This window comes from Microplitis mediator, chromosome 4 (assembly GCF_029852145.1).
Source record: "Microplitis mediator isolate UGA2020A chromosome 4, iyMicMedi2.1, whole genome shotgun sequence".
Classification (NCBI taxonomy): domain Eukaryota; kingdom Metazoa; phylum Arthropoda; class Insecta; order Hymenoptera; family Braconidae; genus Microplitis; species Microplitis mediator.
Window position 1 is genome coordinate 5028848 of NC_079972.1, and position 72089 is coordinate 5100936.

General features: G+C 31.4%; 3 protein-coding genes across 4 annotated transcripts; 1 reads left to right on the forward strand and 2 right to left on the reverse strand.

Annotated features, from left to right (window-relative positions):
• Positions 1-11212: 11212 nt before the first annotated feature.
• Positions 11213-17897, reverse strand: LOC130667184 (uncharacterized). Its single transcript, XM_057468675.1, has 6 exons — positions 17881-17897; positions 17031-17764; positions 12741-13357; positions 11869-12595; positions 11480-11781; positions 11213-11383 (listed from the first exon to the last, which is right to left on the reverse strand). Exons 1-6 carry the CDS (start codon positions 17895-17897, stop codon positions 11213-11215), a joined length of 2568 nt encoding a protein of 855 aa, XP_057324658.1.
• A 3165-nt stretch (positions 17898-21062) lies between these two features.
• On the forward strand, positions 21063-47985 carry LOC130666735 (uncharacterized). 2 transcript variants are annotated; one of them, XM_057467973.1, is made up of 7 exons: positions 21063-21223; positions 21447-21694; positions 46061-46383; positions 46659-46902; positions 47012-47292; positions 47420-47667; positions 47751-47985. In XM_057467973.1, exons 1-6 carry the CDS (start codon positions 21154-21156, stop codon positions 47652-47654), a joined length of 1401 nt encoding a protein of 466 aa, XP_057323956.1. In that variant the 5' UTR covers positions 21063-21153; the 3' UTR covers positions 47655-47667; positions 47751-47985. The 2 variants fall into 2 exon arrangements, with proteins under 2 accessions (XP_057323956.1, XP_057323955.1); XM_057467972.1 differs by having other exon boundaries at positions 47420-47985.
• A 20258-nt stretch (positions 47986-68243) lies between these two features.
• LOC130667185 (uncharacterized) lies at positions 68244-69242 on the reverse strand. Its single transcript, XM_057468676.1, has one exon. It carries the CDS (start codon positions 69240-69242, stop codon positions 68244-68246), a length of 999 nt encoding a protein of 332 aa, XP_057324659.1.
• Positions 69243-72089: the final 2847 nt, after the last annotated feature.

Below are 72089 nucleotides of genomic sequence, written 5' to 3' on the forward strand. Positions count from 1 at the left end.
CCCCTCCTCCTCCTCCTCCTCAATACAATACATGTTTAAGTTAATTTTCTTACAGTACTACTTAATGGATTATACTCAATTATACGATCGTGTAAAATAAGACAATATGCAGATGTTCGATCCGGAAACTGTTCATCAGATTCAAACTCAAGACGAATATCAACTAGTCCAGATTTAATAGATTCATTTTGCTTCGAACAGTCGATAATATAGAGTGGTGCTTCTTGTAAATATTCAGTTTTTGTCAATAATGGTTTCAATTCTTTATTATAGTATGACGTTTGAAAATTAGTATACATATCATATATTAAAGCATACTGATTACGACTAATGTTTAGATTTAAATTCCCATATGGATAACTTTGAGAATTGAGAAATAGCTTTACATCTCTGATATTACAATGATCGAATTGACTGGCGTTTTTTATTACATCATTTTTTCTAGCAGTTTCGTTGTCCGGGGGAGTAGCGGGTATTCATACAATTGCCGTGTGCGAAAGCTTATTGATATAGCTGGATCATTAGCAATAAAGTTGAGTGCTCGAATTTTTTGCTTGTCTGACATTGTGACGTATGGGACATTCCATTCTACCTTATTGAGAAGAAGTTTTACTATTTCAGCCCTATCACCAGCGGCAGCAGGTGTATGTATATATGTATAGAGAATGCGAATTGTCTTCGTCGCCTTCAGCCTTGCGGTTCCCGCTTTTATCCGTCTCGTTGCCGTCTAATGTCACATGTCATAGTGCCGTGGTCACATGACAACTCGTTACGTTGACGCATGCCTGTTAGGAGGAGGTGAGAACAGTCAGGAGGCTAGCCCTATGCCCAAAAATTATCGGTCACCACTTCGATCCTGGATCCGTTAACGTTCAGACGTTCTTATCATTTAGTATCGATTGTTATACTTGTGATATTCACGTGCTTTATATCTTGTAAATTTCATATTCCTTTCTGGCAATTTGTTGCGTAATCACAACTACATTCAAATTTGAATGTAGTTGAACTTCGGGCAAATAGAGGCAGCACCTACTGGGGCCTAGTGTCTATCAATTAAAAACTTGACTAGCGCAGTGCGACGCATGCGCATGGATTCTTACTGCCTCGTGGCAAGAAGACCGACGCCAATATCTATTCGTTTATATAATTTCAAGTGACACCACGTGTTTTATATAATCTATTCTTTTTGCACTCATCACGAGTAATTAAATAAAAGTAATTAATCCAACGTAATAAGTGATCAGTAAACTTTATAAAAATATAATTATTTTTATATTTACTAACATCAGAACTCAATTAAAAATTAATAAAGGACTCAACAAATTCAAGTGTTCATCAAAACAAAAGACTCTATTTTATTATTTATTTGAATATTATTATGCTCAATTTCTTGATTAAACTCAAAGTGTTATGTCCCCGTGAAAATTTTATGTAATTGATTGTGTTTATATTTTGATTTTTAGAAATCTATAGATTTCTTGGAATAACTTGTTTCGGGGGATTCACGGGGAAACATGGATGTGAAATTTTATAATAATAGATTTTATTTCGTGATTTTAAATTTTATTTAATCACACATTTAATTATTAAATACTTAATGAAAATTAACAAATTTAAAATTATTTAAATCCATAAGAAATTACTATTTAAATTTATATTTCAGTTATTTAATATAACTTTTTCAAGAATTTAATATTATTAATTGAATAATCATACTATTTTAAATTCAAAATCATTATTTTATGGTTCACAACTTAAAATTATTATTTAGATTCGTAATATTTTAGAATTCACAAATTAATTATTTAATGTTTGAAATACTATTGAAAATATTAATTTTTCAAACTTCACAAATTAAATTAGCTTCATAAAATAAAATTTTATAATGTACTTTAAATTCGCAAACTACGATTGATTATTATTTCATAATTCATAGCTTAAAGTGATGATTTAAATTCGTAAAATAATATTTTGTAATGTAGTTAGTTTCACAAACTAGACTTAATTATTAAAATCATTATTTAATTGATTATTGAAAATAGTATTATTTCATAAATCACAAATTAAGATTATTATTAAGATGCACAAAATAATATTTTTATAACATATCTTAATCACAAATTAAAATTATTATTTAGATTCAGAAAGTAATATTTTGTCATATATTTTATGTTCACAAATTAAAATTAATTATTTAGATTAATATTTAATTTATAATTGAAAATAGTGTTGTTATAGAATTCACAAGTTAAAATTATTATTTAAATTCATGAAATAATATTTTGTAATATATTTTAAACTTACAAATTAAAATTAATTATTTAGAGTAATATTTAAATTAACATTGAAAATAGTTTGTTTCACAATTAAAATTATTATTTAAATTCATAAAATAATATTTTGTCATATATTTTAAGTTCACAAATTAAAATTAATTATTTAGATTAATATTTAATTTATTATTGAAAATAGTGTTGTTTTAGAATTCACAAGTTAAAATTATTATTTAAATTCATGAAATAATATTTTGTAATATATTTTAAGTTCACACTAAAAATTAATTATTTAGATTAATATTTAAATTATTATTGAAAATAGTATTGTTTTATAATTCACAAATTATAATTATTCTTCAAATTCATAAAATAATATTTTGTAATATATTTTAAATTCACACTCAAAATTAGTTATTTAGATTAATATTTAAATTATTATTGAAAATAGTATTGTTTTATAACTCACAAGTTAAAATGATTATTTGGATTCATAAAATAATATTTTGTCATTTGAATCACTTATCACTCAATTAAAGTTAAATAAATTGTTATTCTAATTGTCCGTCGGAAAGAGAACACACGTTCATAAATAAATCATTACCTTTTTGTTGTGAATTTTAAAAGACATCCTAAAAATAAAACTTCACAAACTTGTTTTAATATCACTGGATTTTATAAGTTTCCACTAATAAATTTTAATTAAATTATTTTAATTGCCCATAAATTTCACTTCACAAACAAATAAAAATCACTGCACCCTTTTATTTTAACGCAGGGGATGAATTTAAATTTATTGAGATTCTTGAATTGAAATGTGTAATGGTGAAAATCGAAATGTCCTTGAAAATTGAATGAGAAACAAAATTTGAATATCCTTGAAATTGAACGAATGATAAAATTTGAAATATCCTTGAAATTGAATTTATGTAATCCTTGATCGGACGCAAAGCGGGATCACATCCGAGTACTATACTTGAAAACTTCAAATAATTAAAAAAAACAAAACGGGGTCACACCCGACGAGAACGGGCTTACGCCCGACGGTAACGAAATTACATCGCGTACTGATGATTTTTTTTCTGACTCTCCGTCATTAGCGGATGCAGTAACTTTTATTTTACTTTGTAATTTAAGATGGTCTACCATGGTAGGGGTTATGAGAAAAGACGCAGAAACACTCTCCCATAGTTATTGTTTATTCATCAAAAATTTTATCGATGATCCAGGTTTTCTCTGAATCTTTATTTATTTAAATAAATCTGATATACCATATCAGCAATTTTTATTTATTTAAATAAAATAAAAAGTACTGCCATCGGCGGTTTAATTTATTGCATTAATAAATAATAAAATTATAGATATTTTCCAAAATGCATAAGTCAAAATTTGTAAAACTGAAATTATTATTAAATTTGATGTTCCGATAAATTTACTATTAAATTTGGGGGTATTACAGCCCTCTGAACGATCTTTTCTTGATTTTTGGTATTAGGATAGCAGCAGGAGTAAGTTGGTCGTTTACTCTTGCTGCGGGCGTTTTCATTAAGTAAATCTGGGCTTCGCTCTATTGTTTTGCTCCGCCCGGTACTCAGGTTACAGCACGGTAAACACAAAATTATTTATGTATTCAGTGCTATTAAAAATAGTAATTACGTGTTCAATAATTCACTTCGCTCAGTAACCTCTGACATCATGTTACTTATTATCATGACATTTTTGCAATCAACTCAGTGTTCAATTAAACTCAACTTGATTATTTTTAATTCATTTATTTACTCGAGCTCAACTCAATAATTTGTAGCATAAAATAAAATTTGTTAGAGGCCAGCCTAAGCCAGGGTTCAACCCGCGAATTCTGGTGGCTGCTGGTAAAAATCGCGAAGACAAAAAGCGATTTGTCTCAGTATTAACATCAGAATTTGATCGTATAAGAATTAATTCATGTTTGGCATTCATGATAATACGATTATAATCTTCGGCAAATCCAAGTATGTAATTTAGTGGTATAGAAATGTTGAAATATCCATCATCATTAGTCAATTTATTATCATTATTGATCAACCATCCAGCATTCTCCATTAAATTGACTTGCCCAGGACTCAAAGATATATAATTTTTCATGAGACTTGTAAGACCCACATTTTTACATCTATCAATTTCAACAGCATTTAATTCATAGCGTATTTCTTCAAACATATGACAAATAGCCATATTGACTAAGTTCATAGTTGCACTTGTGCCGGTGCCATCTTCTTTTACAAATCTTCCGCATATGTGCAAAGAACTTTTGCTTGGTAGAATGCATAAGTCCTGATGTTGAATACTGATTCTAATTTCATCACTATTGTTAAATGTTGATGAATCATAAGGTTGATGTGAATGAACCTCATAGTGAGAAATTAATTCATCAAAGATGATTGGTTTCTGAATGTCTAAGATTTCCGCCATGGTAATATAATGCAACACAAATTAACTTTCCTTATTTGGCCAATCTTCCACGTAATTTTAATCCTAGACTTTTGAGGAATTCCACGTTTTGGGGTGTTAGCACTCTGACAGGAGCACGATGACTGATGGGTTTTAGACATGATGATCCACTTTTATAGCTGCCGCAAATCTTTTTATCAAATACAATCCCCATTATTTCACTGATTTTATATGCAATCTTATTGTAATCGTTTCACTACGAAAATTCACCAAATTCCCATCTTGATCAACAATTCGCAGCTGAAGATTATGTATTGACTGTACTGCGACTGGTAAGTAAATGATGTGAGATGGTACTTCAATGATCTTATGATCTTTCGGTTTGAAATTTACAATTCGATTACATTTAATTTCACTATGTAATTCATTGTTATTTGCTTTGATACTCAACTCTACACCCTCAGGTAATTCTTTTATCAAATACTTTTCAATGTCACGTAGTTCATAACTTCCGGTAGGTATCAATATAATTTTATCTGCTTCCTTTCTATTTGCGCTGGATAAATAGAACTTATTACAACCTTCATCAACATTAGGTATAGAATTGAATGTTAACAATTCCATAAGTCCCAAGACATAAGTTTTTCCCGGTGACAATTCAATCAGTGGGAAATATTGAGCTTCCAATGTGGAGGTAGCTCCAGATAGTGTTAACGTCAACGAATCAGCCATGAATAAACACACATCAATCAAACCACACCCATTTATAGTTCATTATTGAGGAATTTTAAACACAAATGTCCACATATAACAGTATCATAATCTTGATACTTCTGATGATTATATTTAACGCTACCAACATCGAGATATTTCGTGAGATCATATGGTGGTTGGAGGTTACCAAAGCTGTCAAAATAGATGACGTCATCGCCATTCTTCTTGTATGCAACCCAATGAGTTCCACTACCATTTTTATCATCTAGATTAATGATTGCTGATTCTTTTTTCCATGGACCAGACTTTGGTAAATTATTTCTCATGAAAACACCTCGGAAACATGGAATTTTTAAACCCTTTGCATACTTGATTAAATCGAAATTGGTGAGAGCTCGATGAGGTAGCATTACACGTTTTTTGGTGGAGGGCTCAAGAATAATCCCATTCCAGTCTTGTACGGTGACAAGTATAACCCTTTACCTGAGGCTATAGCTTCCATTGTTGAATTATGCCGTTTAGCCTCCTCCAATTCACGTCTGGCTTCCCTAGTCGCCATTACAGTTTTAGCGATACCAGCAGCGCCCTCAGCTAATGGACCAGTAGCGCTTAAGCCAGCAAAAATTGGTTATAAAAATGGCAACAATCCACTCGCTTTTATTTGTGGCATTGGAAATACACGTGATGATCGTATGTTTTTTTTCCCACCAACCATTTTTACAGCTTCACGAGCACCCCGCAATGCAGACTTATATGGTGAAATGTACTCATTCCCCCGTAAAAGTACACTTTCATTCATAGTTTTTTTAGCTGATTTTATAATTTGCCTGATGGGAACAAGTTTTTTTTTTTTCTTTAATGTCTTTTTCTTTTTACCATTTCTTTTAGACTTCCCCCTCTTTATTTTCAACTCTTTTTTAAGTAATATTCCACCAACTTTTGGTGTTATTTCACCATTTTTTAGTGGTACTCGTATCCTACGAGATTTAGATACTGGAGGCACATCTAACATATGGCGAGGTACTCGAATATTCTTTTTCATGCCCATACCCAAACTTCTCTTGACTCACATGGTTTCATTGACGCCCCAAGCCACGGCTTTTTCACCAAGGCTAGCATCTTTTGCATGAAGACGTTGCAAAGCTTTTTTAGTCAGATCTTTATCAGCCGCATGACGTGCCGCCATATTGTCTGGATTTTTAGAATAAGCAATGTCATGCGCTTTACATGCTCTGTCTAGAGGATTTATACCTGGACCACCTCGAGCTAATCTTTTCGTTAATTTTGTACCAGGTCCACAGTACTGATATCCCGGCACATGTAATTCTATTGGTAATTTATTATTTATTTATTACACTGTTGACAAAACCTTTGCCACGCTTAGTCTTGATTTTACTGGTACGTCCGCTCTCAGCCATTGTAGCTTTATGACTGATCTCAATCGTATAAATACTCGGTACTAATAGGTGTATCGTTGAGTTAGAATTGAGTCATCGGTGGATTAACGTAGTATTTAGTGTTATCTAAAATAATTCAAAATGAAGTTTGAAAAACAGACAGCTAAATTACCTGTGATCAATTTTAATCAAATAATTCAAGGTGATGAGAAAAAAATTCAAAAACGTCATGGCGCACTGATACCAAATACTGTTCGAGCAGTCCTTTGTGGACCATCAAATTGTGAGAAAACAAATGCACTCCTTGCACTAATTACTTATCCTAACGGTTTGAGATTTGAGAACATTTATGTATACTCTAAATCACTGAGTCAACCTAAATATAAATTCTTAGAGTCAGCACTACAGCCTATAGAAGGAGTTGGATACTTCCCATTTAATGATCATGAATCAGTTGTTAATCCAGATGATGCGCAACCAAATTTTCTTATGATATTCGATGACGTAGCTTGTGAGAAGCAAGATCATGTCAGAGCATATTTTTGTATGGGGCGACACAAAAATGTTGATAGCTTTTATCTCTGTCAAACCTATACACGTATACCAAAACATCTGATACGTGACAATGCCAATTTTCTTGTACTTTTTCATCCCCCCCAAGCCGCCCAACTTTAATTTGGCTTGAATAATTAGTGTGCTATCTGGCTTGGGGAAAGTAGAAAATCTTAGAGGGGACGTTTCGAAACAAGCGGATAATTGCTTGTGGGAACCCGAAAGAAACAAGTGGAATGGCCCTTTACATAGGGTATGGGGAGAACTTGCGTCCCACCACTAATCTATGCAAGCAGTTCACCAGAGCTGAAGTCTGGTACCATGGCGGCCCCACTTTCAAGCCCCATTTCGGTCAGAGTCTCTTTATTTCCTGGGATGGCAGGAATGGGGGGCCGAGTGAGGTAGGACTCGTGGTGGCTGTTGGTGAGACACCCACATGCAATGCATGCCTAATGGGTAAGTTAATATGAGCTTATGCTCATATTTCGCTATTATAATATATGGTGGATTCAGTATATACAATAGGGATTACGCAGCGTGAGTATGCCCAAAAGAGCGAGGTATCGGCCTCCCGTCAAACGGAGGTGGGCTTAACGGCCCCGTTACATTAATTAATTGTACTTTTTCATCAAGATGAAATGAATTTGAAGCACATATATGATGATCATGTGAATACAGATATGCCGTACAGTGAATTCAAAGATTTATGTTCAGCATGCTGGAATGATAAGAAAAGTGATAACAAACACGAATTTGTTGTTATTGATAAGGATAGTGAATTGAATAATGGACGTAATAGAAAAGGTTTTGACTGTTTCATAAGTATAAATTAATCATCACTATACAAATTGACACCGTTATAAAGGACATTCAAGAGTGCAAACATGGCGTGTAGAAATATTTCTCAGCAGAAAGATATGCTGCTACAAATATCTAAAGTTAGTGGTGCAATAAGACAGAAAGATAAAATATTAAAAGTCGATAAAGACACTTCGGAACAAACTGCAAATAAAATGTTTAAACCTATAGTGACACCGTTAAGGACGATAGTTGAGAATTCAAAGGCTTTGAAACAAGAAATTAAAAAAGAGGATGAATCAGTGCAAAATATTTTTCTGAAGAAACGTGAACATAGTGACTATCAAACTATTAATGATAATAGTGACATGCATCATGGTCAGAATACTTATGATGATTTAAATGTGAACAGTACTAGTAGCACCAACTTGGATGAAACGATTATATCGAACCCTCCAACCTCTACAAGCACACCACTGAAATATGACAACTCTATATCTAAATATATTGAGATGCTGAATAAAAAAAAATCCTAAAGGCCTAGATACAAAATTTGGTAATCGTAAAAAAAATAACCAATTATTTTTTGGTAATTCACCTGTCCAATTTGGTGATAATACTATTTTAGTGAATCATCAAAATCATATCTTATCTCCAGGGCTTATAGAATTGTTGTTTAAAAGTGATCCAAATGAAAAATCTATTACTAAAAATGACTTAGATGTGTACCATAAACTGATCATAACTACATATACACACAAGAAAAATTATGAATCCGAAAGAAGTCTTTATGTTGATAAGAGTTCTAAATATATTAAATATATTGCTGACTTTGTTGGATCACCAATAAAAAGAGGTAAAGGGCTACCTAACTTTATGACTGTTTCAAAGAAACGAAAATATGTGGATTATATTTATTGGGATGATCCTAATGAACTTGTAGATCGCCTTCGTCTGTTGATTGCATCTCAAACAGCTGGCAACTCTAGTCATTCGAATGAGATAATTTCAATTATTGAAGAGCTGCGTGAAGCTGAAATTATTTATTAAGAGGGGCATTAACAATAATTTATCATTTATAAAATAACATTCGACAAGAGCGGATCATCAAAATGGGTATCGATATATTTGGACGTGTATCTTCACAATCGAATCAGGCGCAATTTAAAGGCTGTAGTAGTGGTGTTGGACCGCCTGGAAAAGGTTTCAAGTTAACAGATGATGGACAGTTCGACTTGGATGGAAAACGGTTATGTAATGTTGCAGAACCTAAGAATGGAAATGATGCAATCACATATAATACCATGAAAATCGCAATAAAACAAGAATTAGACAGTGTGAAAGCAATCAGTGACTACAATAAATATCGTATAACTGATCTTGAAGATAAAGTATCGGTTGAAATAGTTAAGCTAGAGAATCAAATGACGAGTAGAGATCAAGACCTCATTAACAAATTGACAACCAAAGTGAGTGCATTAGAAGAGAGTCATAGTGAACTGGTGCTATATAGCCAAACGCTAGAAAATCGCATATCAACGCTTGTGAGATCTGTAATACGTGATAGTCAAATATTAGCTGACGTTGATCATAGACTGTCTAAACTTGATGAAAATGGAAAATAAAAAGAAAGTCATAGCTCAAGAGCTTCACAAACCAGCACGAAAAAATTATACTTGTCGTCATGTTGACATTCGAAGACTCGATGAAACTTAGCAAGCTGATTTGGTTGAGATGATACCATACTCTACAGCTAATAGTGGATATAAATATCTACTTACAATTATAGATAATTTTTCAAAGTACGCTTGGGCAGTCCCAATCAGAAGTAAAAGTGGCAGTGACGTCAAAAGTGCTATGAAGTCTGTGTTACAGCATGGGCGGAAACCTAAAAATCTTCACGTTGATCAAGACAAAGAATTTTATAATAAAGAATTCAAAGATCTCATGAAACATTATGGGATTCATATGTACTCAACATTTAGTAATTTGAAGGCCTCCATATGTGAACGTTTCAATCGAACCCTTAAAAATAAAATGTGGCGCGAGTTTACAGAACGTGAAAATTACAAATGGATCGATATACTTGAGGACTTGATCGATAATTATAACCACACGAAACATCGGACCATCAAAAGGAAACCTGCAGATGTAACTGTAGGTAATGAAGAACACATACTTCAGAAATTCACAAACCTCTTCAAAGTAAACAGGTGCGAAAACAAAATAAATTTAAAGTTGGAGATAAAGTTCGAATAAGCAAGTATAAACATGTGTTTGAAAAGGGTTACACACCAAACTGGACGACTAAAATTTTCACAATTAAGACAATACAAAAAACAAACCCAACAACATACAAGCTGAGTGATTATTAGGATCAACCGGTCGAAGGAGGATTTTATGCTGAAGAACTCAGTAAAGTCAAGTATTCAGATGTGTATCTAGTTGAGAAAATAATAAAAAAACGTGGAAATAAAATGTACGTTAAATGGCTAGGCTTTGATAATGCACATAATAACTGGATTAATGAGTCTGATTCATAAAATTATCATGTATTTTCTACAGTATTAATAAATAAAAATAATAATAATAAACAATTCTGAGTTTTTATTTTAACATCAACCATATTTATTCAAATTTATTTTTTACAAACTTAGAATTAAATATATTTTATCTATATTATTATTATCTAGTTTTTATCTTTTTATTTGATACTTTATCACCCCAAGGTAAAGTATCAGTTGAGGTGTCACTTAATTTCCTTTTATTATCATTCCAACTTAATGCTAATTTACTCTGTTTAATTGTTTTCACATCATGATGACTACTTCTAATCAAATATTGATGTTTTGTTATATTTACATGATTCACTAGACAATTCTTAAGATCATCAAACGTGATCTTTCGCAAAGTGGATCCTTTAACACCCTTAGCTCTCTTTTTAGCTATATTATTCTTATGAATTTTGAATGCATAAAGTTTTGCTCGTAACCCGACGAACTTGGCCATTATTTGACCATTGCACTCATCTTTCATAAGTCCAATTACTTATTTATTTTTCAATGGAATGTTGTAAACATTATTTGGTGGGTAGTCAGAGGTATCAAACTTTTCGATGTCGCATTTGATGGTGTCATAGATATTAGGTACATTAAATTGATAAATTAAACTATCAGTATCAGTGTATAATAATTTTGATTCATTAACATTAAAATTTTTCTTAACATAGTTAAAGTGAAAATCATAAATAAAAGTTTTTGATAAGTCTAAGATGCTAAAACTAATGTAAATTGGTTTATTAAAGTATAGATTTACTCTCCTTAATTCTATTATGACTAGGTTTTCATCGTAAATTATAAAACTATGGGAATTAGGTTTTGATATCAGAGCTTTTGCCCCATATCTACCCTCCCACTTGTTCACCATTCTCACATCTGAATATTTTCGAACATTTTCCATAGTTTTACCAAATACAGCATTATTCATAAGCTTGTAAAAGTTCTTTTCAAATTCATTTTGTGCGTTTTTGCGACATTCAGTATTTTTATCAATCAATTGCTTTAACCAAGCTGATTGCTTGAATTTCAAAACTCGATGAACTTTTACAAGCTTCATTCCTAAATTAAGACACTGCTATAAATTTATATAATGAATAACATATTTCTCCTTAAAACAAAGTGTTGTAGCTAATTTAGAATATTTACTGCCTGGTGGTATAAAATGTTCAGGGCAAAGGGGTAAATCTCTATGCTCATCATGTAATTCTATAGAATATTCTAAATCTACTTCTAAAATATATCCTATTGACTTGTTATCATTAAAAAACTTATCAACATTTTGTACATCAATATCCTCATGTATCCACTTAAAAGAACCTTGAGGCAATGACATGCTCATAGCTGCTCCATATAAATTATTTACATCATAATACATGAGATAAGATTCATCTTTGCTTTGATCAAAATCTTCTCCCATGAATCGATTATTAGCTTTTGCGTATCGATTTGTACATTGGGAAACACCACTTCTAATGCCTTTTTCAAAAAATAATATCATCTCAGGATCATCTAATAAATCTAATTTTACATCTGTGAGTTTAAGCGTAGCATCAAAAGCAAGCCCTGGTGCAGTGTAATAATGCAATGGATCTAATTCATATGTTTTGTAACAACTGTTGCGGAAATTCTCAAATATATCAGCCAGTAATAATACGTCAGTTTTTAAATAAAAATCTGAATATTCACCGAGGGTATTTATATTAAATTTATTCCAAACTTGTTTGGCATGATTGTAATCTTCATCTGAAATATCACAATTATTAAGTTTGGAATAAATTAATTTTTTTTCAGGTGATTTAGTATCGTTAAGCTTATCAATTGAATCAATGTATTCATAGGGAAATACACCTTTACGTATAGCTAATTGAAATTGCTGTGAGTCAGAGTAATATTTTTTCATAATTTTCTCATCACCATCATCAAGATACGAAGCTAATTTTTCAATACTCGATGCCATAAAACGAAAAGAGTATAAATCTCAACTTTACGAATGTATTTTTTATTGAATTGGTGAATGCAATATATTTTTCTTTATTAATTGGTAAAATATTGATTTGACCTTCGGAAACTGTAGATAATGATCTAATGATGAAATGTGAATCATAACCAGATAGATTATGAAAAACAACAGGAATAGTATGACTCTGTTTATAATTTAAATTACATGCATTATGTGCAGGACCTCGATACTTTCCCGTAAAATGACAATGATCACGGCACCGCATTTCACTGGCTGATTTAAATAATTTTCCACAGATGTGACAAACTTTTGAATTATTATAATAATATTGTTCATCTGCAGTAAGTGGTAACATTTTAACATTATTTTTTAAATAAGTGTTAACTTTTCTACCTAGAATTTCTAAATTTCTTAAAAACCATGTAATACAATCAACTGAATGATTGATTTCAAACCTCGATAACGAATTGTCATAACTACAATGCAGGTAATAAGCTACACTGTGGGGGACATGCTTTTGCGTATCATTAGTCTCAATCTCAAGCGTGCATTCCAGGTCAGCATATACTACAAAAGGTACAGGATCCTTATGCTTTAAATTTTTAAAACTTAACACTTTATCCTCGTCTTTCTCTGGTAATCTCATTCTTACTTTATCAGGAGGCACGGTAGTGTCTCGCGCCAAGTACACGTTTAAACACACATGTATATGTGTGAAGTGTCATGGCGCGAGCCTGCCGTGTCTCTATACCGTAGACCGAACGGTATTTAGCTCCAATTTTTAAAAACTTTTTTAAAAAACAATATTTTTAGAAAATTCCTTTTTCAGTCGAAAGATGATTGATTGTTCGTCATAAAATTATGAAACTTTACCCATTTTAGTAATGAGAACTAATTTAAATAATGAAATTAGGCCAGCATATACTATAGCACCCCCATTTTTAATCATTTTACAATTTTTTTCATGCGAAAAGGGCACTGCCAGAGAATAAAAACTTATAAGAAATGCCATGATTCAGTAAATGATATATGTTTTTCTATAGCAATAATTAATTTTTTCGCCACCAGTGGAGCTCCAGTCTATATTTTTTACTATAGTTTGATATGAAATTTACCCGGATAGTCACCTCCACTGCAAATTAACTCCTCTAATAGCCACTTTAGCTTGAAATTGACTGTAACTTGACATCATTGAAATTACCTGCCCGAATTTGCCAATAATTTAACAGTAAAAGTTGAAAAGAAAAATTTGCGGTTAATTTTTGCTCGATTTAGAGGTAATTTTTTATAGAAAATAATTGTTGGTAACGTTCGTTCTTTGCATTTCAGATGATAAGCAAATTATACATAAAATGTCTATACAACTTGCAGTACAATTTGACGTAAATTTACTACCCGAATTAGAATGCAAATTCACTTCAAAAGCTGACTAAACAAAATTTTTCAGGCAGTTTTACATCAATTTATTGTTAATTTGACTTATAAAGTATTTTTTCACCCCCAAATTGTAGACATTTTTATGTATAAATTTGCTTACCTTCTGAAATAGTAAGAATGAACATTACCGACTTTTTTTTTCTAGTAAAAATTTACCTCTAAATTGAGCAAAAATTAACCGCAAATTTGTTTTTCCAACTTTTGCTGTCAAATTGTCTGCAAATTTGGGCAGCAAATTTCAGGCAATTTCAATGTCGAGGTACTTCAATTTCAAGCTAAAGTGGCTATTAGGGTGTGCTATTAGGGTCAGTAAGATTTAGTATAGAAATATACCCTATAAAAAGTGTGCTATTGCACAGTTTGCTTTAGCAACAGTTTACTTTACAAAAGTTTCCTTGAATTTTTCGTCAAATTTTCGTCAACTTTAGACTTTTCCATTTTTTACGTCAATTTGTGGGCAACTTGCTATTGAATTTGATGTAAATTTACTACCCGAACTAAAATGCAAATTCACTTCAAAAGTTAACTAGAAAAAAGTTGTCAATTTTCAGGCAAATTTTGTCAATTTATTGTTAATTTGACTGGAAAAATTGATAAGTATTTTTTTACCATGAAATTGTAGACAATTTCATGAATAAATTTGCTCATCTTCTCAAATGGTAAGAATGAACATTAACGACTTTTTTTTTCGTAAAAAGTTATCCCTGATAGCCAGAGTTTCTAATCAGAAAGTTGGTGTACCTGAGTTGCAACCAACTTGACGACAAGTTGTTGACAACTTTCAGCTCGTGTAACTGTTGACTACATGTTGGCTACAAGTTACTCAAAAACTTGGCGACAATCTACTGCCGCAACCTGTCACCAAGTTTCTGAGCAACTTGTAGACAAGTTGTCGGCAACAGTTACACAAGCTGAGAGTTGTCGACAAGTTCCTCGGAAAGTTGCCGACAACTTATGGAAATGCCAACTTTTGCGGCCAATCTGGCTACAGGTTGCGGCAGTAGGTCGTCGACAAGTTGCGGCCAACTTGGCTATCAGGGTACCTTTAAATTGAATAAAAATTAACCGCAAATTTATATTTTCAACTTTTGCTGTCAAATTGTCGACAAATTTGGGCAGCGAATTTCAGGAAATTTGACAATTAAAATTACTAAAGTTTGCTGTCCGAATTTGCCGACAATTTGACAGCAAAACTAGAATAAAAGTTTTCTTGAATTTTTCGTCAAATATCTGTCAATTTCGGGCATTTTCGTTACTGACGACAGCTTGTATACAAGCTATTTATGTTTTTCAAGTTAACTAATTGATTGACAGATGGAGGCACTTGAGGCCACTGAGGACGTAACCACTTCCTTGAATTTTTTGTGAAATATCCGTCAACTTGAGGCTTTTCCATTTTTGACAACAATTACCCTGATAGCCACACCTTACTCAGTAAGTTCTGCAGTGAAACATTTTCGGCTACCTTAACGAAAAAGTTTCTGGCAAGCTTGGCTGGATAATGCTTTCTTTTTTAAGTTGGCTTCAGAATACGGCAGTAGCTTGAAATTAACTTGCGGTTCAGGTGGCTTTCAGGGTTAAAATAAAACTTTTAATCAACTTAACGTCATTGCCTGACAGTAACCCTAATAGCCACTTTAGCTTGAAATTGATTGTAATTTGACATTGAAATTGCCTGAAATTTTTTGTCCGAATTTGCCGACGATTTGACAGCAAAAGTTGGAAAGAAAAATTTGCGGTTAATTTTTCCTCAATTTAGAGGTAAATTTTGACTACACAAAAAAGTCGGTAATGTTCATTCATACCACTTCAGACGGTAAGCAAATTTATACATAAAATTGTCTACAATTTTACGGTAAAAAATTACTTTACAATTTTTTAAGTCAAATTAACAATAAATTGATGCAAAAATTTGCCTGAAAATTGACGAAAAATTTTTTTCTAGTCACCTTTTGAAGTGAATTTGCATTCTAATTCGGGTAGTAAATTTACCTCAAATTGTATAGCAAATTGTGTATAAATTGTCGTCAAAAACGGAAAAGTCCGAAAGTGACGGAAATTTGACGAAAAATTCAACGAAACTTTTGTACAGTAAGCTTTTGCTCAAGCAAACTGTGCTATTAGGGAAAAAGTCCGACGTTGACGTATATATTTGACGTTAACTTTAAAGGGAACTGTCGTTAAACAACTGCAGCTCCTTGTTTTATAAAAATTGATTAATCAGATTATGATATTTAGCAGTACAAAATTACTATAGTTGTTAACAAACAATTTTATTGTTTCTACAAAATAATACTATAAACAATATAGGCTCACGTGTCTTAAATTATAACTCGATTTCTAATAGTGTAGATTAAAATCATTCTCAATCAACACGACAAAAAAAAGACAAATCCTACCAAAAACAGATTCTCTGTATAAAATCGCGCCAAGTACACGTTTAAAATTTTTTACAATTAAGACAAGATTCTTTTTACAAAAAAATGAATCAAATCGAAAAAATACCAAGTACCTAATATAATTCGAAATCATGGAAAACATTTTCATAGAATTGAACAAAAAATTGAAAAAAAAAAATTTCAATGTACTTGGTGTGCCTATAAACTGGAAAAAAAGAATATCATTCAATTTTATTGGAAAATAATTTATATGCGAAATCAATTCTAAAAATTTTGCTTGAATAAATTTAGTAACGCACACCAAGTACATTGAAATTTTTTTTTTTCAATTTTTTGTTCAATTCTATGAAAATGTTTTCCATGATTTCGAATTATATTAGGTACTTGGTATTTTTTCGATTTGATTCATTTTTTTGTAAAAAGAATCTTGTCTTAATTGTAAAAAATTTTAAACGTGTACTTGGCGCGATTTTATACAGAGAATCTGTTTTTGGTAGGATTATATTTCAAACAATCTGGCTTGTGTTTCTCAAGTGAATGTTCAAATCTAAAATGATTTAAACATCGATCGCAAAACCATAATCTTGATTTAGACTTTGAAATTTGAGATTTGACTAGTCGAGAGAGATTTTTAATCAAAGCAAAATGATGTATAGGCTGATAACTATCAGGATTTTCATCATCATCATGCAAAGTAATATCTGTCTCAACTATTAATAAGTGAATAGTTTCTTTATCAGGATTATTTGAACTTAAATATAAAGGAACTATAATATTATCTAAATTATCTTCATTATTTTTAACAGTTTCCGATTCTATACCGTAAACGTTGATTCTTAAATTATTCAGTTTTTCAAATTTAGGGATATCTTTGAGAGATATCGGAAATCTAATACCTTGATAGTTGAAAACTGCATCCACATGTTGATATGATGACACTCTTTCAGGATGGTTATTTCTTGCTGGAAACAATGCAGCTTTGATGCACCACAGAAAACAGTAGACATCATTATTCTTGATGTTTAGAACAGCCTTCTTCTGTTTAATATCTTGGGGTAGATTCACATATGTTGAAAAACCAACTTGCAGTGGAGCGTATCGTGATATATTTACAATCAAATTTATAATTTCACTCAAACTCCACCCCGAATCTTTCTGATGGAATTCTTCAACTTTTTTCAATAGCGGCTCATATACACTATCATTGAACCAATCAGCAAGTGAAGTAGATATTAAAATTTTATCACTTTTAGTTTTGAAGGATTTATTGTCTTTTATAGTAACATCACTTTTATAAGTGATTAAGATGTCATAATCGAATATTATAACATTTTCAAAACCACATAAAAGAGTGACGCTTACTTTGAGGTTCCCCTCATGTTCTCGAATATTATTAATTTTTTCAATTATCAAAACTTTCGCATCATTTAAAAATGCTCTCAAGTCAATATGCCCCAGGTTAACAACACAACCGGTCTTAATTCTATTTTGGAAGGCATTTTCCAAGTCTCGTCATTGAACAATATTATTATTAGCATTGAGAGCACCACCAGTCACTGGTTTAGATAATTGTAAAAATTTATCACTATACCAGCACAGAAGTGAGATGTTAGTTTGTAAATTTTTCTTTTCATGAACACTGCTTTTACGTTCTAATATTTGCGGATTGAAAATTCAATTTTTGATTGCAAATATTCTCATTAAAGAATTCGCAACCCTTTGTATAGCCTCCCTGCGTTTAACGTAGTAGCAATGATCAGATGGTTCCACTTTTGACCACCAAATGGTGTAATTATCGAATGATATAATAATAATAGCAAACGGCAATAATAATAACAGTCATCCCATAGACTATACATTAGACAGTGTATAGCCACCATACATAGACCATACATAGAAAGGTTACGATTTTTTTTCTCGCGTTACGGACGTTTTTTGCCGGCTAGGGTACCCCTCCGCAACGCGTCATCAGGAACTTCGTTCCAAAAATATGTGTTAAGAAAATCAATTATTTTTCTAAAAAACTCTAGATGACTCTTTTGACGTTGTTACAAATTTTCTGCTGAGAGTTTTAGTAAGTCAGAAAAACTCAAAAAAATTCTTTTTATAGTCGCACAATTTTTTGTAAGAGACTATTTTAAAGTATTAAGAAGTCTTAGTAACTCTTCAAGTAAGTTCTATTAACTCAGAATAACTCTTCTGGAAGAATTCAAAATCTTTTAAGTACTCTGACTTTGTACGTCAAATTACAAGTTATTCCGAGTTTATAACACTTTTTCAAACTTTTTAAGAAAAAGTAAAAATTTAAGAACTGTTATTCAGACTTATAAATAACTATTTTCAGTTTTTACAGAGAAATTTTTGCACAAGGGTTTTAATATATATTCATGGAATATTTATCAATGATAGACAGAAATACGTCAACAACTGTAATAAATTTTAGAAATTGAGGTAGTCATGTTTATAAGATTAGACTGTCATAATTATTCTACAATTTATGAAAAAGTATTACAATGTAAGAAGGGTTCTTTAAGTGCTTAGCTATTTTTACAAATTTTTCAATAAATGCACGCCTTGGACGCGATAGTTGGAGAGGTTGTGCTCTATAATCGACTTGTCGTGAAAATGGAATTTTCCTACCTTTAATCATTTCTGCTAATTTCATAAGTCACCTCTGTGGAAAAAAAATACACCAATGTCTAGAGAAAATTCTAAAGAATAATTTGGATTTAATTAAAAATTTCATTAAGCTACACTGAAATAAGAAATAATTATTTAACATGACACTAGTTGGACGTTAATTAGGATGTCCGTGTGTGAGCAAGATATCTCTCGAAAAAGTCAATTAATCAATCCATTTTTTTTTTCAATAGCTTCAGATTTTAGTAGAATAGAAGCCTTTTAAATATTACTACTGTAATCCTTCTCGTTCATTTATTATCAATTAAAAACTGAAAACTGATTATGTTTACTAATGCTTAATCCGCCATTTTTCCCCCACAAATATAAGTAGGCATGATTATCATGGAACTTTGCTGATATTGTGAGACTCCACTTTACCATCAGATATTTTTTTTTTTTTTTTTTTTTATTATATCATGTGACAAATCGACTTACCAACTGTTGTCCAATTAACTAAATTGAAAAAAAAAAAAATAAGGAATGTCTAGATGTTTATTAAAAAATTTTGTAATAAAGAAAAAACATTAATAATTAATTTTATTATAATATGAGCGTTCGAGGTGTGCACTTTTGGATTTTCCAAATTTTATTGGTATTTAGCATTGTGATCATTGTCATTCATAAAAATTACTATGTAATAGTGATAAATCATAAAAAGATGTAGTTTTTTTCTAATGATTGTAATTTTTAGTGCGAATTATAATTTTTCATCACCGAACGTATTTTTTCTAAGTCTTGAGTAATTATCATTTTCATTTGGACGGAGGTTTTTTCCGTGAAATAATGAGTTACATCTGACTCATTTGTGACTTATATCTTACGTAAATGATGACATAGCGTAAAGTCATTGTGACGTCAAATTTACGTCAATGTGCTTACTGGGATTGATACTAATACAATAGAGATTTGTTCTAATCGTCAAATATGTGTCTGAAATGTATAGAAAAAATACGATCAAAACAGACCTGAAATTTTAACTCGGGCTTACATACATATTTTTTGGTTCAATTGTTCGATCAAGTTTGAAAATCAGCTGAATCGGTTGATTAGTTTAAAATATTCCAAGTTTGAGATAAAAAATGATTTGTTATTGATTTATTTATAAATTACTTCAAAACAAATATTTATGTGGATTGTGATTGAAGGTATTTTAAAGCTAATCTAAGTAGCTCCAATTTTCATTTCTTTATTTGCCGTTTTGACAATTTTTTAACATAGATTTCTGACCTTAAAGTTCACGGAAAATGTCCAAGAAATTTCATTTTTTAACTAATTTTTATTTGATAGCTTAAAAGTAGAGCAATAAATAATAAAAAATCGACTACTACCATTTCGGCTGTCGAATGGCCTTTTTTCTTTGTCTTTTTTTTTTTTACAAAATAAAAATATATATCTGACAAAAATTGAAAACTCATAACGTACATTTTCGCAGTCTATATATTTTTTTTCTTAATATAAAAAATAATGAACTTGCCGATAATGACTAACATCTACGTCAGATAAATAGGTGACCTACTGTCCCACTATTCAAGTTTAGTACTACCAGTAGCATTTTAATGATTATAAATATGAATAACTAATAATACATTATAAATAAGGTAACTATTCTTAAAATAATAATCTAAATGATAAATAAATAAACTATTTTGAACCTTAGTACTTAATGATTGAATTCCGACATTTGAGGTAAGTGATATATTTCCCAGAAGAGTAAACAGGAGAAAAATGAAAGAAAAAAAAGATAAGCGAATGACCCTCGCTCTCAATGACCTGATGATAGTATCTCGTTTAATTTACTGACGCATCTCCGTCCAATACAATATATATATATATATATATATATTTAAATCTATTACTATAGTATCAGTTGACGGGATGGTCATTCAGACGTACGTTAAAATAAATCAGTTCCGGTTGCTGTAAAGACGTGTTCTCTCTGTAAAACTTAGTGAAATGGGATTAATTCGATTATTCATTTTGATCGGTGGGATTGTTTTCTGTAATTGTAATACTACTTTTCACGGTACGAAATTTAATTGATGTACTATTTTTTATATTAAAATTAATTAGTGAAATGTTTTTTATCTCAATATAAAATACTATTCGAAAAAAATTTTCAATAACTATCAATAAGTAATTATAATTAAAATTAAATTGATTAATTTTGTTATTTTTTATTATTTTTTCTTTTTCATTGTTCATAAAAAAATCTAATATAGAGAAATGTGATTAAAATTCTATTGTAGGTAATGATACAAAGACAAAATTGGCACAGGGGGAAAAGCAATTGGGCAACCAGATTCGATTAATACTGAAGCATTATCAGCAACCGGATCCGATCGGTCTTCCGGGTGCTCCGATACCTGATCCAATGATGGTTCCAGACATGAAGCATTCGTTCTCAATGTATACTATGAACTTCAAATCCATTAAAGTGTATGGTCTCTCGAAATTTCGGATTGAGCACGTGCAATCTGAACTAGCATTGATGCAGGTAAGCTGTGTAACTTTTATTGAAAAGTCAAATAAATATATCAAATTATATAAAAGATATTTATATTTTTGAATGTACTATTATGAATTATAATCTTAAAAAGATATGAATTTTGAAAAATTTCAAAATCAATAAACATTAAAAAAAAGGACATTCGACATCCGAAATGGAAGTAGATTTCTTATTCTTTCTTTATTTTGAAGTTCTGAAATAAAATTAAAGTATAAATTAATTTTTTATTGACATTTTTGTTTAATTATGAGGTTGAAAAACACCAAAGATAGAACATTGGAATTTTGACCATGTATTTTTCAATCTTATTCTTGATTTAATAATGTCATTTTTCATCATTAATCACCATTAATTTAATTGATTGTTCTTTTTTTTTTTTTTTTTTTTTATTAATGAAGCATTTTAAAGAAATTTTATTACAAAAAAGCTATTATAAGACTATACAAATTTGCTAAAATGTACAAAATTTGATTTTTTTTCGTTAAAATAAAATAAGAGTAATGCAGTTGGATCAAATTTTAGATAAATAATGGCTTTTTTGTAATAAAAGTTTTTTAAAATGCTTCATTATTAAAAAAAAAAAAAGAACAATTGATTAAATTAATGGTGATTAACGATGAAAAATGACATGATCAAATCAAGAATAAGATTGAAAAATAAAATATTTAGTCTTTTTGAGATCATAAAAATTATTTTTTACTATGTTTTCAACAACGTGAGCTTCGATGAATGGTAATTTGAATTTTGAAGCGATATAAAAATTTTGTAATGTTCAAAATTGAGAAATACGTAATATACGCGCTGCGTAACCCTATTTATATAATCAAATTTCACCATATATTATAAAAGCGAAATATGAACATACGTTCACGATAGCTGGCAAGATAATAACTCTATTCTTTACTTCTTGATTCGTAAATATCTCTATACTAAATAAGTCTACTCCATAATAAATCTATACGTAAACAACACTATTCCTAAAAACTCTCTTCTTAAATATTTATATTTCTAAAAAATATTTATTCTTAATTTTTTCAATTCTTATATATCTTTATTCTTGAACTCTCTTCGTCAATTTCACCATTCTTAAAATTTCTCTATTTTTAAATATTTCTATTCCTCAATATCTCTATTCTTAACTATCTCTATTCCTAAATATCTCTATTCTTAAATATCTCTATTCTTAAATATCTCTATTCCTAAATATCATTTTTACACATAGCAAATATACATAATAAGTTTCAATAAAACCGGATATGAAATATATAAAAAAATTTTTTTTTTATATTGCAAGAACTGAAACAAAAAAAAATTACTAGAGCAGTACACTTGGTCCAGGCTGGATTACCAGGTGCTCTAGCTGTCGTGGACGTCTAAGATTGCCAGCTTCAGCTTTTCTTGCTTACCAGAAAATAATACTGGAATAAAATACTCATTTGGGCTGTGCACTTGGTCCAGGCTAGAGTAACAAGTGCTCAAGCTATCATTGACGTCTAAGATGGCTAGCTCCTACTTTTTTTTTGTTGAAAGGAAAAATCGTTACTATTCAAAAATTAAACTATTTATTCAGAATATCAATAACTAACTAAGTAGTTTAAATATGTGTAATAAATTAAATTTAGGATAGTTAAAGTGACATGAAAGACAAACAATGAATATAATTTATCTATTGAATAGGATGATTGTGTATTAAGTTTATAATATTTTATCAGTGTTTGTGAAAAATCTATAAAATTATTCAACAGCATACAGAAAAAAGGCCATTCGGCAGCCAAAATGGAAGGTAGATTTTCCAATTAATCTATATAAAAAGTTTCATACATACATATCTTGTGATACATGTTAGTGTATAGTCATGATATGAAATTAGGCTCGTTTTCTAAGAGTGAGAGTAAAAAAAGACAACGACTATTTTCGATAGAGAACTTCAGATAGTTGATTTGACAAAACATTATATAGGTTTATGTAATGTACTAAACTAACCTTCACGTAAACAAAGTATAGAAATTTTAATTAGTATGAGATCATAATTTTAATTACTATTACGACAGCAAGATCAGTTATAATTATAGGACGTACAGGTACGATTGAAACAGCATAAATAATAAAAAAAATACTTTTAAAATATAAAATAGCAGTGAAATTTACAGGTTATTTTGTTTACACTATAGTACAACTGACAAAATTGTATTATAATGGGAAATGCATAAGTTATGTGAAATGAAAACCATATTTTCAACATTTTTTGATTCCATTAAAATTTTTAAGGCTATCAAATTATTGGAAGAAATGGTCGAAACATTAAGTTGAAGGTCTTTAACTAAAGCTTATTAGAAAAGCTTTCAAATACTTTTTACTGGAATCATCTATCAGTTTTAGTTTTAATGTTATATGAACTTCAACAGTGAATAAAAACTGATTTTTTCGAAAACTCGTGGAAATTTCAAACAGCCATAACTTCACAACTATTTGAACGATTCAGCCCATCTTTGAACTTGATCAAGATAATCGCCTATAGAATAAGTGTGGAAAATTTCATTAAGATCCGATAAGAACTGTAGGTGCTATCGTAATGACAAGACCAGCTATAATCATACGTCGTAGAGGTACATTTGATACATCATAAGTAATAAAAGAAATACTTTTAAATTATAAAATAGCTGTGAAATTTACAGGTTATTTTGTGCACAATAAAATACAACTGACGAAATTTGATTATAATGGGAAATGCATAAATGATATTGAATGAAAACCATATTTTCAACATTTTTTGATTCCATTAAAATTTTCAAGGCTATCAAATTATTTGAAGAAATGGTCAAAACATCAAGTTTAAGGTCATAAATTGAAGCTTATTAGACAAGCTTTCAAATACTTTTTACGGAAATTATCTATGAGTTTTAGTTTTAAAGTTATATGAACTTGAAAGTGGATAAAATTTTTTTTTTTTGAAAAATCGTGGGAATTTGAAACAGCCATATTTTCTAAACTAATCGAACGATTTAGCCCATCTTCGAACTTAACCGTGGTAATCGCCCATAGAATAAGTGTAAAGAATTTCATTAGGATCCGATAAGGATTCTAGGCGCAATCGTGTTCTCAAAACTTGGTTCTATTACATATATATATATATATATATATATATGGAATATAACGCAGTGCTGAGGACACGATTGCATCTACAATTCTTATTAGATCGTAATGAAATTTTCTACACTTATTCTATAGGCGATTTTCACGGTTATGGCTTTTTGAAATTTTCACGATTTTTCGAAAAAATTAGTTTTTATCCACTTTCAAGTTCATATAAGTTTCAAATTAATACTCATAGCCAATTTCCGTAAAAAGTATCTAAACGCTTGTCTAATAAGCTTTAATTTATGACCTTAAACTTTATGTTTTGACCATTTCTGCCAATAATTTGATAGCCTTGAAAATTCGAATGGAATTAAAAAATGTTGAAAATATGGTTCTCATTCCACATAACTTATGCATTCTCCATTATAATACAATTTTGTCAGTTCTATTTTATTGTAAACAAAATAACCTGTAAATTTCACAGCTATTTTATATTTTAAAATCATTTCTTTTATTATTTATGATGTTTCAATCGTGCCTGTACGTCCTATCACTATAACTGGTCTATCGTAATAGCGATTACAATTATGATCTCATATTAATTAAATTTTTTATACTTGAATTACGTGAAGGTTTGTTTGTTACATACCTATATAATGTTTTGTCAAATCAACTATCTGAAGTTCTCGATCGAAAATAGTCCTTGTCCTTTTTTACCCTCACTCTTAGAAAACGAGCCTAATTTCATATCATGACTATACACTAGGGTGGTCGTTAAAAATTAAATTTTTTCAGGCGCCCCATAAAAAGCTTCTTTTTAGTGATAACGTGAGGAATTTAGTTTTTTGAACAATCGATAATGTAGAGTGGTGCTTCTTCCAAAAATCCTGCTTTAGTCAACAATAGTTCCGGCTCTTTATTATAGTATGACGTTTGAAAATTAGTATACATATCATATAATAAAGCATACTGATTGCGATTAATGTTTAGATTCAAATTTCCATATGGATAACTTTGAGAATTGAGGAAAACTTTTACATCTCGGATATTACAATGATCAAAGTGGCTGGAATTTTTCGTCACAACATTTTTTCTTGCAGTTTGAAATCCTAGAACCAGATATCGTGGTTTCTCCAATTGTGTTGAAGTTTTGATAGGCCAAATATGTTTTGTTGTTTTAGGAAGTAGTGGATATTCATATAATTGCCATGTACAATAGCTCAATGGAATAGCTGGATCATTTGAGATGAAACTTAGTGCTTGAATTTTCTGTTTATCCGACATTGTAACGTATGGTACATTCCATTCCACTTTATTGAGAACTATTTTAACTTTTTCAGCAGCGTCTCTAGCAGCAGCAGGTGTATGTAGATATGCATTAATATCAGTGTTTGATCTGATGAGAATTAATTCATGCTTGGCATTCATAATAATCCGATTATAATCTTCAGCGAATCCAAGTAATAAACTCAGTGGTATAGAAATATCAAAATATCCATCGCCATTAGTCAATTTATCATCAGTTTGTAACCACCCGGCGTTTTCCATTAAATTAGCCTGTCCGGGGGTTAAAGTTATATAATTCTTCATAAGACTTGTAATTCCAACATTCTTACATCTATCGATTTCAATAGCATTCAATTCGTAGCGTATTTCTTCAAACATGTGACAAATGGCCATGTTAACCAACTCCATAGTTTCACTAACAGCAGTGCCATCTTCTTTCGTAAATCTCCCACAAATGTGTAAGGTACTCTTACTCGGTAGAATGCATAAATCCTGATGTTGAATACTGATTCTTATTTCATCACTATTATTGAATGTTGTTGAAGCATAAGGTTGATGTGAATGAACCTTATAGTGAGAAATTGATTCGTCGAAGATTACTGGTTTTTGGATGTTCAAGATTTCCGCCATGGTAGTATAATGCAGCACAAATTGATTTTTCTTATTTTACCGATTTTCCACGTAATTTTAATCCCAGGTTTTTGAGAAATTGGGCGTTCTGAGATGTTAGCACCCTGACAGGGGCACGACGACTGATGGGCTTTCGGCATGATGCTTCACTTTTATAACTACCACCAATTTTTTTATCAAATACAATCCCCATTATTTCACTGATTTTATATGCAATCTTATTGTAATCGTTTCACCACGAAAATTCACCAAATTCTCATCTTGATCAACAATTCGCAGCTGAAGATTGTGTATTGACTGTACTGCGACTGGTAAGTAAATGATGTGGGATGGTACTTCAATGATCTTATATCCTGGTGCAACACTTGGAAAAAACTCATGAATTGTATGTACTTTACGGTTATTCATATCTGCACCAGTAGTAATATTGCACTCAACTCGCAATGCATTAATTTTGAGGATTTTTATTGGTAAATCAGATTTGTGGAGAAGCTTTGGTGCAAGTCGGCGATTTCCGAATCCCAATAATGATGCGATTGAATCTTTCAGTTCAAAATTTACAATTCGATTACAGTTGATTTCACTATGTAATTCATTGTTATTTGCTTTGATGCTCAGTTCTACACCCTCAGGTAATTCCTTTATTAAATATTTTTCAATATCGCGAAGTTCATAACTTCCAGTAGGTATTGTTATAACCTTATCCGCTTCCTTCCCCTTTATGCTGGATAAATAGAACTTATTACATCCCTCATCAATATTAGGTATAGAATTGAATGTTAACAATTCCACAAGACCCAAGACATAACTTTTTCCAGGCGATAATTCAATTGGTGGAAAATATTGAGCTTCCAATGTGGATGTAGCTCCAGATAGTGTTAACGTCAACGAATCAGCCATGACTAAGCATATCAATCAAACCACACACCCATTTATAGTTCATTATTGAGGAATTTTAGACACAAATGTCCACATATGACGGTATCATAATCTTGATATTTCTGATGATTATATTTTACGCTACCAACATCGAGATATTTCATGAGTTCATTTGGTGGTTTGAGGTTACCAAAACTGTCAAAATAAATGACATCATCACCATTTTTCTTGTATGCAACCCAATGAGTTCCACCACCATTTTTATCATCTAAATTTATGATTGCTGATTCCTTTTTCCATGGACCAGATTTTGGTAAATCATTTCTCATGAAAACACCTCGGAAATATGCAATCTTTAAATCCTTTGCATATTTGATTAAATCAAAATTGGTGAGAGCTCGATAAGGCAGCGTTACATGTTTTTTGGTGGAGGGCTCAAGAATAATCCTGTTCCAGTCTTGTACGGTGACAAGTATAACCCTTTACCCAAGGCTATAGCTTCCATTGTTGAATTATGCCGTTTAGCCTCCTCCAATTCACGCTTAGCATCCTAAGCAGCAATTACAGCTTTAGCGATACCAGCAGCGCCCCCAGCTAATGCGCCAGTAGCGCTTAAGCCAGCGAATAATGGTATCAAAAGTGGTAATATTCCACCAACTTTTGATATTTTTTCACCATTATTTTGTGGTATTGATGCTGGTACTGGTATCCTACGAGATTTAGATATTAGAGGTACATCTAACATATGGCGAGGTACCCGAATATTCTTTTTCCCACCAGCTATTTTTACAGCTTCGCGTGCACCGTCTAATGCTGACCTTATTGGTTCAGTACTTTTACGCATAGCTTTTTTAGCGGAACTTATAATATGCCGAATAGAAACGAGTCGTTTTTTTCCTTTCTTTACCATCTTCTTCTTCTTCTTTTTACTATTTCTTTTAGACTTGCTCCTCTTTATTTTCAACTTCTTTTTAACTGTAGCCATCTTTTTCAGGCCCATACCAAAACTTCTCTTCACTCTCATAGTTTTATTGACCCCCCAAGCCACAGCTTTTTCACCAAGGCTAGCATCTTTTGCATGAAGACGTTGTAAAGCTTTTTCAGCAAGTTCTTTATCGGCTGCATGACGTGCCGCCATATTGTCAGGATTTTTAGAATAAGCAATATCGTGAGCTTTACAAGCTCTGTCTAGAGGATTTATCCCCGGATCACCACGAGCTAATCTTTTTACTAATTTTGTACCGGGCCCACAATATTGATATCCTGGCACGTGTAATTCAATTGGTAGCTTATTTATAATACCGTTGACAAAACCTCTGCCTTGCTTGGGCTTAGTTTTATTTAAACGTGTGCTCTTCGTCATTGTAGATTCACGACTAATCGCAGTGTTCTAAATACTCAGTATTTATAGGTGAATTGTTGAGTTATCGTTTATCCACCATCCGATCAACTTGGTAATCAGTTTCTCTGAAAATAATTCAAAATGAAGTTTGAAAAACAAGCATCTAAATTACCTGTGATCAATTTTGATCAAGTAATTCAAGGTGATGATAAAAAAATTCAAAAACGTCATGGTGCACTGCTACCAAATACTGTTCGAGCAGTTTTTTGTGGACCATCAAATTGTGGGAAAACAAATGCACTCCTTGCACTAATTACCCATCCTAATGGTTTAAGGTTTGAGAACATTTATGTATACTCTAAATCACTGAATCAGCCTAAATATAGATTCTTAGAGTCAGCACTGCAGCCAATAGATGGAGTTGGATACTTTCCATTTAATGATCATGAATCAGTTGTAAATCCGGATGACGCACAACCGAATTCTCTCATGATATTCGATGACGTAGCTTGTGAGAAGCAAGATCATGTCAGAGCATATTTTTGTATGGGGCGACACAAAAATGTTGATAGCTTTTATCTCTGTCAAACCTATACACGTATACCAAAGCATCTGATACGTGACAATGCCAATTTTCTTGTACTTTTTCGTCAAGATGAAATGAATTTGAAGCACATATATGATGATCATGTGAATACAGATATGCCGTACAGTGAATTCAAAGATTTATGTTCAGCATGCTGGAATGATATGAAAAGTGATAATAAACATGAATTTGTTGTTATTGATAAAGATAGTGAACTAAATAATGGACGTTACAGAAAAGATTTTGACTGTTTTATAAGTATAAATTAATCATCCCTATACAAATTGACATAGTCATAAATGACATTCAAGTGTGCAAACATGGCGTGTGAAAATATTTCTCAGCAGAAAGATATGCTGCTACAAATATCCAAAATTAGTGATGCAATAAGACAGAAGCATAAAATATTAAAAGTTGATAAAGATACTTCTGAAGAAGCTGCAAATGAAATATTTAAACCTTTAGTGACACCGTTGAGGACATTAGTTGAGAATTCAAAGGCTTTGAAACATAAAATTAAAGAAGCCGTAGAAAATTTTCCGTTGAAGAAACGTGAACATAGTGACTATCCAAGTAACTATCAAACTGTTTATCCTAATGACAGTGAAAAGATGCTCAGAATACTTATGATGACTCAAATGTTGGTAGTACTAGTACCAACAATTTGGATGCAACCATTATATCAGATCCTCCAACCTCTGCAAGCACACCACTGAGATATCATAGTTTATCTCCAAATATATTGAGATGTTAAATAAAAAAAATCCTAAAGGCTTCGATACAAGATTTGGTATTCGTAAAAAAAATAATCAATTATTTTTTGGTAATTCACCTGTCCAATTTAGAGATAATACAATTTCAGTGAACCATCAAAATCATGTTTTATCTCCGGGGCTTATAGAATTGTTATTTAAAAGTGAGCCGAATGAAAAATCTATTACTGAAAATGATTTAGATGTGTACCATAAACTGATCATTTCCACAAATACACACAAGAAAAATTATGAATCCGAAAGAAGTCTTTATGTTGATAAGAGTTCTAAATATATTAAATATATTGCTGACTTTGTTGGATCCCCAATAAAAAAAGGTAAAGGGTTGCCTAACTTTATGACTGTTTCAAAGAAACGAAAATATGTGGATTATATTTATTGGGATGATCCTAATGAACTTGTAGATCGCCTTCGTCTATTGATGGCATCTCAAACAGCTGGCAACTCTAGTCATTCGAATGAGATAATTTCAATTATTGAAGAGCTGCGGGAAGCTGAAATAATTTATTAAGAGTGGCATTAGCAATAATTCATCATTTGTAAAATAACATTTGAGAAGAGAGGATCATCAAAATGGGTATCGATATATTTGGACGTGTATCTTCCCAATCGAATCAGACACAATTTAAAGGCTGTAGTAGTGGTGTTGGACCACCTGGAAAAGGTTTCAAGTTAACAAATGATGGGCAGTTCGACTTAGACCAAAAGAGGTTATGTAATGTTGCTGAACCTAAGAATGAAAGTGATGCAGTCACATATAATGCTATGAAAGCTGCAATAAACCATATCGATGATAAATACAAAACTCATCCAGACCTCATTATTGAATTGAAAACCAAAGTGAGTGCATTAGAAGGGAGTCTTAGTGAACTGATTCTATATAGTCAACAGCAATCGAATCGTATATCAACGCTTACGAGATCTGTAATACGTAATGGTGGAATATTAGCTGATTTTGAACGTATAGTATCTAAACTTGAAAAACATGGAAAATAAGAAGAAAGTCATAGCTCAAGAGCTTCACAAACCAGCACGAAAAAATTATACTCGTCGTCATGTTGACATTCGAGGACTTGATGAAACTTGGCAAGCTGATTTAGTGGAAATGATACCATATAGTTCTGTAAATAGTGGATTTAAATATCTACTGACAGTTATAGATATATTCTCAAAGTATGCATGGGCTGTTCCTATTAAAAGCAAAAGTGCTGGTGATGTCAGAAATGCTATGAAGTCTGTATTACAACAAAGGAGGTATCCTAAAAATCTACACGTTGACCAAGGCAAGGAGTTTTACAATAAAGAATTCAAAGATCTCATGAAAAGTCATAAAATTCATTTGTACTCAACATTTAGCAACCTAAAAGCATCTATATGTGAACATTTTAATCGAACTCTAAAAAATAAAATGTGGCAAGAATTCACAGCTCAAGGTAGTTATCGATGGATCGATATGTTTAAAAACTTAGTTGATGCATACAACAATACTAAACATCGCACAATCAAAATGAAGCCCATTGATGTAACGGCTGAAAATGAAAAACAACTATTCAAGAAGATTTACAATTCCCTTCAAATCCATCAGCCGTTGAATAAAAAGAAAAGCAAGTTTAAAGTTGGCGATAAAGTGCGAATAAACAAATACAAGCACGTTTTCGAAAAAGGTTATACACCAAACTGGACTACAGAAATATTCACAATAAAAAGCGTGCAAAATACTTATCCAACAACGTATAAGCTTATTGATTATCGAAACCAATCTATCGAAGGTGGATTTTACAACGAAGAGCTTAGTAAAGTGAAATACCCTGATATCTACCTTGTAGAAAAAATAGTAAAAAGGCGTGGGGGTAAATATTTTGTAAAGTGGTTGGGATTTGATAGCTCACATAATAGCTGGGTAGACAAATCAGATTTATGAAAAAACTTCATTTTTAAGATGATTTTTATATGCGATGTACTTTAATGAATAAATAAATAAAAATCTTTTTTCAATATAAATGTATTATTTATTTTTTATAATTATTATACAAATTTATTTTTTATTATTATTTTTACAATGTTTTTAATTTATGAGTATTAATATTAATGATTATACATTATTTTTATCTACTTCCATATAACCCCATGGTAGGGTATCTGTCGAATTCTCAAGTAGACGTCTTTTATCATCATTCCAACTTAATGCTAATTTTTGTTGTAAAACTGTCTTAACAATATGTTTATCACTTTTGATTAGCCATTCCTTTTCTACAACGTTACAATGTTCTAAAAGACATTTTTTAAAATCATCAAACTCAATCCTTCTTAAAGTTGAACTTTTAACCCCTTTGGCTCTTTTTTCAACTCTATTATCTTTATATTTTCTATATGTATAAAGCTTAGCTCTTAAACCTACAAATTCCTCTATAATTTTACCATTAGTTTCATCTTTCATTAGACCTATTACTTTTTTTTTTTTTTAATGGAATATCATATACATTATTTGGAGAATAATCAGATGTATCAAATGTATGAATGTCGCGTTTAATAATTTCGTAGATATGAGGTACTGTAAAATGATAAATAAGACTATCAGTATCTGTATACATTAATTTTGAGGTCTCATTATGAAAATTTTTCTTTACATAATTATAATGGAAATCATAGATGAATGTTTTAGCTAAGTCAAGTATACTGAATCCAATATAGATAGGCTTTGTAAAATGTACATGAACGTTTTTTAATTCAATTATTACCATGTCTTCGCCAAAAACAGTTAAACTATGAAAGTTAGGTTTAGAAATTAGAGATTTTGCACCATAACGTCCTGTCCATTCTGTTACTATTCTAATTTCTTTATGTTTTCTAACATTTTCCATTGTTTTTCCAAATACAGCATTATTCATAAGCTTAAAAAAGTTTTTTTCAAATTCATTCTTAGCATTTTTACGACAATCAGTATTTTTATCAATGTATGGCTGTAACCAAGCTGATTGTTCGAAGCTTAGAACACGATGAACTCTTACGAGTTTCATACCTCACTGAATACACTGCTGTAAATTCTTATAATGAATAACATATCTTTCTTTTGAATATAAAGTAGTAATTAATTTAGATTGCTTGCTGTTTGGTGGTACAAAATGCTCAGGACATAATGGTAGATCTTTATGCAGATCATGAAGCTCTATCGGATATTCTAAATCTACCTCTAGTATATAACCTTTTGATTCGTTCGAATTAAAAATACTATCTATATTGTCTACAGTTATATTGTCCACCCATTTGAATGACTTATATGGTAAGGGCATACTCATTGCAGCTCCATATAAATTATTCACATCAAAATACATTAAATAAGATTCAGGTTCATTCGGATTAAAGTCATCACCCATAAATCGATTATTAGCCACAGCATGACGATTCGTGCACTGTGATACACCACCTCTTATGCCTTTTTCTATAAATAATACCATTTCAGCATCATCTAGCAGTTCTAAGTGAATACCAGTAAGCTTTAACATAGCATCAAAGGCTAATCCTGGTGCTGTATAATAATGAAGGGGATCTAAATTATAAGTATTGTAACAACTACGTCGAAAATTTTCAAAAATATCAGCTAATAATAACACATCGGTTTTTGAATACAAATCAGAATATTTACCAAGTGTTTTGATGTTAAATTTACTCCAAACTAATTTTGCATGATCATAATCTTCGTCAGATATATTATTATCATTTAGTTTGGAATAAAAAAATGATTTTTGAGGCAATTTATCTTCATTTAACTTTACTATTGAATCTATGTACTCATACGGAAATACTCCTTTACGAGTGGCTAAACTAAACTGCTCATGATCAGAGTAATACATTCGTGTAATTTGTTTGTCATTATCTGTAAGATATGATGCTAGTTTCTCAAGACCAGATGCCATAAATCGAAATGAGTCAATAAAACGCAATTCAACTAATGTATTTTTAATAGACTTTGTAAAAGATATATAACGTTCTTTATTAATGGGTAAAACAGTAACTGAACCTTCAAAACCTGTGACTAATGATTTAATAATAAAATGCGAGTCGTAACCTGTTAAGTTATGAAAAATAATAGGTATTTTGTGAGATTGTTTGTAATTTAGATTACATGAATTATGCGCAGGTCCGCGATATTTTCCGGTGAAATGACAATGATCACGACATTTATTAGCATTAGAATCGATTATTTTCCCACAAATATGACAATCTTTTGTTTCATTATGATATCTTTTTTCATCAGTATTGAGTGATTTCATAGGTATAGGGTTTTTGAGTTTAAAATCAACTTTTCTTCCCAAAATTTCCAACTCCTTAATAAACCATTCAATAGAATCAGAAGAGCGTTCGAGCTCAAACTTTGATAACGAAGAATCATAATTACACAAGACATAATAAGCTATACTATAAGGAACGTGTTTTTCAGTACCATTATCAGATTCAAGAGTGCATTCTAAATCGGCGTAGACAACAAATGGAACAGGATCTTTATATTTAAAATTTTTAAATTTCAATATTTTATTTTCTTTGTCAGGCAAACTCATTCTAATCTTATTATATGTAATACAGTCTAATTTATGTTTTTCTAGAGAATTTTCATATCTAAAATGACACAAGCATCTCTCACAAAACCATAATTTACTTTTACTTTTCGATATTTGGCTTTTTACTAAACGTGATAAATTTTTTATTAAAGTGAAATGGAAAATCGGTCTATAGTTCTTAAGATTATCATTATTAAGATTATTATTATTATTATTATTATTATTATTATTATTATTATTATTATTATTAATATTATTATTAGCTTCAAACATTAATAAATAAATTATAGGTTTCTTACATTGATAATTAGTACTCAAGTATAATGGCGCTATTACACTAGATGCTGCATCTTCTTCTTCTTCATTCTTGATTAACTGCGATTCAAGTCCGTAAACATTCATTTTCAAGTTATTCAACTTTTCAAATTTTGGAATGTCTTTGAGAGTTATAGTAAATTGAATACCCTTATAATTAAAAAGTGTACTAAAATGCGGATATGATGATGTCCTTTCTGGGCGAGTAGTTTCAGCACCATATACTGCAGCAGTTACGCACCAAAGAAAACAAAATTCATCGTTATTTTGGATGTTGATGACAGCTTTTTTATATTGTATATCTTTAGGCAAAGTGACAAACGTTGATAAGCCAGCTCTCAATGGAGCATATCTAGAGATGTTAATAGTTAAGTTTATCACTTCCACTAAGCTCCACCCTGAATCTTTTTGATTAAACTCTTCAACTTTCTTCAATAAAACATCATACACACTACTGGCAAACCAGTTGTCGAGATCTGTTGTTATTAATATCTCATTACTTTGAGTTTGAAATGCCTTTGTTTCCTCAATGGTTAATTCACTCTTAACATTTTCAAATTTGCACATTAAAGTGGTACTGACTTTAAGATTTCCAATCCTCTGCATATTTTCTTGAATTTTATTAACTGTTAAACTTTTTGCATCATGCAGAAATGTTCTTAAATCAATATGGCCAATATTTACAATGCAGCCAGTTGTTATACGATTCTGAAAAGCGTTTTCCATATCGCACCACTGAATTAAATTTCTAGAATTCAAATCTCCACCAACCACTTGCTCACTTAATCGTAGAAACGTCTCATAATAAGAAAGTAATAGTGTAATATTTGCTTGTATACACCGTCTCTCTTGAACACTTACTCGCGGATTTAATAGGATATTATTAAATGATATGATAGTATCACTACAAACATTACAAGCTCTAATACTCATATCTTTACTTATAGGGTTGTGTGTTAAAAGATCTTCGTATGTTTGAGCAATTGTATTCACTACGTTGGAATATAATTGTATCGCCATAGTTGAAGAATAAAGATTTTTTCGTAAAACACAGAATTATACCAAACTCGTCTTATGATGAGCAGAAATGAACTGATACATCATCTCCAAAAACACCTCTTTTTATATAAAATCCATCAAAGAAAAACCGCCTACGAAAAGATAAAAAATTTTCCTTGAATTTTTAAGATTTAGGATCATTTTTCCGAGAAAAAATTTTTCTAAAACCGTGTGAATGTATAAAATATAAAATTTTTAAAATAATTTTAGTTTTTTCAGCTGAGTAAATATAAAAAAATTTGAGAACTTTTAAAATAATGAATATATATTTAGGTTTATTATTGCATAATGTATTTTTTACAGATTGCATAACTAGATAGCGGTGGTTTTCAAAAGTATTTTAATCCTTTAAAGGTTGCGATAAAACAAAATTAGCATAAAATATATAAAATTTTCCCAAGATAAAGTTTTGAGCAAATACGTATATTTTTTCAATAACTTATGTAAGATCCTTTAAAATAATAAATACACACATAAAGGTTTGCTGTTGCATAATGTATTTTACAGATTGCATAAACAGGCGGCAGAAGTTTTCAAAAGTATCTTAATCCTTTTATGGTGGTAATAAACAAAATTAGAATAAATATATAAAATTTTCCAATTGTTCGCGACTCTTAACAATAGATCTGAGAGTTGAATCTGGAATTCCAAGCTGGTTAACCAATGTTTTCCGCTTTACCAGCTTATTGTTATTATCATATTTTTGAAGAATTTCCATTTTTTCAGCTATAGTCAGAGCTTTCCGTTTAAAAGAATAGCCATTTGATTTTTTTTATTAAAAAATAGAACCCACTAGTCTAGGAGCATGTCCACACTGCAACTGAATAAGCGCGTTATAAGCAGGCGCGTTATAAGCGGGCACATTATAAGCGGGCGCGTTATAAGCGGGCACGTTATAAGCGGGCACGTTATAAGCGGGCGCGTTATAAGCGGGCACGTTATAAGCGGGCGCGTTATAAGCGGGCGCGTTATAAGCGGGCGCGTTATAGGCGGGTGCTTTGAAACCGGAGCGCTATAAATCTGAGCAACTTGCAACCAAGTTGTTGGCACCAGTTGCACGAGCTGAAAGTTGTCAACAAGTTGCTCGGAAAGTTGCTGTCAACTTATGGAAATGCCAACTTTTGCAGTCAACTTGGCAACAGGTTGCGACAGTAAAGTCCCTCTCCCAATCACGCATAAAGCAGTAAAAACTCGAAAATATGTAGTAAAAAGTCCTTATTTATCCACTAAGTCCTCAAAATCTACTCTTATCGATAAGAGAAAACAGACCCCCGGAACAAAACCTGCATTACCATGATCAGGTTCCAGTCAAAATCTGCATTACCATGGTTGGGCCTCAACCAAGTCGGCATTATCATGATCAAGCCCCCACCAAATCTAAATTATCATCAATAAGAAACAGACCCCAAAATGTCGATAGAATAAATCTACATTACCATAAATAATGAAAAAAGGCATTATCATCAACAACGCGAAAGGCCTCAAATATCGATAAAAACAAATCTACATTACCATCATCAGGCTCAAATATCGATAAAAACAAATCTACATTGCCGACACTAGGTACTCACCCTAGGCCGGTAAAGTAGGACACTGTTTTGATTCTTGGAGCCTGAAGCCTCCCTGTTCAACTACTGTTATCCTTAAAATGCCTAATTGATAAGATCTAAAAAAGTATTTTGAAAATATCTTTATAAATACACGTTTGATGAAAAACATGAAAACCATCTTTTTTGTCAATAATTTAATTTTCTACAAAATTAGTCACATAGTTTTTTCCTTTAATCTGCATATTTCATGAGATATTAAAAAAAAACTGCGATTGTATAGAAAAATGGACTTTGATCGTCCGTCGGCACGTGTTCTTTTTACTTAAAACGGAAAAACTAAATTTTCCACGTATTTTTTCAATAAAAAGAAGCTTTTTATGAGGTGCTTGAAAAATTTAATTTTTAACGACCACCCTACTATACACTAACATGTATCACAAGATATGTAGGTATGAAGCTTTTTATGTAGATTACTTGGAAAATCTACCTTCCATTTCCGCTGCCAAATGGTCGTATTTTATTTTTCAATACTTTAGATTTTCAATAAAAAAGTGAAAAATCAGAATTTTTAATTTTTCCAACGGCAATCTTTTCTAAACTCTTTCAAGAATAGCTCCAAGAAGTAAAAAATATCCGGGGTTTTCAGTTTAGAAATAATTAGGGTTCTTATGTAGACTTTCAACAAGTTGAAATTAAATAATTAACAAAAGCATAGTTGATTAAAAAATTGGGGTTATATTTTTTTTTCAGTGGGTTATTATTCATTCCTGTGTTCAGAACATACAAAATTTTTTATATTTTTTACTATTTAGATTTCATCGATTAAATAATTTTTTTTGTTCATGCTATTAATTCAATCGACGCACGTGCACGTGCTGCTACCTGTTTTTAGTCCCATTCCACCGTTAAATTAAAATTAAATATATTGCCGGCACAGTTCGGGAAGGGAGGACTTTTTTTCGGGAATTTCTTGTTCTCTCAGGATCTTTTTTCAAATTTCGGATATCTCAAATAGTTTCCGGAATATTTGCAAAAAATTAAACCTCTTATTTTTTTTTACTAAATTGTTTGTAACTTTTACAATTTTTGCAAGCTCCAATTTCCCACTTTACCATTTTTTCTAGATGCCATTTCAAGTCGAATAAGACCAAAACCATGATTTTCGGTGAAGTTAAACAGGTTTTTGTTGTAAAGGCACTTGTTCATCGTTATTTTGTCTACTTTTTGGAGTTTACTCCTTAAGAATCGATTTTCATATAAGGAGCCCGGTATGGAAAAAATATGAGGAGTAAAATACGTTCAACGAATGACCTTGTTACGACTATTCGCGTTACAACTTACACTTTTCGGGCGTGAGTGTATAGGGTATGGAGATTATATATGTATATAGTCTCCATAGTATAGGGTATCCTCCGAGGCAGTATACAAATGCATTGGATGTATTCAATATACCTATATATACATATATAATATATATAGGTATATAATATATACTTAACGGCGTGAGTGTATAGGGTATAGAGACTATATACGTATATATAGTCTCCATAGTATAGGGTATCCTACGGGGCACCGTACGAATGCATTGTATGTATACAATATACCTATATATAGATAATATATATAGGTATATAATGTATACTCTACGGCGTCTTTAAATGATAAATATATATACACTGATAGAAAATTTATATTGACTCAAGAAATATTTTCTTGAGCCAAGGATTTATTTCTGAAGAAAACCAATTGTCTTGCTTCAAGAAATTCTTGTCTTGATTTAGATTTTCTTGGCTCTATAGATTTTGTATCTTCGATAGATAGCTCTCGTGTCTTGATCCGAAACTATATTATCTTCAATCGATACTATCGAATTCTTCAAGCAAGACCACTTGTTTTCAACTAAAAATGTCGTATTATTATTTTAAGAACTTTAAATTTTTGGTTCAAGTAATAATTCCTTGATAGAAGATATTTTTAAAGTAATGAAAAAAAAAATTTTTTTTAAAATAAATTTCTACTTTAACATATCTGAAGTAAATGAATGTAGTCCTAAAAAATCACTTTAAAACTTTGTATTTTTAAAATAAAAAAAAAAGTTTTTTTTCAAGCTGAGTAAATTGATATCTTGATTTAAAAACCGCACCATTCTCGAAACGAGTCGGTAATGTCTTAAACCTAGATTTTGCTTATCTTAATCCAAAAGCAAGAAATTCTTGAACGAAATATGTCAGAATTTTGTTTCAAAACAAAAAAGGCTTCATCGAAAAATCAAATTCTCAAACAAAGAATTTTTTTTCTCTATCCGAGAATTTCAATTTTTTGGTTCAAGGACTTATTTCTTGAATTAAAACAATTAAAAATTTTAAAACAAGAACCACATTTTGAAGAAAAAATTTTTCTTGAATCAAGATAGTTTTTCTATCAGTGTATAGTATATCAGTCGTACTCTAATGATACGTACAGTGAGCATTATTATTTTGTATTCTCAAGTGTTTTTTTTAATTTTAAGCTATTACTGATTTAATATTCTTGTTAGGCATTATATGATTACTTTTCAAATTTTTCATGCCATTTTATAAACTTCATAATCTTTTTATAAACAAATGGATTAATTAAATATTTTTGAAAAATTTTTGTTCACCATATTGTTAGCGTAAAAACATAATAATAAAAAAAAAAAAAAATTATTCTTAAAAATGCATTTATAATTTTTATAAATAAATGCGTGTTGTAAGAGAACTATGACAGATAAACGATAGGTTTAAAATTTATAAAAAAGCTTAACTCATACTGTATAAAAACAACTTGAAGGTCGAAAACTGTATCTGCAATAGTTACAAAGTTACAGCAATTTGTTTGTTGACAAATTGAGTCAGTGCTTGGACTTTGTCGTATTCCAAAATCCAGATGTTTTTTAAAAAATTGAAAAAATTTTTATTTGCCATATTGTTGCAGGTTGCTGTTTTTGTAATTTTTTTATGTTCTAGAAAAAAATTAAAATAAAAAAAAAAATTGTCAAACAAACAAATAAATAAATTGTTGACAAAAAAAATCTTTTTTCTTGCCATTATATTTAGAAATGCAAATTATAATTTAAAAAAAAAACGATTCCTTGATGAAAAAAACGATTATAAACAGTAAGATATAGTTTTTAAGAAAATTTTGTTTTTTGAAATCATTATTTCCTTACGCTAACAATATGGTGAAAAAAAATTTTTTAAAAATATTTAATTAATCCATTTGTTTGTAAAAAGTTTATAAACAAATGGCAAGAAAAAATTTGAAAAGTAATCATATAATGCCTAACAATAATATGAAATCAGTAATAGCTTAAAATTGAAAAAAAAATTATTCAACATCCATTATTTTAATTTTTAATCTTATTGGTAGTTCAAAAATTAATAATTAATGAAATCAAAATATTGTATAAACTTTTATACTGTCATCTATTTGAGTATGTTTATGAAAAGGGCTCCAAGAAACAAAAAATTTATAGATTGATTATTTAAACTTTTATGCCGCCTTTTATGACAACACACACCCGTAAAAAAAATGTTGATTAACAATTGAATAACTTTTTGAAAAATGGTGATGCAACTGTTATCACCGCGAAATCATATTCTTTGAAGTGTCTAGATGACACCAGAATGTTTTCAAATTTGTTAATTGATATTTAATTGTAAAAAAAAATTATTTAAAAACTGCGCTCACTAGAGTGGTGGCGCGCGCATGCCGAAACTGCCGCGCAAAAGCTAATTCTCAACGTTAAATTGAAATAAATATTGGAGTTACAATTCGGGGAGTCGAGAACTTTTTCACTAAAATTTTCTGCTCTTTCAGAAACTTTTCTAATATTTGAGCTATCACGTATACTTTTTGAGATTTTGCCAAAAAGCTGGACGGCTAGTTTTTTTAACGGTTTTTTGTTCATAACAATTGTAATTTTATTTTTCCAAAAAAAATAAAAAAAACGTCTTTTTCTAGACGCCATTCCAGATCGTTTAAGCCATCAATTATATTTTTAGGAGACCTGTAACTATTTTTCGCAGGAACTCAACTTCTCGACTAGACTAAAATAGAATAAAAATACATTATTTAGGTATTTTCATTGATTCGTTTATTTATCATTTGATATGGTATTAATCTCTTTCTTAGACTAGTAAGCCTTTAATTCTGTGCCTATTTAGACAGTCGATCTGAAGGAGTAAACTCCAATCGTGCGTTGGAGCTGACACACACTTTTTTTATATTTAGTTTGATTTTTAATGTAAGCGACTTAAGAGAAAAATTTGTTGGTAGAAGATATATATGGAGGAGGAGAAAGTCTTCAGTGCTAACCAGCAGCGGAAGTAGTTCAGTGCTCGCCACTAGATCGCACCCAACCTCTTGTGCTGTTTCTGGTTAGGTATTTATTTCAGAGTTATATTCTATACTTGAAAACGATTCTGGCACGGGTACTTATCTGTTACACTTATCCAAAAAATTAAAGGAACAAAAAAATTTTATAAATTTTTTAGTGATTTTTGGAAGGCTGTATTTTCGTGAAAAATAATCGTACCGAAAAAAAAAATCTCTCTATCGGTTGACCCTGCGGGCCAGCCCCGAAACTTTCCGCTGTTTTCGAGCTCCTTGAGCTCGTAAACATTGTTGTGAATACATTTTCGAGCTCGAAAATACGTTTGTATTTCATTGTTTTCGAATAAACCGTTTTGGACCAATTCTTTTCCAACGATATCCTGCGAACGAATTAACCGAATGATACGGTTGAGATGGCAATCGGCGCGTTTTATTGAGGTGTAGAGCTGATATAATTTTGGGAATGATTGGTTCAGTCGTTTCGACGATATTTGCAAAAAAACCGTTTTCTACTGTTTCTTTCGTCGACGATATCTTTTGAACGGATTATCTAATTGAAACGTTATTAGTGCCAATCGAAAGCTTTCATCGAGTTCTAGAGCTGATTAGATTTTGGAATCGATCGATCCAACAGTTTTCACAATATCCAAAAAAAAACGAAAAAAAATTTTATTTTTTTCCGTATTTCTTAAATATCTCAGGGTTTATTTGACTAAATGGTCTAAAATGTTTTTGAAAATCTAAGTTCAGAAGATATCTTTCGAATGCCGCAAGAACCATCTAAATCGGTTGATTCATCAAAAAGATATGAGAGGTTTACATCCACACACACGCACACACACACACACACACACACACACACACACACACACACACACACACACACACACACACACACACACACACACACACACACACACACACACACACACACACACACGCACACACACGCACACACACACACACACACACATACATACAGACGTCGCTCAGAAAATGTCAGAATAGCATCCTAGCACCTTCAAATGTCGACATATGATGAAAACCCGGTTATTGAAAATCGGGGTGAAACCAATAACTTCCTGAATTTTTTGAAAATCGTCGATTTTCTTTGCGGGAAGTTAAAAAAAGCAAATTGAAGCTCAGAATCTCTAGTTTGAAGATCTTCCAGCAAAATATTTTTACGAGCCACGGTTTTTGCGGAATCATAAGAAAAAGTTCGAGACAAAATTTGTCGAAATTTTTTGGTTTGATTTTTTAGGTCTATGGGACAGGGAAAAATTTAAAAAAAAAAGAATTCATGGCTCGTTTAGGAAATTTATTCAGCTACAATTTGCTTTTTTTTGTTTCTCTGTACGACAATTTGCTGCTGAGATATCAGCCTTTAAATGAAAAAGGATCTTTTTGTCTTTGATTATTGATATCTCAGCAAGTAATGGTCACACAGTAATTTAAAGGGCAGTTTAATAACTTGAATAAATTCCCTACAAGCTCCATTTTCGATTTTTTCAAAAAAAAATTTTTTTTATCCTTGATATCCATTTGAAAACCCTTAAAAAATGGCTATTTTCTGGTTTTTTAGTCAACTCATCGCTACTCTGCAAATATTGATGAAAAAAATAATATTTCCAGGTGATTTTACAGCTTAATGTACCCTCGAAAACCCTGCAAATTTTCAGATTGATTCGTTGGACCGTTTGTCCGGGCCGATTGCTCAAAGTTTTACAAAACAGATAAAGGAACAAGTTTGTTCCTTAATTTCTGTAATCTTTACCAATATGAAAAAATCAATTTTTTTCGGATTTTCTTGCATTTTTGCGTTAATTATTCAGTAAATGTAAGGTGAAGAGAAAAAAAACGAAAATTTTCCGAAAAACGAAAGAAAAAAAAAACTGAATAAAACGTAAAAAAAAAAGTGAAAAAATTTCTCGTTTTTCGGAAATTTTTGTTTTTTTTTCTCTTTAACTTACATGAATAATTAACGTAAAAATGAAAGAAAATCCGAAAAAATTGATTTTTTCATATTGGTAATGATTACACAAATTAAGGAACAAAACTTGTTCCTTTAATTGTTTCGTATAACTTTGAGCAATCGGCCCGGACAAACGGTTGAACGGATCAATCTAAAAATTTCCAGGGTTTTTGAGGGTACATTAAGCTGTAAAATTACCTGGAAACGTTATTTTTATTATCAATATTTGCAGGGAAGCGATGAGTTGACTAATAAACCAGAAAATGGCCATTTTTTAAGGGTTTTTTGAATGGATATTGTAACGTAATATTTCTTAAGACTCAATTAAACCCAATAATTACTCAAAAATTCTTTACTCAATAAAATTACCCAATAACTCAAAACTCAAATTACTCAAAATCGGGCTACGATACACTTCGCCCACCAATCACCCTTCTCATCTCCTCCAGATCCTGACGGGCGCCAGCCGACTTTTATTTCCCCGGTACCGGCAACCGGTCTAAACGTACACGTAAATTAAAACCCATAAACTATACCTTTTGGAGATGAGAGACATGACCGGTGGTAGCGGCATGTCCTAGTGCGCTCAGTATGCTAGGTTGTGGAGAGAGGGTCGTGGTTCTTTCAATGCGATTATTTACATAATAGAAAAGACATAAAACTACAAAACAAAACTAAATAAAATTACCATAAAGATGACGCGAGAGCGACGCGGAGGGCCCAAAAGACCCGCGGTCCAATACTCTCGGTCCATCACGCAAATAAATACCTGGGCAAGACATCGGGAACCTCTCGACGACGACGAATCACAAACTTTATACACTACTTTCATGTATTTTCATGTATTTCGATCCGCTGAATATGAATCAAAACTTTATTGAGACCACGAGCCATTTTAAATGTGAAAAAATCACACAAAACTCTCAAAAATTCCGAAAAAATATAGTTTTCATGATAAAAAAACTTCTTCTGGTCCAATTCAGATAAAATTCTATATCTTTTGATGTCTTCAATTCGCCTCTTAATTTTTTTAGTCTATTCACCCTCTAAAGCTGGAAAAATTCGAAAAAATTGTAAAAATTACCATTCATAACAGAAAAAAAATTGATTGAACATGATTTAATGCCTAAAATAAATACTCTATAACGTAGATATATCAAATAACATGAAATCTGTGAAAAACACAAGACATAAAAAGATAGAAAGAAATGATTTTTACGAATCCTAAACTTTCCTCCGTTTGTATCGCACTCTTTTATCCTCAAATGATCTTCGTAGTGGATTCCTCTTTCGTTTACGATTTTCTTCGGTTCTTTTCTTTTTACCATCCAACAGAAATCTGCCATCATGTTAATACTCCAATTTAAATATAGTGGAAACCTAAACATGCAAACATGCAAATAACGTTCTCAATAAGACAATTTATAGGTGAATTGAGAAAAATATAGATAGCCTGAACTGGGAATTGAACCCAGACCAATTCGGTATCGCGCCGAGTGCTCTACCAGTTAAGCTATCTGGCCCTATACTATATTCTGTTCAATTTGATCTATAACTTATTGAGCCACACTGTCCATCGTACGGTAATACGTGGAGGTGCCCTGGTTACAGGCACAAGCAACTAAGTCTTCAAAAGTGGAAAACGAGAGTAAAAAAACCAAAAAAATTACTTTTTCCGAAATTTTGGAGGGTTTGTGTGATTTTTTTACATTTAAAACGGCTCGTGGTATCAATAAAGTTTCGATTCATATTCAGCGGATCGAAATACATGAAAATCACGCTTAGTTTAGTTCCAAAAAATTTTTTTATCATTATGAAATCAAATTATCAATCAAATTATCATCGTCTTATGAAAACGTGATTTTCGAAAATCGGCATAAAGCAATAGCTCCAAATTTTTTGAAAATCATCGTTCTCCATAGCGGAAAGTTGAAAAACTGAACCAACGATTTCTTTTTTTTTCTATATTAGGTATCAGTTGCCCTGAGTATTGAAACTCTTGATATTCGAGGACTCTATACACTTTCATCGTGGCTGTCAGGATCGTCTGGAGACTTTATTGTTAAATTAAGTGGAGTAAATATCCAAGGACTGGCAAAACTTCAAGTTGGAACAGATGGAAAACTTCATGCCCAAGATATCGATATGAATTTAACATTTGTTAACATTGATATGGATTTCAAGAATCTCGGCTTTTTTGGAGCAGTATTTCAGAGTGTTATAAATTCTGTCGGAGCGTTTATTTTTGATAGCATTAAACCATTTATTCTGAATGAAGTTAATACAAATGTAAGGTACGATTCATTTTATTAAATTTATAGTAAGTACTAGATACTTGAGTAAACAACTTTAAAGTTGTTTCAAGCTAGCTATTGAGGAATTAGCTCAGGGTATCATCCAAATTGAGAAAGTGCATTGGCCCATAGAGCCTATTACGGTAGTAGTTAAATGAGATACTTATCAAATAGAATAACATAAGTTTATCAATCAAATAATATTACTTATTTCTATCGTAGTTAATATTGTTGCTCAATAAAAGTTTTGACTAATGACTATTGTCCGGTTTTAGAGGTGAAGTAAATAAACAGATATCTCAATTACCACAATATTTTCCAAACTCTATTTCACCCTTTGACATGGCAGTCGCCGAGGCACGCAAACAATTTTCTAATATGGGATATGATCCGTATAGAGTTAAGGATTATTCACAGAGTGTTGGAATTTTCACTATTACCTCAAGCCATACCTGGCTCACTGGGCTTGCGAGTTTTTATCGTATGGGTAACATTACGCTCACTATGGAAAATGGAACGGTAAATTAATTTTAGTATATTATATATAATAATTTTTATTTTAGTAGTATACTTTTATGAGCTATTAGCTTGTTAATATTTATGTCGAATCCAAAAATTTCAATTAAAGGTTTATGCAATACTGGATGTGGGCACACAGGAGATTGAAGGTAGAACACACTGGGAAGTGGGTGTAATTGGGGGGTTTCTCTCTAGAGCCGGAACAGTTTCGTTCACGGTTCAGTATTTTCGAGTGCAAGTAAAATTAAGTCAGCCTGTAGATACTCGGAAACGCGCATCTCTAGAGGAGCTTAATCTTGAGCTTGGTAATATTCAAACGAGAATACGCGGTGCAGGTACAGTGGATTACATTATAGAAGCAGGAATAAATATATTACCCAATTTATTACGGTGAGTTTAAAAATATTTGTCTTTGTATGAAAATATAAATTCAGGTTTTATATCATTATTTAATATTTTTGTTTTATCATTTTTATGGTTTACTTTATTTCCGTTATTTTTTTTATCTGGCCATAAGATATCAAATTATGGATGCTATTGAGGGACCGATTAAAAGACGTCTTCAAGATGAACTTAATAAACTGGACGTAGAAAAGCTAATTCACGAAAAAATTCCGGAAATTGAAGAAAAAGCGATATTTTTTCAAGGGATGACACCGTCTAAAGATATTATTTTTGAAGAATCACCACCGCTTTTACCTGTAGATCAAGAGCCATTCTCTGAAAGTGAAGAGGAACGTGGCCCTTCATGAAAATGTTGTTTATGTAGATAATTTTCTCTATAATACTAGTGTCATAAAATCAAAGAAAATTGATACATCATTAAATATTTTTTTTTTTTTTATTAGTAAATCACATTGGATCAATATGGAATGGAATGAATTGCATATTTTGTGATATTTTTATTAATAATCTAAATAAAAAAAATAAACACAGAAAATTTTGACATAGTAGAGGAAGGTAGGGACCCTTCGTACGATTTTGACATTTTCTTTTTTTTTTTTTGATCGATTATTTTATCGAAAATTCAAATTGTTGTATTTATCAATTGTATATGCATCTAAGATTAATGTAAAAAAATTATTAGTCGATTTTATTTATTGTTTGATAATAACTTGAAGTTGATCTAGAACTCGTATGAATGTTCCCCACGTATGGGGTACTTTCATGCAGCATCGGGGGTACTTTCAGACACTGTAGAATAGTGTCGTCAAATAAATTAGAACTGCAAATAAACTCAAAAATCTTTATTTGATAATAAAACTAATACACGAATTGAATGAAAATAAAATGACAACTCTTCTCGTCAACGAAAGTTAACATTTCTTCTAAAACAATAAACAATTCATACTCATTCATGAGCTATTAATTCTGCTTAATAAACAAATTATAAAATTAAGAGATCAATCATATGATCATAATCGTCAGTGCCCTCGGGGCATTAAATAATAAAACTTAGATTACGTTACAATATTCGTGTCCATACTTTATAATCATAATTAAATTCGTAGGAAATAGGACTAGGAAAAATTAATTACTTTAAATAAACTGTGGTGCCATCACCGGGAAATGAACCTGGATTGTTACGGTAACAATTCAGGTTCGATTCCTGGTCACGTAACCACAATTTATTTCAAGTAATTTATTTATTTCCTAGTCGTGTCCTACGAATTTAATTTTTAGAATTGAATAACCTTTTTTGGTCAACAAAAATTACATGTATGAATCGTACGTGTATAAATTTGTCCCTCCTGTTTCTTTCTGAATGTACCCCATGAACCAAAGTACAATAAAGCATAATCTCTAATTATATTAATACACTGAGAGAAAAAACTGGTTTTCTGAACTATGGAAAAACATTGTTCAATGAAGCCTCCACTATTACCCTCAGTTCAGATAACTAATATATAGTTTTAAAATGTACGATGATATCATAGTGGTTTTAACTGTGTGAAAGTTCAATGAACAATGACAATAGCGAACGTAACTAAGTAAAAAATGGTATTTTTATTACAAAAAAAATAATGAAGAAAAACCCTTAGTTATATTCAAGTCGACGACATAAATGATGCTAAATTAATGAAATTATAATCGTACAGTTGCTGAAACATTGGTGATTAACGTAATCATTGATGTATCGTAACATTAATGGAATACACTTAATTCCATATACTAAAGATTTTGTGATTGTTTTATTAAACTATTGTAATGAAGTTAACTAATGATCAAAAGTCACAATAGCTGTAGTTTGTCGGTTAGAGGAATTAAAGTAATTTACTTGTCGTTCCTTTGATATGTGGGTGATAGTAACTATTTTCTTTATGCACACGTGACTACTTATATTTATTTCCATACACTGCATATTTTGTACTTTTATGATCATACTAATTTGACAGAAACAATTACATATTAACAGTTATTGTTACTTTGTTTTGACAGTACTAGAGAGCAATGAAATTTACTGATCTTGACCATAGAATAAGGATGATAAAAACTATTTAGTTACCGTTAACATGACTACCATATTTACTTTCATACACTGCAGTTTTTGTATTATAATGATCATACTAATTTGACAAGAATAACGACCCATTGACAATTACTATTAATAAGATTAGTCAGTTCTAGAGAGTGATGTAATTTATTGATCTTGACCATAGAATGAAGATGATAGTAACCATTTACTTAATGCTAACATGACTATTTATTTCTTATTTTTTTCACTGCAGATTTCGTATAATCATTTTTAAACTAATTTGGGAAAAATTACTACAAATTAACAGTTATTGTTACTAAGTTTTATCGGTGTAGAGAAATATTTTGGTATACTTATCTTCACTGCACAATAAGGATGGTAGCAACTTTATACTTACCAGTAGCATTACTATTTATAAATAGCTTCATACACTAAAAGTTTAATCACAGTGACTCAATTTTTCTAGTAAAAGAGACTAAAGTGCTTTATTTGTTTATCTGATGGAATTTTGACTATTTTAATTATACAGTTCACACTATTATAACTTTCAATATTTAGTTATACACGCTCGAAAATTTATGCTTCTCGTATAAAATTAATTTTATTAAATTACATACATATAAATAATCACAATTACGGCATTTTATCAGTACAAGAGACTGAAGTAATGTACTTATCTTTCCTTTAGAATTCTGATGATGATTGTGCTCCCTGATTAAAACAAATGATTAAAAAGTATTTAAAATGATTTGTTTTTTAATCATTTTAAATACTTTTTAATCCTTCAAATCATTTCTAATCCTGTCTCTTATGGACATTTAACGTGTGAAATCATTTTTAATCATTTTGTTTAATCAGGGCTGTGCTACGGACGATAACAGTTGTTTATTATTTGATACATCTTATTCCGACATTTTTTAATTATTACTATTGCTTAGTTATACGTTTAATATTGGTTGAATAACTTGGTTAATTATAAATAACTTCAAATCGCCGATAAAAAGTATTTAGATTTCTTTATTTAGATCAAATAAAATGATCAATCCTAAATTACAGACTTATTTTAAATTAATTCATTAAGAGTAACATGTATAAGATCCAAGTAACAAATTTTAACCAAATGGTTGACAATTCTTTTTGCAAAGCCATATGTAGATATATATATATATATATATATATATATATATATATATATATATATATATATATATATATATATATATATATATATATATATATATATATGTATAGCCCTTTTTTTGTTACATTTTTAAATTCATGTGACGATAGGAAAAATTTTTTTTTTCGAAAAATTGATGCCTAATCGTTGAAGGGAATTTATTCAAGTTTTTGAAACCCACCATTAACTTTCTGTGCGATCATTGGTTTCTGAGATATCAATAATCAAAGACAAAAGGATCATTTTCCATTTGATGACCGATATCTCGGCGAGAGCGAACGTATTACGGTCTATAAAAAACGAAATTAAAGCTGAATAGTAAAGGTATCCGATCCTTACAGTGGTAAATCAAAAAAAAATTTTTTCACGCCCGTAGACCAAAAAAAAAAAATTTTTTTTAATTTGAAAATTTTTTTGTCGCTGGTTTTTCTAAAATTACTCAAAAACCGCTGACGCTTCAAAATTCTAAAGTTCTAATCAAAAAAGGAGACACTTGAAGCTACAATTTCCTTTTTTTTTATTTCTTGTACGACCATTTCTCTCGAAGTTACGGCCTGTAGAAAATCGTCCAAAAATTTTGAATTTTTTTTTTATCCTTTAATTTTTTCCAGTAGTGTATATGTTAGGGTGATTTATTTCCGCAAAAGTTTTTTTTTTTTTTTAAGGGGGATAGCCACTGTGAGGATTGAATAAATAGGTGATTTTCGGGAATATTTTTGACTGGAATAATAAAGGAATTTGGGGATCGGGTTTTTTTGTTTTCTAAAGTATACATTGAAGATAATTCTCCTAAATTCTCATTAAAAAATATCAAGTTGTTACATGGTTATAAGCATTTTTGTGGAGCAACAAAAAAATTTCCCCCACCACGGTGTCATCTCTAACTCAAAAACGGATTACCAGAAACAAAAAAACCGAACGGCGTTGTAATCTGTATGCATGTGGTTATCTCTGCACATAGGGAATTTTGAAAATTTGGATTTGAAAAAAAATGGCGACATATTAAAAATTATTTCGTTATTTTTTCTCATTTTTTTGGATTCAAACAGCCCTAAAAAATCTTAAAAATCAAAATTTTCGAAATCCCCTACGTACAAGGTTAGCTACTGAATAGACGGATATGGCAAAAAAAAAAGTTGCGAATCGGTTCATATTTACGCAAATTACAGATGCCATCAGTTCAAAAAAAGTAGTTTCGAGAAAAATGCGTTTAAAGTTTTTAGTCAATGCAACGGTCAGTTGACGCGCTGTCACAAAAATGACTATAACTTGAAAAATATTCGGAATTTTCATATAAAACTTTAGATACATATTTTTTAACATATACACTTTGATTTAATAAAAAAAAAAAAATTTTTTTTTTTTAAATTTCACAGTGGCTATCCCCCTTAAGTCCTCAAGCAAAATCTCAATCTACATCGCAAAAAAAAAAATTCTCACTGAATATGAGCTCTTAATTCCGATGTTAAGTACTTGCCATTTAATTTCAAAGATTTCCCATTTAAAATACACGTAAATTAAATTACTTTTATTTTAACTTTCTAATACTCAGCTGCGTTTCATGATATCAAGGCGGTTCTGGTCGCAAATTGTAGGGCATTTGGTGTTCTTCAAAAGTGTCCATAGTTACTTAGCTGTAATTCGAGCTGTTTCACTTGTGTCCATTGCGGAACTCATTTTTCCTATGAAATTGACCTATATTGGCTTGCAGAACGTAAACTAATGAAAGTACACTAAAAATACAAAATAGAAATTTTATAGAAAATTTTATTCCCTTTAAAAAAAGTCCTATGAGTCAAGTCGCTAAAGTCCATAGTTTCCGAATTAGAGTAATTTTAATAATTTGAAAAATATAATATAAAAAAAAAAATTATAGATGATATTTTATTTTTCAAATTATTAAAATGACTATATATTAGGGTGGCCCAAAAAAACCGACTATTTTTTTTTTCGAGTCTCTTATGAAAATTTGTTGGTTCAAGACGTTTTAAGAAGCCCCTCCAAAAATCAGCTCGATAAAAAATTTTCAAGAGGTCGCTCACGAATTTTGGAAATATCAAAAATGATCGAAATTCGGATTTTTTTGTTCTAAATTTCTTCTTTCTCGTGGCAGCTATAGTTTATATTTATGAAATCATGACTACGCTGAAAATTTGAGCCCAAAATTGAAATATTTAACCGTCGCTCAAGAATTTTGAATATTAACTGATAATATGTAACCAATACTTTTAATTAGTTTTTGTATTTTTTTATAACTCAATTATTGTCATTTCACTCAAATGTAACTTTTGCATAACCGAAAATATACAGGACAGTCTTAAACAATAAAATTAGGTACGCTTTGAATAAGCAAAAAACCGAAAAATTGAATTAAAAAATAAAAAAGTATGTAAATAACTTATTATATATATATATCTCGGGTTGTATTTTTATTCATTATGATACAAATTGATGGTAAAAATATTGAGAAGCTTTATTATTAATATTCAAGGGTCGCTCGAAAACATTCAAGAGACAGTACTCGAAAACATTAAAAATTCTTGAGTGACGTTTAATTATTTTAATTTTGGGCTGAAATTTTCAGCGTAATCATGATTTCATAAATATAAACTATAGCTGCCACGAGAAAGAAGAAATTTAGAACAAAAAAATCCGAATTTCGATCATTTTTGATATTTTCAAAATTCGTGAGCGACCTCTTGAAAATTTTTTATCTAGCTGATTTTTGGAGAGACTTCTTAAAACATCTTGAACCAACAAATTTTCATAAGAGACTCAAAAAAAAAAATAGTCGGTTTTTTTGGGCCACCCTACTATATATGAGTATCGGACATGAAAGAATAAAATGGGGTTTTCCAATGGGACGGGAAATTTCCAACAGTCGAGACTAGTTTTTACAGTAACAATTAAATAAAATTTAAGTTCTAGTTGTTTACAACTTAAGTAGATTATGTTTATTGCGGGAGATTCGTTCTCGAGCCTAGTTTGCCGTAGTATTTGTAAATTATTCGATCGGGTTTTATTTAAATATTATGGGACTGTCGTGTATTACAATTATTATAATTTCCTGTGTAATCAATTATTGCATTAATTAGTATTTAGTGTATTTTGATATTTGTGCGACACTATCATCATTATTTTACTTGTCTAAGTATCATTATTTGTGAACAATACTTTTAATAGTAAATCACTGTGTTGCATGATTATTATTCGGTTACATTTTAAATAAAATTGAGAGATATTAATATTGAGACCAATACTCGGGATAACGCCCAAGCTTGAAATGACTTTCCGACATATATATATATATATATATATATATATATATATATATATATATCATACAGTTATGTCTTATTCATATATATATATATATATATCATACAGTTATGTCTTATTCATATATATATATATATATATACTAGACTGTTTCATATTAAGCGACTATTTTTTTTTTTTTTGAAGAACTGAAAAATCGAAAGGGTATGTTAAAATATGTTGACAGTTAAGATATGAGCTCTTAATATTGATATTTAGAGGTGGCTGTTTATCATTTTCGGTTTTTCATTTAGTAACATGGTAAAAAATACATAACTTCCGAAAAAATCAAGATACAGAAAATTTCTCCCCAAACATTTCGTAGCAAACTTACCGACCTACAAAAAAGGTCTTTTATGATTTTTGCATAAATTCAACCATTTACAAGATAACCGACGTCAAAGTTTGATACAATTCGAAGAACTTGTTTTTGCTCGTTCTGAATTTTATACCATGTCGACTAATGAGAATTCAGGAATTCTTAATACAGTTTTTTGTAGGAAATTGAATGCTCTACAAAAAAAGTCTCTTATCATTTTTTGATAAATCCATCTGTTCGAAAGTTATTGGAGCATGAAGTCAAGTTAGAGTAAATTTTGAGATCTTTTTACTTTTCCGGCGAAACTATCGGACTTATTATAAAATGTCATAGGATATTTTTTGTAGACAATTTTATTTTCTAGAAATTATCATCGATGAAGTTTTTCGAATTTCTGCATTGTTTTCTAGTTATTTCCATTTTATTGCCAAGCACCGAAAAAAAAAAAATTCTTATCGATTTTAAGAAAAAAAAAAATAGTCACTTAATTTGAAACAGTCTAATATATACACTTATACAGTCTACATAGGAGTTTATATGTGTATATGTGCGTATAATGCACTTATATATTATGCATTTATATATTTTACATTTGTACGCATATATTTATATACGAATACGTAGCATAAGCTACTATAACATGATTATTGTCGTAGTCATAGAATGAGATAAAACGGGAAGAAGCTCTTCAGGGTTTAATCTCGCCTAATACCTTCTGTTGAAAACCAACGTCTAAGAGAGTCAATTTCACCCTTAAGAATTTTCTTTTAGTATTTATAAGCAAGGAATAGGTTGATGTTTAGCACCCTGAACAGTTTTTTTATAAAATTATTGTATCACGTGTGCTATCCATCGAATTTATTCCTTGGTTTTTGCATTAATAATTTAAACAATATTTACTGCTGACGAGGTTAAATTAAATAACTTGATAATCAAAATTTTAATGATTCAAACGAAATTAAATATTTTAAATAAATAATAATTCTTAGAAGAATAAAGTATCGGGTGCCACGACCACTCAATCGCGGACAGTTCAACCGCCAATCAACACACACAAAACCCATGAAAAAAGGGCACAACACGTTAACAAGCTTATGTATCGGCTTATTTTCGAGTAAATAATTTTTTCCGTTACTGTGCAATCATTTATACATGATTTCATGTAGTCACTGTCGCGGTTGAACTGTCGCTGTTAAACTGTTACAGAACCAAAGTATCGAGATAACCAAAAGTCGCAGTCTAAACAAAAGGCTGAGACCTCATCTTGGCGTTGATTCTCACCACCTCCATGCCACATATAGAAATTAGGGGGGTTGGGGAATTAGCGAAGAGAACAAAAGAGTTAAGAAAATTAATTAGGAGTCGAGCGACAGAACTTAATGAGTGAGATCTGCTAATGATCTTGAAAAAATAATCTATCAGAATTTTATAAAGGTGAAATTTGTGATTTTTCAATCATTCGTTAAAATAGAGTCTATCTGGAAATGTAAGCATTATAAATTAAAAATAGATTTGTGAAATTTGTGATTTTTTAAATCCTTTGATTTTTAACATAAAGTTATTTGGAAAAATTATAAAATAATTCTGTGAACTTTGTGATTCTAAAATCAGTTGATTTTTCGATATAAAATTCATGCAAAAGAAAAATTTATAAAATAATTTTGTGAATTGTGATTTTTAAATCTTTTGATCTTTTCATGATAACATTTATTTGGAAAAATTTATAAAATAATTAAATTATAATAATTTTGTGAATCGTGATTTTTAAATCTTTTGATCTATTTTCAATAAAATTTAAGTGGGAAAATTTTATAAAACAATTAAATTGAAATAATTTTGTGAATTGTGATTTTAAAATCTTTTCATTTTCGATAAAATTTATTTGGAAAAAAATTTATAAAATAATTAAAGTAAGATAATTGTGTGAATTGTGAATTTTAAATTTTTTGATCTTTTCTTGATAAAATTCATTAGAAAAATTTTATAAAATAATTGAATTAAAATAATCTTGCGATTCGTGATTTTAAAATCTTTCAATTTTTCGGTATAAAATTTCTTTGGAAAATTTTAATTAAAATAATTTTGAGAAATTAGCAATACTTAAAATTTTTGATTTTTAATATAAAATTTTATCTAGAAATTCATCTGATTATTTTCAAAAATGTGGAATAAATTCTTTTTACAGAATTTCAAATTAATTTGTGAAATTTATTTATTCGATTATTTCAATAATTTTGATATGAATTCTTTTCACAAAATTTTAAATGAACTTGTGAAATTTATTCATTCAATTGTTTTAATAACCTTAAATGAATTCTTTTCATAAAATTAGGATTAATTCAAACCCCAACGGGCAAAACATGAATAGTTTAACCTTGTCACCCAAATTCGTATTTTAAGCCGCAGGCGATAATAATAATAATAATAATAATAGTAATAATAAAGTTTTTTTTTCATACAACTATTGAAATTGTTACTTTCGGTAATAGGCGTGAGGATATTAGAATGTAACCTATACAATATAAATATATTTTTTTCTTATTATAATTACCTTTGTCAATTCAAATATTCTTTGTCTATAATAAAATCTGAAGAATAAGTCGAATCAGACGTTATCATTATTTTATTAAAATGAAAACCTCCCGCCGTTCGTCTAATCGATTAAAATCAAAACCCTAAGTTTGTAAGTGCCCTGGTTGTCCTGGTTACCTTAAACATTTTTCTGAGTCAAATAATTCCTATAAGTTGATTCCTATAACAATTGGGGAAAGACCTCTTCCGTTGACCTGGGTCAACGAAAGAGATCCTAGGTTTAATTTCTACGCTTCCAGGCTTTTGAACGATCCAACAGTAACGGAAGTGATATACTTCCCAGAAACCCCAGTTCCTGAGGTAATAACTATTGATTGATCCACGGCGGTGTTACCGTTCTATATAATTACGAAATAACATAAAGACCGACGAAGTAAGTACCTCCTGGTACATTTTACATAAAATCATGATTTCAACATGCATCTAATTTAACCAGAGAATATTTCCTGGGATCAGTAGATTCCTAAAAAGTTCTAATAATTTTAACGATTCCACTAATTGGTATGAATGTTACCGACAGGACGTAACATAAAAATGGTGTGAAAAGTGGGATACTCTCTGGTTACATTAGGTAAGAAGGGGAGTTAAAAATCTTGTAACCAGGTTTGGAAATTTCTATTTACTTATTAGTCAATTTGGAAAAAAAAACAATAAAACAAAAGATCTAAGGAAATTTATTTCTGTTATTATCCTTTTTCCTAATATCCTAAATAAATCACACTGGATAAATTCGGATCTCGATATTAAAATTCGGTGCTCTGTAATTAAGGTAAGCGTTAAATCATCAAGATTTTGATAGCACTCCAATCACCATCATAGAGGCTTTTTTAAACCTTTGCTGGAAATCGCGTTGTAATTGAAACCAATAAAATAAAAGGAAATCTTAATAAGTTTTTTTTCTCCGGTAATAAATCATTTTCAAAATGCCGTTAAAGGAAGCGGAATTAGTCGCGTTAGAGGCGCAGCTCACGCAAAGACAATTACAATTAGATCAGCCCGGAAAGAATCTAAAATTAAAGGAAGAAGAATAAGATTTGGAAAGGCTCGGAGAGGTGATGACAACAATGAAGGGACGCGAAGCTGAGGCTGCCGCGAGAATACAGGAATTTGAACATAAACTGGAGCTACTAGAACGGGAATCGGTCTCACATCAATCGCGAGCACCAAATGGATCTGATAATGAAAATATGGTTATGTTATCGCGTATGCAGGAGGAAATTCGCAGTATAAAATTGGGGCAGCCCCATGAGGGCGGAAATTCGAGCGAAGCACAGGTTCCTGCCGTAAACGTCGAAAAGATTTCTATAAAAGATGCTCTCGCATATATTCCAAAATTCGACGGTAGTAATATGACAGTAGCTCAATTTTTGCGCATGTGTCAGCGGGCTTTAAAAATGTTGCTGATTTCAATGGAAAAGACATTTTTAGAATTAATGAGACAAAAGTTCGTGGATCGAGCCCACGTTGCGGTTGAGAATAGCGAATATAGTACATCCGGTGAATTGGAACAACTCTTACGCAGCATTTTCGACCCCCAGCGCACGGCGATTCAGTAGAAAGCCGAGCTAGAAAATGTTACGATAAAAAACGGGGAAATGATCATTCAATATATAAATCGCGTATGAGCTTTACATAGTGAAATAATCTATGCCGAAACTAACAAGCGCGTATTTTTGCCTAGGGACGTTAAGACCAAACTAAAAGAGGACACAATTAATGCATTTTTGAATTGAGTGTCATATCATTTGAGACCGCATGAGACGTTAGAACATGCATGTCAAGCAGCCACCTTGGTATATAGGTTGATTATTCGCGATAAAACAGCTTTCAACGAGAACCCGGTTTCTATCTCAACTATCCAAACGGTAGATAACAGTAGTCCGGGTAACCAGAATAATCTTGGTGCTAGAAATGGAAATAAACCAGTAAATAAACCGCTACAATGTAATTACAGTCACCGAGATAGACATACTGAAAGCAGATGTTTTAAGAAATCTCGGGATCAGGATAATTTAAACCGAAATAACAATAATGATAATAGTAATCGGAACAACGGCAACAATAATAATAATGCAAGTAATCCTAACGTGAATAGAAACATCGGTAGTAGCAATAACGCACCCAGGAGAAGGGCTTTTTGTGATTTCTGTAAAAACAGTACGCATGATTTAGTGGAATGCCGATACTTTAAACGGATGTATCGCACTCGACAAAGAAAATTAAATTTAGGAAATGAAAGAGTCACTCGGGACTTGCCGACGGAACCCCGGGTGAATATAATCGTTCCGTCAGCCCCAGAAGAACCGGAGGAAGAGTACAATCAGACATCATAATAGGAACGGCGACGGTAAATATTAATCGTAGTAACATTCTCGCAATTTTACTAAATTCTAGAGATTTTAAATTAGTTATCACGATCATGCTGGACACGGGAGCCGAAGTAAATTTAATTAAAAAGGGAATTCTGGTAGATTTAAGCAAAATAAATGTCAATCACAAATTGAATCTATTGGGTATAATTGCCACTCCCGTGTTGACCATGGGTAGCATAAAAATTTATGTAATGGGATATTCAACTAAATTTCATGTTGTTAATGATAACTTTCCCATACCATATGGGGGAAATTTAGGTTCAGACTTTTTTAGGACACATAAGGCGTCGGTTTGTTACGATGATGATACGTTTAGGTTCCTGAATGTAAGATTACCATTTTTTATTGCTGAATTGATTTCATTACCACCTAATTCTGTGACGTTGCTTAATATTAAAGTAACTAACGATTCATTACCCGTTGGAATCATACCTCCCATACGATTTGAACCGGGCGTCATTATGGGCGAAACTGTTGAATATACTCGGGAGCATAAAATTTATACCAAGGCCATAAATCACGCGGATCATACCGCGCAAATTTCAGTACCGGTAGTACCAATCAAAGAATGTCCTTGGCTGTCGGAGGCAATCGATAAATTTAATAGAACTTGTTCACGTGCTCATACTCGTAATACCCCCGACGATGTTGACTCGAGAAGTATCCGCATGGTAGGGTTATCAGCTTCACAAGATACCCTAAAAAGGGACAAATCACCTGTAAAACCATGTCAACAGTTATTCCCCCAAGTATTCAACGAAGAACGCGCACAAAAAGTAATTAATGCCGTGCATCTCGATTCTAATTTAATTAAAGAAACGCGTTCTGAAATCGAAGCCCTTTTACGTGAATATCAAGATATATTTTATTTAGAGGGGAAGGATTTAGGTAAAACGAACATTTTAAAGCATAGAATTAATACAACGGACGATGTACCAATTTTTTGTAAGCAATATAGATTTCCTCCTATACATAGGGAGGAAAAAATGCGACAAGTACAAGAATTAGAGACAAGGGGTATAATTGTACCTTCCGAGTCAGGGTATAGTGCTCCCATTTGGCTAGTACCAAAAAAAGCTGACTCAGCAGGGAACAAACGTTGGCGAATGGTAATTGATTATCGAGTATTAAACGAGAAAACTTTAAATGATGCTTATCCGTTGGCGAATATTGGAGAAATACTCGATCAACTGGGTGACGCGGGTTATTTTTTGACGGCTGATTGTGCCAGTGGATTCCATCAAGTGGAACTAGATCCTAAAGACAGTTATAAAACGGGGTTCTCCACACCGTCGCAACATTACGAATTTGTTCGGATGCCGTTTGGCTTGAAAAACGCGCCTCCAACGTTTCAAAGAGCTATGGATCGCGGTTTGATTGGATTAATCGGTGTCTTTATAGATGACTTAGTAGTTTATAGTAAAACAATTACGGAACATATAAGAAATCTAAGAATTGTATTCGAGAGATTACGGAAAATCGGGTTTCTATTGCAACCAGATAAGTGTAACCTGTTCCAAAAGGAAATTAATTTTTTGGGACACATAATAAGTAAAGAGGGAGTTAAACCTGATAACGATAAATTAAAAGCAGTCCAGAATTTCCCGGTTCCTACAAATATTAAGAAAATAAGACAATTTTTGGGATTAACAGGTTATTATAGGCGAAATGTTAGCTATAGTTTACGCGGTCAATAAATTCAGACATTATATTTACGGATGACACTTTACCATAGTAACTGACCATCGCCCATTGACATGGATGAACTCTGTTATGTCACCGAATTCCCGTATCGTACGTTGGAAACTATGCTTGGCCGAGCATAATTATAAGGTTGTATTCAGGCCGGGAAGAGTGAATTCTAATGCAGACGCGGTATCGCGTAACCCGGTCGACAAAGAACCCGACGATGAACTGGTAGAATCAATTGGGATTTTCATGGCCCGTTGAAAAAAGAGATCGAATTTAAAATTACATGACAGTACCACGTCGGAGGAATCGAAGGAATCGGATTGGAATCCTACGAGGAAAATTCCGGTAAGACGCGATGATGCCGAGGTGGGTCCAAGTCAATTGGTGCGGCGTTCTGCTTGCATAAGAAACAGAATTGAGACGAAACTGACAGAACTTAATCGCGAACTCAAACCAGGGGACCTAAACGAGCTATTCGGAAATAACCCTCCAAACAACGAGGGCTTACTTAATGAGGAATCGGGTGAGGAAATGTCTTTAACTGATCCTGTCCGTGGTGAAATTACAAGCAAATGAAATGACGCGGATAGCAATGTTAGTATGGAATTGGTTCATGACGATAAGAGGGAATCCGATATGAAGGTCGAATCTAGTGAATCGGACGATGAATGGGATTTCAAAGACAATCCGTTAGCTTGAAAAATTGGAGTGTATACTACAGAGACTCGCGATAAATTAATAATGGCTAAAGATAATGTAGTTATATTTGTTACTGTAAACGGAGAACCTTGTGACGAGGGATCCATCGAATTAATAGGATTAATTATCATACCGGAAAATTTAGAGCAATACAAGATATATACTGTAGTATATGAGACTAGTAGGAAGTGTTTTATTTGTGTATTAGAATTGTCCCAGTGGTACCCAGTGGCCTTTGAGGACGTAACGAGAACCATGAGGCAGTTAATGAATCAGATGTCAAATCATTTAGTCTAACTAAAACAGATAATTTTGATGAAATTGAATGGAAAACTGTTCAAGCAATATTAATTGAAAAGTTCGCGGATAACGGGACCAAAATCACAATAAATTTACAAATAGTCGTTATGCCTTCTCCGGACGAGATAAAGAGAATCTTAGATGAATCTCATGCAGCTCCTGCTGCAGGTCACAAAGGGGTGGGAAAGACTTACCGACGCATCAGAACTGACTGTTATTGGACGAACATCAAAAAGGACATTTCTGACTACATACATCGTTGTACAAATTGTCAACTATAGATATTGATTCGAATTAAAACTAAACAACCGATGATAATTACGGACACACCAAAGTCCGCTTTCTAAAAAGTTTCCATGGACATAATGTGGGGACTAGACAGAGCGCTGTCGGGAAATCACTACATACTGACGATACAAGACGTATTGACGAAGTATGTCATTGCTGTTCCTTTGGCACAGGCCACAGCAGTGGAAGTTGGTAATGCATTTATTACGCGGTGGATTTGCTATTTTGGCCCACCCAAAGTATTATGAACTGACCAAGGTACGAAATTTTTATCTAGTCTAATGAAGACTATAGCTAAGAAGTTTGATATCAAACAATATCATACAACCGAATACCATCGGCAAAGTAATGGGTCTATTGAGAGATCACATCATGTAATTACCGAATACTTGAAACAATATACTAATGAACATACTGACTGGAACGAATTATTGGAACTAGCTTGTTTCTCGTATAATACTAGTTTACATGAGGGTGCAGGATTTACGCCGTTTTAGCTGGTGTTCGGGAAACTGCCGTATAGATTTGACAACAGTAACTAGAATATTTCCAATAGTTGTTATTCTCTAGTAAACTAATCGCTTGTAATAATTTGTGTATTTAATATTGTGTAATATTTGATATTTTGAAATCTTTGATATTTTCTCGGATACTTTAATATTGTGTAGTTGTCCGATACTGATATTATTACTTGTAATCTTATTGTTTAGTGTATACGATATTTGTGAGTAGTAATTACCTGTGTGTGTTCGTTAAATTGTTTAATAAATAAGATGAGTGGCAAAGATAACGACGTAGACCCGAGTCTCATTAATACCTCTACTGGTAATTCGACATATATATATATATTTATATATATATATATATATATATATATATATATATATATATATATATATATATATATATATATATATATATATATATATATATATATATATATATATATATATATATATATATAAATTTATATATATATATATATATATATATATATGTATATATATATATATATATATATGTATATATATATATATATATATATATATATATATATATATATATATATATATATATATATATATATATATATATATATATATAATAAATTTTGTTATGGATAATTTAATTTTTCTCATAATAATTTAATTGAGATAAACTAAATATTTTCATTCACCTCAGTTGAAATTATTTTTCTGTAATAAATAATATTGAAATCTTGAATTGTTAATAATTATAATAACTTCCCAACGTAACAATTATAAGTTTGTAATTAACTGTCAATAAAAATAAAATTACAGGAAAAATATTTCATTGCTATCGTCATCAATAACTGTAGAGTCAAAATTTATTTCTCTGCAAAATACACTGAACCTAGATCAAACACCGTTCAATATCAATTCTATTGATCTTTATTCTTGTTTTAATAATAATGATAATGATCTTCACGATAGAATTAATGAGAAAATTATGATAGACTCAAATTTACAAAGGATGAATGATGAGCACGAGTTGGACCAAGATTTACTTTGCAAAGATGAACTATCACATGAATATGAAATCAAAATAAATAATAATTCAACTGATCTAAGCCATGAAGATTACCAGTGTCACGAAAAAATTCGGCATAATAAAATTGGATTGTCAAAAGAAGAATTAATTGATAATTTACTTGTCCTAGCAATTAAATGGAGAAGAAATATTACTAATTCAGTTACCTAGGATATTATGAAATTGCAAAATTTAACTAAAAAAAAAATATTGAAGGACAAAAAGTCAAAATATTTCTTCAAACAGATTAACGACCATTATTATCAACGTGTTACTAGTCATCACATATGCATTGAGTGCGGAAATTATGTAGGTTCTTCAGAAAACATACCTGACAGTTGTTGCAACTGCTCTGTAAAGATTAATAAAAATTTGACTGAAGGTTCTTTCATCCAGTACCCCTTGGAAGATCAGTTAATCGGAATTTTCGAGACAACTGAAGCTCATCATTTACACTCGGAAAATCGTAAAAAAATATGTAGTTACGCTATTGAAGACATCTACGATGGGAAAATGTATAAAGAAAAAATGTTAAACAAGAAAGATATGATTTCGATTAATTTTAGTATAGATAGTGCACCGGTTTTTGATAGCTCGAATAGTTCAGTGTCCCCAATTTTATGCACAAGTAACGAACTCAATCCATTAGAACGCCGAAATCATGTGATGCTTTCTAGTGTTTGGTTTGGTAAAGGTAAACCAAAAAATATGAATGAATATTTAAAACCTTTTGTTGATGAGGCCCAAAAACTGTACAAAGAAGGTTTTACATATGTGTATAATGGCCAAAAATATAAAAAATATGTGACAATTATGATGGGTATTTGTGATTCTGTTGCTCGGCCTCTTGTTAGATGTTCAAACAGTTCAATGGTAAAAACGGATGTGGTTTATGTCTTCATCTAGGTAAAGTGTTGCAGATTTGTGATTCCGTTCGGCTTAAATGTGCCATTGATCGATTATTTACCATCTGTAAGGAAGATTTGAATTATCAACAGAAACAATTCTTAGATACCCACATGAAAAAACTTCATATGTGAAAATATATATGATAGAATATATGAAGATTATAATGTGATATATAGTACAATATATAAAATAATATTTATATTTTTGCCGTATTGATATATGATAATATATTGAAAAAAAATATATGGCTAGAATATATGATCAATATATTTATCAATATATGACTTTTTATGTATGATTTACATATATATTTTAATATATCTTTTTTATATTGATATATTATATTGAAAGTAGTATAATAATTAATATATAGTATTTTTTATATTTTTTATATATGTTTTCCAATATATTGCAAAATATATGGTTTCCAATATATTGCGAAAAATATAAGTTTCAATATACTGGAAAAATATAATTCCAATATACCGCAAACCATATATTTAATCCTATAAATTCATTCATATATAATTAATTATATAGAGACCATATACCACTAATTATATGAGTCAAAATATATGGATATATATATCAAGTTTATTATATTATAAATTATATATATACTATCCATATATGATAAGAATATATTGAGCATTATATGAGATAATATATATAGAAAAATACAAAACATTATATACAAACAAATATATTATAATAAATATATAATCCAATATATGTAAAAAACATATATTTTTCAATATAGATATTTTTGCCGCTATATATTTATCACATATTCACCATATATTTTTTTATATACTTTTAACAATATATAGCTTTTCCATGCGAGTAGTTGAACAAGGGGAGTTCACCCCCCGATAAAACAGATTGTGGGTTCTAGTCCGTGCTAAGTTACCGACGGAGGGTAACCTGCCGGCGGTCGGTGTACCGGCGGTCGGTAAGCCCTGTTTTATCGACAGTGCTCGGATTGGCGGTCGGTAAACAATGATTTGGCAGTCGGTAATCTCTGATTTGGCAATCGGCAAACTCGTATTGGCAGTCGGTAAGCTCTGTTTGGCCGATTGTATCGATATTGGCAGTCGATCAGCTTGTTTTGGCAGTCGGTAAGATCCATTTTACCGACTGAAACATGCTTTTGAGGATATTTTTAAGGTACTTTTTTAGCTCATAGCAGCCATTTTGAGCTCGTAATATAGCTCTGCCGGTTAAATTGAGCTCATTTTTTGACTAGATGTCGCTCAACGTCTGTTCTGAGCGGGGAAATTTTGAAACAAAATAGACTTCGTGATGGCGCTCAAGGCTGACGATTTCCAGTCTATCAGCCTTGAGCGTCATCACGAGGTCCATCTACATCTCCATCCGGTTTTATATATTGACACAGGGGTGTGTAAGGGTACATGCCAGAAGCTTGCGAAGTGCACGCCATCTATTGGTTTAGTTCCCCCACTCTTTTCTTGAATATTGCGTCATCTAACAGGCTTGGACTTGTTTTTCTTTGTTTGTGACGTCATCCGACAGGTTTACACTTGTTTGTGACGTCATTCGACAAGTTTGAACTTGTTTTATAGTTTGGGGTGGGGAATACTGGTCTGAGCGCTGAGCTCACGAGCTCGCATCCAGTCAGTCTACGCTGAGAAGAGTTGAAGTGAACAGTTCGCTCCTGTGCGTTTTTATATTTATGGCTGAATTAAGTGAAAGTGAAAAGATTTTTCTTCGCAATAATTACCCGTTTGCTGAAAGTTTTGAAGATCTTATTGAAGGGTTTTTTGGTGACGTGCCTCCCGAGTCTATCGGTAAATTTATTGACGATATAATCGCGTTCAGAAAAAAACACAGACATTATTCACAGTGTTCGATTAGAACCATCGTGTGTAAGCTGTCACGATAGGAGGATTTTATTCAGAAGATTAATAAAAACTACGGAAAAGTTGGTGAAACTGGAAAAGCGTATAGCAAAGAAATAATCACGATGAGTCGTTCGTCAAGGTATGTAGTAATGATTTTTTTAATAACCTGCTTTATAGTCGTTTAATTATAATAACTAATTAATTAAACTTCTTTTCCAGACCCCATGTATGTACGGATGTATGCATGCATTATGCGCAGATCGACTTCGAGGATGTAATGGTTGACGACAACGTTAATGACTTTGATCGTGATAACGAAGAACGAGAAAAATTAAAAAAATTGGCTGAACAAAAAAAAGAAATTGATATACAAGTGAAGCATTGGAAGAGATTATTGTTAAGCTTCAAAGATCATCACGAATACGAACAGGCTTGCCATAAAACTACGTTCATGCTAACCAAGTTATTGTTTCACGCTAACAATCATCATCATCATCATCATCATGGAACTAATCATTGATTTCGTGGGTTTTGAGATGCCTGATGGCAAATTCGTGATAAAAGAACTATGCGCTACTGATATTTATGATGAAGTTTGTACATATGGACTTGCACGATGTGAACATTGGTTGTTTGAACCACCTTTGGATCAAGTCGATGTTGCTGTAATGCAGAAAAGTGTTGATCACTGTGGACATCATCATTCAATATCATGGATAGCTGGTTTGCTACCATATGAATTATTGAAAGAAATTCTTGAAATTATGGTCAAACGTACACGTTATTTTTATGTACAAGATGAACAGAAGAAGAGATGGCTTGAAGATCTAATTGACACTGCTGTACCGATTATTGATTTAGAAAAAATGAAATTTTTCTCACTATATTTCAAGAATGATTGGTTGAAATATCAGTGTCCATATTATGCCTATCACTTGAAGAAATTGGATACTTCATGCGCATTTCAAAATGTCCAAGAGTTCAAAAGATGGTTCGGGCATTTTTATGGAATTCAACCAACCTACGAGAAGTCGGTTCAGATCTTCAATCAATTGAGGAATTTACTGTGTATGGATGATCGAGATATCGCATGTCTTGATGATACATTTATCCTTGAAAATGCAGCTCAGCAAATCGATTTCGCTTGGCACAAACTACCAGAAGAATTAAAAAATAATGAAGAATTGATTGGCTATCAAAGGTGTCGGGATCATTATATATTCAACGATGATATCCCTGATAGCTTCGCATATCCATTTAGAAAAGATTGCTCTAACTGTAGTGTATTTTTAGGTTAAGAAAAATATCTATAATTTATTATGTATTTGAGGTTATGTACGGCTAGAATGTAATTTTTTTTTAGGTTAAGAAAAAATACTGTAGTTTATTATGTATTTGAGGTTATGTACGACTAAAATGTATAGTTTTAGGTTAAGAAAAAAAAAAAGACTATAGTTCATGTAAGACTAAAATGTATATTTTAGGTTAAAAAAAATATCTATAGTTTATTATGTATTTAAGGTTATGTAAGACTTAAATGTATATTTTAGGTTATAAGTAATAAAAACAATATATATCAATATAAAAAAAGTTTATTTATTTATAAATGTAAGTTTTTTAATTAATACAGGTTCAATAATTATATTTAATTTATGAATTCTTTGTTTAAATCGTTCTCGATCTCTTGCTGCTTGTTCCCATTTACTTTTTCTTGCTTGTTCGCGTGCAAATCTCCAGACATACAAGTAATGTATGGTTGGCGTTGGATTAAATTGTACAGTCTTCATATTAGTTTTCGTACGATGCTGCTTATGGGATTATACTCGACTATGCGATCATGTATAATGAGGCAATAAGCTGATGTCTGCGCAGGAAATTGATTTGCAGATTCAAATTCCAGGCGAATGTCCACGGGTCCAGATTTTATTGATTCGTTTTGTTTCCAGCAATCGATAACATACAGTGGCGCTTGTTCCAAAAATTTCTTCTTTGTCAGCAGTGGTTCAGGTTCTTTGTTATAGTAGGAAATTTGGAAATTTATATACATGTCATACAACAGAGCATATTGATTATTTGCAATGTTGAGATTTAAATTTCCATATGGATAGCTCTGAGAGTTTAAAAATAATTTTATATCTCTGATGTTGCAATGATCAAATACGCTGGCATTTTTAGTAGCGTCATTTTTTCTTGCTGTTTGAAATCCAAGTATTACAAAACGTGGTTTCTCGAGCTGCGTAGAAGTTTTTACTGCCCAAATGTGCTTCGAAGTATTTGGCAATAGAGGATACTCGTACAGTTCCCAAGCACGGAAACTGATTGAGATAGCTGGATCACTTGTGATATAATTCAAAGCTTCAATCTTTTGTTTATCAGCCATAGTCACATATGGTACAATCCACTCGATTTTTTGCAGCGTAATTTTAACAGCTTCAGCATGAGCTCCAGCAGCAGGTGTGGCCACAACGTAGGCATTCAAATCGGAATTTGATCTTATTAAAATTAATTCATGCTTTGCATTGATGACAACTTTATGGTAATCTTCAGCAAATCCAAGCAAAAGACTCAGTGGTATAGATACATCAAAGTAGCCATTATCATTGTGAAATTTGTTGACAGCTTCATCCATAATCCAGCCCGAATTTTCTAGTGTATTTTGTTGAGCAGGACTCAGTGATGTGTATCCTTTCATGAGACTTGTGATGCCAACATTTTTGCTACGATCAATCTCAACACCATTGAGTTCGTAGCGTATTTCTTCAAACATATGACAAACTGTCATGTTGACCATGTGAGTAGTTGCACAGCTGTACCATCAGACTTGGTGACTTTTCCGTATACATGTAATGTACTTTTACTCGGAAGTAGACACAAATCTTGATGTTGAACTGCAATTCTTATTTCATCGCTGTTGTTGAATGTTGATGAAGCATACGGTAGATGAGCATGCGCTTCATAGTGCGCTATTGACTCATCAAAAATTATTTGTCGTTGAATATTTAAGATTTCCGCCGCCATGGTCGTGTACACGTCAAACAACAAAAATAAATTTTTATTTTCTTAATTTTCCACGTAATTTTAGTCCTAGGCTCTGTAGAAACTGAGCGTTCTGATGTGTTAACACCTTGTGAGGTACTCGGCGACTGATGTTGCTCGACCATGCTGCTATCTTTTTATAGCCAGCACCACTTTTTGTCTCATACACGATACCCATTATTTTATAGACTTTATATGTAGTCTTATCGTTATCGTCTCACCTCTAAAATTAGCCAGTTTTCCGTCTTGATCTACAATTCTCAGTCTGAGATTATGTATTGCTTTTATGGCGATCGGTAGATAAATGACGTGTGATGGCAATTCAACAATCTTATATCCAGGTGGTACACTCGGGAAAAATTCATGAATAGTGTGAACTTTGCGTTCATTTATGTAAGCACCTGATGTGATGTTGCACTCAACTCTCAGAGCATTGAGTTTTAATATCTTTACTGGTAAATCTGATGAGTGAGTTTTATGTGGTGCAAGCTTCTGATTTGTAAATCCCAATAGCTGACCAATAGAATCTTGGGGTGTAAAATTTACAAATTGATCACATTTAATTTCACTTCTCAATTCATTATTATTGGCTCTGATGCTGATGCTGAGTCTTCGTAATTTCATTTGAATGTATTTTTCAATGTCGGTTATCTCGTAACTTCCTGTTGGTATTGTCAAGACTTTTTTTTCAACAGTTTCATATTTTTCAGCTTCTATATCATTTTCACTCACTGAGTCATTTATATTATTATTTTCCGGCACTGAAATATTGTCATCATACTTTGTAATTATTGCCGCATTTCTCTTAGCTCTTTTTTTCTTGACTATTTTCTTTTTGTCATTGATGCTATTATCATCATCATTATTTTTATTCACAGGATAAGAGACATAGAATTTATTAGCACCCACATCAATATTGGGTATTGAATTAAATGTTAATGACTCTACAAGTCCCAGGACATAATTTTTATTTGGTGATAATTCAATTGGAGGGAAGTAGTTGGCCTCCAACATGGATGTAGATCCCGTTAACGTTAATGTGAATGACTCAGCTATGACTGATGTGCTCTACACAAAGTCACATCAATTTATAGTTGTCCAGTGAGAAATTTGAGACATAAGTGTCCGCATATAATTGTATCAAAATCCTGATATCTTCTGTGATTATATTTCACGCTACCAACATCGAGATACTCCATAAGATCTTGCGGCGGTTGTAAATTACCAAAACTGTCAAAATAAATAACTTTATCATTATTTTTCTTGTATGCAACCCAATGAGTACCAGGTCCGAATTTATCATCAAGATTTATAATAGCTGATTCGTTTTTTCTCGGACCAGTTTTAGGTAAATCATTTCTCATAAAAACACCGCGAAAGTTTGGAATTTTTAGAGCTTTAGCGTATTTCAGTCAGTCGATGTTTGTAAGTGGTCGATGTGGTAGCTCTACTTGTTTTTTGACTTGCATCCTCGACCTACTGGATATGGTCTCAAATATAAACCCATACCACGTCTGTAAGGTCTCAAGTATAAATCAGATAGTCATGGAATTTTTGGCGGCTGTGACAACTTGTCTTAGTGCTACTTGTTTATTTACACTAGTCTTTTTCTTGCTAGTCTTTCTCTTGCCAGTCTTTTTCTTAGTAGGCTTTCTCTTACTAGGCTTTTTCTTGCCAGCTATTCTCTTCTTCAACCCCATTCCGAATCTTTTTTTCATCTTCATGATTTTATTTACACTCCACGCAGCAGCTTTTTCACCAATACCAGCGTCTTTTGCCTGATAACGTTGCCACGCCTTCTCAGCAAGTATTTGATCAGCCTCGTGACGTGCAGGCAAATTTTCGCGATTATACGAGTATGCGATATCGTGTTCTTTACACGCAACGTCCAGAGGATTAATTCCGGGATCACCACGAGCAAATCTTTTGGCTAGCTTTGTACCTGGTCCACAGTACTGGTATCCAGGTATGTGTAGTTCAACTGGTAGCTTATTAATTAGACTGTTTATAAAACCTCGACCACTGGTCTTTACACATGTGCTTTCCATAGTAGCAGCATCATGACTGACTTAAAATGATATAAAACCTGGTACTTATAGCTTGCTGAGTGAGTTGTTGTTGTGATCGCAAACTGACAATATGGAGTTTAAAAGTCAAGCAGCCAAGTTACCAGTAATAAATTTTGATCAAATTGTTCAAGGTACCGGAGTGAAAAAAATTAAGAGACATGGCGCTTTATTGCCGAACAGTGTACGCGCTATATTTTGTGGTCCATCAAATTGTGGAAAAACAAATGCTCTGCTCTCACTCATCATACACCCCAATGGCTTGAGATTTGATAATATTTATCTCTACTCAAAATCTCTGAACCAACCGAAATATAAATTTTTAGAATCACTACTTAAACCAATAGAAGGTATTGAATTTTTTACATTCAACGAGCACGAAGAAGTACTGAAACCGAAAGATGCAAAACCAAACTCATTGATGATATTTGATGATGTCGCTTGTGAAAAACAAGATCATATCCGAGCTTATTTTGTATGGGTCGACATAAAGATGTTGACAGTTTTTATCTCTGTCAGACTTATAC

Excerpts from the sequence above, each read along its gene's own strand:
- LOC130666735 (XM_057467972.1), top strand. The coding sequence starts at position 21,154 with ATGGGATTAATTCGATTATTCATTTTGATCGGTGGGATTGTTTTCTGT. Across the intron at positions 21,695-46,060 it reads CTGAACTAGCATTGATGCAG|GTATCAGTTGCCCTGAGTAT; the intron begins GTAAGCTGTGTA and ends TTTCTATATTAG. Across the intron at positions 47,293-47,419 it reads ATATTACCCAATTTATTACG|ATATCAAATTATGGATGCTA; the intron begins GTGAGTTTAAAA and ends TCTGGCCATAAG.
- LOC130667184 (XM_057468675.1), bottom strand. Across the intron at positions 13,358-17,030 it reads TGAGAAACACAAGCCAGATT|ACACTACCGTGCCTCCTGAT; the intron begins GTTTGAAATATA and ends ACTTGGCGCGAG. Across the intron at positions 11,384-11,479 it reads TCATAATAGAATTAAGGAGA|AAAAATTTTAATGTTAATGA; the intron begins GTAAATCTATAC and ends AACTATGTTAAG.
- LOC130667185 (XM_057468676.1), bottom strand. The coding sequence starts at position 69,242 with ATGACAGTTTGTCATATGTTTGAAGAAATACGCTACGAACTCAATGGT.